This window comes from Setaria italica, chromosome IX, assembly GCF_000263155.2.
Source record: "Setaria italica strain Yugu1 chromosome IX, Setaria_italica_v2.0, whole genome shotgun sequence".
Classification (NCBI taxonomy): Eukaryota; Viridiplantae; Streptophyta; class Magnoliopsida; order Poales; family Poaceae; genus Setaria; species Setaria italica.
Genome location: NC_028458.1, coordinates 37,602,679 through 37,674,767, shown reverse-complemented (window position 1 = coordinate 37,674,767; position 72,089 = coordinate 37,602,679).

The following is a 72,089-nucleotide window of genomic DNA, read 5'->3' as shown; positions in this document are numbered from 1 at the left end:
GCCTTCCGGCTTTTCCGCCACCTCTAAACAGTAGCGCTCGCCTGCGCAGCCGCAGCCCGCCTGTCTTTTCACCAGTTGCAACCTCGCTTGTAGCGCCGTTCTCCCTGTCACACTCATCAGATTTGCCGCACGACGACGCCCGCCTCCGCCAAATCTCTGCCCCGGCAAAATCGCGCCTGCGCCGCCTTGTCTCCCATGCCCAATAGCCGAGGACGCTATCTCCGAAGTCCTGTTCTGCCGCCCATCGCCGCCATGGCAGCGCACTCCCTCCTTTTCTTCCGGTCTTCGTGCTACTCCAACTCCCTCTCTCTTCCGCGCAGCTATAAAAGGGAATGCCAGAGCCCTCCTGGAGTTCCCTTCGAAATCATTGCCTCACCACCTTGTGTCCTCTGTTTTGTGCTCGAGCGCCACCACCTAAGTTCTTGAGAAACTCTCATCTCCGCCCAACACCCGTCCCTCCCAATCCACCCAGCTGCCTGCTCCTCCGCGCTGTGCTAGAGCTTCCTTGTTGATCACCAGAAGCTCCGCCGCTGTCGGAGCACCGCTGGACATCGCCACCACCAAAGCCTTAGTGCTTAAGACCTTCCGCTCAAGTCTACTCCTTCCCGACCCCAAAAGGCTGCACCAATAAACCGAAGGTAAGCTGCCGACCCCTCACCGGTTCGCCCGACCCTAGCTGTTCGCCCGACCCCTTTTCCGTCTCGCCCGACCCTGTCTATTAGCCGACCCTTATCTGCTTCGCCCGAGGATTCGGCTGTACTTTTTCCTTGACCCGAGGGTATCTGTGTAAGATTTCGGGGACTTCTCTGTAGTAGATCTGAGGACCCCAAACACAGTTATCCCTCCAGGTTTAAGGGTCAGATCATAAGTTTCTTCCAATCTGACCCTTGGTCTTGTTCTCTATCCACTGAAGCTTGAACCCCACACTCTTTCCGTAGCTTTGCTACAAGTTTTTGGGCTAAGACTGGCGAGTGTTGCTGTTGAAATAACTGTCTATACACTAACTCCTACATTGCATTCATGTAGAGTTTAGTCTTGCTGACGGCGTCTACGAGCTACACCCGGTGCCAGAAGACGGAGCTGTAGCTGAGCTACCAGTTCCAGAAGCCGAAGTCACACCAGCTGAAGACCCGCTTCCCTCCCCTCCGCTTGAAGGCAAGCCCCGGAGCATGAACCCCAAAGTTTCCCAAACTTGCGCATGCCTTCTTTCTCATGTTGTGCATTTACGTATAGGAGTTGTTTGCAACCTTAGATGCATGACATAGTTCCTTTGATTTGAACACTAGTTGTTGGGCCGATTAGTTGATATGCTTAAATAGGAAGCGGTAAAAGTCGAGTGATTTCCTGTTACTCGCGAGTTATAGGAGTTGGTTGTTCTCCTTCTGTTACAACTATAAGGACGATGGACGGGGCCGTGTGTTGGTTAACTCTTTTGGTGGTCAGCTGATCGCCCCGTCTGTTTATGGAATCTGTTAAGGCCCGATAGTGGTGGTGTTCGTGATCAAGTGTTTGAAAGCACTAATCTCATACCTAGTATGGGATGGGGAAGCCTAATACCTGATTGAACTAGGGCGTGGCTTATACCCCTGCTGTCCCTGGAACGAGGTTCCCATGGTGCATCATGTGGATGCAAGTGCGGTCACAGTACGGTAGAGGCCGGGACTGTGGAGCATTGCATGCCAAGGGAAGTTTGGACCTGACACGTGCCTGGGAATTGATGGGGACGGCCGACGCAGGAAGCGACCCTTGTGGTACGCGGATGTCGTGAGATTAGGTTCGCCATGCATGGTTAAGAAACTCAAATCGATTCGTCTGCCTCTCACAGTTTGAGACTGCTTGATCGCTATGCTACACTGAGTAATGAAGGAGTCTGATGATGACATGGTCTTGATGATGAGTTTATATACATAAAGTTGGATCTATGTTTGCTTAGAGTAAGATGCCAACATAGACTGGTTAATGAACTTAGAATTTGAGCTAAAACTTGAAAGCAAGGATCTAACATAGTTGCTTTTGGCAAATAAACCCCTCAGCCAAAGAGCCTTGCATGTCTAGACATGGTGGAGTAGTTTTACCACCGGTCGGTTAAGTCTTGTTGAGCTTAGCAGCTCAGCCTTGTTTGTGGCTCTCTTTTCAGGTGAAGTCGCAGCTCCTGAGTTTGCTTCTGTTGGCGCTTGGCCGCCCCAGCTCCCTCCGGGTTGGACGGTTGAGTGGGATCTTTCCTCGAACGGCGAGGAGAGGGATCACTGATGTCCTGATCGGCCTCATCAGGGACATCCGACCCCGGCGCTAGCTTCCACTAATTTACCTTTCTGCTGCTTTGAATCTTGTAAAACTCTGATTTTCGTTTTGATGTTGAACTAAATTTCAAACTTGTTTAACTCAGTGGATCTGTTGTATTCTCTGAAACCGCTCGCCTTTGTGTGAGTTTTGCTAATCCGGTCCTGTTAAGTGGTTTAATCGGATGAAATCCGATGGCACTTCGAGTTAACTTGACTAAGGCATGAGTGTCGCGTGTCAGGCAACTTAACTATGGTTTAATCAAGGTAATCCGAGGTGGATCCGCCACAGCTGGTATCAGAGCAGGTTTAGCATAGAGAACACAATAGGTCCTAAACACTTTCCTTTGAAGTAAAATTTGCATGAAACTGTTGAAAAATTTCGTATGACCGATAAGGATGACCTTAGTACGAGAGGTCCTAGGGGATTTTGGGATTATTTTAGGTGGCTATTACTTATTGGTTATCTTGCTAACCCCCAGCACTTCGCCACATGTATCATACATGTGCCGAGTTCCGCATCACGAGTATGCGAGGGTTGATAGGGAGTTCTATTCAAGGGACCCTATCATCGCGGTTGTTTTGCCCACGTCTATCACACGTGTGTAGATTCCGTGTGTTAATTCATACGAAGGATGGTATGGTTCGATTCCAACGAGCCTATCATCACGGTTGTTCACCCACGTCTATTATACGTGAGCTGATTTCGCATCTCGAGTATGCGAAGGGTTATACGGTTCCATTCAAAAGGGACCTATTTCCACGGTTGTTGCGCTGTCCATGCAGCCTTAAACGCATAGGTACCGTTTCTATAGTGAACGGTAATGCTTGAGGACGCTTTCGTGAGTGCTGGCACGAAAGGTTCATGTGGTGGTGTTTTCTGCAGGTACACTAACCGCGTTCGCTTAGGAGACGCTACTAGAACCCGACTAGATATTATAGGGAGAGACGTACTGGTTGCCTTGCCACCGGCACTGACTACGTAAGACCAAAGTTTTGGCAGTTGTTTTGGTTGAGAGGACGAAGTAGGCCGTGCATGCGGCATGAACTGAAATCTGCGAACCCACCTCTCTAAAGCAACCTTGCCTTGGCTAAAGCCCTTCTTCGGTTCAAGGATTTCTAGCTTCCTTCCAGCTTGTGCTTTGGTCAAATCTGAGTACTTTTTCTGTCCGACCTATTCTTCTTCTTAGAGTTTCTATCTCACATCGGTTCGATTTTTGGTTCCAGATGGCTGCTCCCGGACACGTGCTGTACGGCGCTGACGGCATCTCCCACTCTACTTGCCTACACTTCGAGAGTTTTCCTGCCATTCTGTGGGACACCTTAAGGTGGTTTGGGTATCAGTCCCCACCTTTGTACATGGGACGGATGTACTAGGAGCATGGAGTACAGAGGTGCAATGTGCAGGTGGTGGTACCTCCACCCCCTGTGCAGCCCGAGTGGCCCCAGCTCGAAGTCTTGACTTGCGGGCACACTCTGGAGGATACGTGGGAGTCAGCTGCTCTGCAGATCCTCACCCAGTTCTGTCAACTACACCCGCTGGAGGTCACTTTGGACCCAATCGGCTTGTTCCCTCCAGGGATCGGCTAGACCCGGTGTGGCTGGATCGCGTCAACAACATGGAAGTGTTGGCAGCCTCCCATTCGCTGGTTACCATCTCCACCACCACCAGATGCATGTCAGCCTTGTACCGGTTGGTTGAGCTCCAAGGCCGAGCGATGGCTGTCTTGGCTCGGATAGCCATAGACACCCAAGGGCTTTTCAACGCCACCAAGAGAGACTTGGTGGGACAAACATATCAACTCATCCAGAGAGGTATACAGATCCATGACATGCAAGACTGAATCTCCGAGCTCGAGGGAGAAGTGATGGACCTGGTGGATGGCATGATCGAGCTTTCCGAAGAGAAGATGGAGGTCGAGATGGAGCTAGCAGTCGCTAATGCTCATCTGGACGAGCACCACGCTGAGCTTGATGCCATACATGCCCTTGAGATGCAGCTGGACAAACAAGAAGATCCCGAGGAAGTAATGGGAGCATCCAGCATGGACATTGAGGACGGCGACACCCCTTCTCCGACTCACAGTGTACCCTCATAGATTGAGAGCTGTAGGAACCTATTCTTTTGTTGTACTCCTCGGCAACCTAAGTTTTGGATAGTGATGTAATAGGTTAGCCTTGAGTTGAGTTTTCTCCTGTGTTTTGGGGAACAACAATGCTATGACCTTAGTGAAATCAGACCTTAACTTGACCTTTGACTCTTTTTGCGACACGCCTTGGATGCCAAGTTGTGGGAGTTTTTGCTGTGACCACACACCCCTTTCGGTGGGTCTGTCCAAAGCTTGGCCGACCCCGAGTCGCAGGGTCGGATGCGCTCGACTCCTCGAGGCAGTTCTCCGCCTCGCCTGACCCCTTGCTGTGCAGTTAGCTTCGCCCAACCACTAGTTGCACTGTTTCGCTTCGCCCGACCCCTTGGCCTAAGGTCGGATATAGTGGAACTCCTGGAATATGGTTATGGTTCATCCGAAGTTGTGTGCAGAACTAAGATAGTTGCTAACTAAGAGGGCAAGAGGAAGTGTGTATCTCCTTAATAAGAAATGTTGTTGTGTTGCAGTATCAGCAAGAGTCTCAATTGCGGATTTAACATATGCGTTTCCACATGATTAGGATACTTCTGAGGTTATGGAATTAATGGAACGTTGACTCTTGCAGATAACGCATCGCACCCGATCTGGCTCGGTGCCCAGCGGTAGCAGAGGCAGGATCTTCCTCCGCCTCCACCCCCACCTTCGTTGGAAACCCTCCTAGCAGCTCAAACTGAGCTGCTAAGGCACATTGTACAAGGACAACAACAACAGCCCCAAGGGGGGAGAGCCCATCAACAACCCCAAGTTGCTCGTTACGAGGACTTCTTGAGCATGCAACCCCCTCTGTTCCAGAAGACACAAGACCCGCTCAACGCCGATGCCTGGATTCGTGCCATCAAATCCAAGTTCTCCCTCCTCACCACCCATTGCCCGGAGGAGAACAAGGCTCGATTCGCCGCGCAGCAATTGCGTGGTTCTGCCCTCCTTTGGTGGGATCACTACCACACCATGCAGCCGGCCGACCATGTCGTCAACTGGGAAGAGTTTAAGACGGCGTTCAGGAGCCATCATATCCCTAAGGGTCTCCTGGAGCGTAAGCTCAACGAGTTCCTGGCCCTTACCCAGGGAAATCGAGATGTCCTGCACTATGCGCAGGCCTTCAATGATCTGTGCCGGTACGCTGGATACCATGCGGACACAGATGAGAAGAAGCGGGACAGGTTCCGCAGAGGGCTAAGCCTAGAGCTCAGGGAAAGGTTAAACCCGATAAGGGTGAATACGTACAACGAGTTGGTCAACTTGGCCATCTCACAAGAGGACTGCATGAAGGCTCTGGCAGCCGAGAGGAAGAGGAAGGCTCCACTGCCAACGCCCAGCCTACCTACACAACGTTTCAGAATGGTTCCACCACAGGCACCCAGCCGACCCCAGCAGCTGGGAAGATGGGTTGCCCGACCCCCACCATCGGTAGCACTTCGTTTTCCCGGGTTATCAACCTCAAGCACCGCGACCGACCCTACCGCCGCTACCGCGCCCAGCAAATGGTAACTGCTGCTTCACCTGTGGCAATGTGGGGCATTTTGCCAAGGACTGCCCCAGGAATCAGAATCAGTGACCGGGGCAGAGCAATGCGATGCTCAATAAAGGGAAGAGGCCCAAGTTGCAAGTTCACCAAGGTCGGCTGAACTTCACCACCGCAGCAGAGCTTCCTGAAGGTGCACCGATAATGACAGGTACCTTTCTTATTCACAGTCTTTCAGCTTTAGTTTTATTTGACTCAGGAGCCTCACATAGTTTTATTGGAAGAAAGACTAGTGACAAACATGGGCTAAAGGAATGTCAAACAAGAGGATCTTTTAGGATATCCACCCTGGTTGGGGTAATCACATCTGATAGGATGAGTGTTAATGTGCCTATCCAGCTAGGCCGAAACCTTTTTAAGGAGAATCTTGTTATTCTCGATCTGGAGGGAATTGATGTCATCCTAGGAATGGATTGGATGACTATGCACCAGGTTGTGTTAGATATTCCAGCCCGAGCTATCCACGTCAGCTCACCCCACCAAGGCCCCTCTGTCGTCCAATTGCCTCGCCAAGAAGATGGAAATTCTTGTGCGTATCCCGCAATGGAGACCCAACTGAAGGACATCCCTGTAGTCTGTGAGTACCCCGACGTGTTTCCCGATGTTTTGCCAGGCATGCCTCCTGATAGAGATGTGGAGTTTTCCATAGAGTTGATCCCCGGCACCACCGCTATCTCCAAAGGACCTTATCGGATGTTAACCGCTGAGTTGGCTGAGTTGAAGACCCAACTACATGAGTTGTTGGAGAAAGGCTTTATCCGACCCAGCACTTCACCTTGGGGTTGCCTAGCCCTGTTTGTGAAGAAGAAGGATGGGAGTCTACGCATGTGTGTGGACTACCGACCTCTCAATGCGGTGACTGTCAAGAACAAGTATCCACTTCCCCGCATTGATGTTCTGTTTGATCAGTTAGCTGGAGCAAGGGTATTCTCCAAGATTGATCTTCATTCCAGTTATCACCAAATCAAGATCAAACCCTGTGACATTCCCAAGACTGCCTTCTCCACAAGATATGGACTCTACGAGTACCTGGTTATGTCTTTTGGACTCACCAATGCACCCGCTTACTTCATGTATCTCATGAATTCGGTGTTCATGCCCGAGTTGGACAAGTTTGTGGTGGTGTTCATTGATGATATCCTAGTGTACTCGAGGAACGAGGAAGAACATGCCAGTCATCTTCATGTGATTCTTCAACGGTTGAAGGATCATCAGCTTTATGCCAAGTTCTCCAAGTGTGAATTTTGGCTAGATAGTGTTAAGTTCTTGGGACACACTATCTCTCGGAATGGCATAGCTATTGACCCCAGCAAGGTACAGGAAGTCATGGACTGGAAGCCTCCCACTTCAGTTCACCAGATTCGAAGTTTTCTTGGATTGGCAGGCTACTATCGGCGTTTCATTCCGGATTTCTCCAAGATAGCTAAGTCGATGACTGAGCTGCTGAAGAAAGAGGTCAAATTTGTGTGGAACGATAGGTGCGAAGAAGCCTTCAACACCCTGAAACACTTGCTAACCTCAGCCCCGGTTTTGGCTCAACCTAACCCTTCTAGGCCGTTTGACGTGTACTGTGACGCCTCTGGCACTGGACTTGGGTGTGTTCTTATGCAAGACAACCGAGTCATTGCCTATGGCTCATGGGCGTTACGACCTCATGAGCTAAAATATCCGACCCATGATCTTGAGTTGGCATTAGTAATACATGCCTTAAAAATATGGAGATACTATTTGATGGGCACCCACTGCAACATCTACACTGATCACAAGAGCCTCAAATACATCTTCACTCAAGCTGACCTCAACATGCGACAAAGGAGATGGTTAGAGTTGATTAAGGATTACGACTTGGAAGTACATTATCACCCCGGCAAGGCCAATGTAGTGGCACATGCTCTTAGCCGCAAGACCCATTGCCATTGCTTGTCGGCAACCAACTTCGCAGAGACTCTGTGCCATGAGGTGAGAAAACTTAGTTTGGAAATTGTTTCCCATGGAACCCTCGGACACGTCTCCCTTGAGTCTGCTTTGGAGGACCAAATTGGGACGGCACAGTTAGAGGATGAGGAAGTAAGGCGAATCAAAAGGAAGACTTCATGGAAGGATGAGGGGTATAAGCAATTCCGACAGGATGAGAATGGGAGAGTGTACTTTGAGAACCGACTTGTTGTTCCGTCCGACCCCACCCTTAGGAAGCAACTCCTAGATCAAGCTCATCTCTCCAAGTTCTCAATCCATCCTGGCAGCAATAAGATGTATCATGATCTCCGTCAAATCTTCTGGTGGAGTGGAATGAAACCAGAGATTGCATGGTATGTTTCATAATGCGACACCTGTCAACGTGTCAAAGCCAGCCATTTAAAGGTAGCAGGTACCCTGCAGCCCCTACCTATTCCCTCTTGGAAATGGGAAGACATCAGCATGGACTTCGTTGTTGGACTACCCCTTACATCGCAGCAGCATGATTCCATTTGGGTGATTGTGGATCGTCTTACCAAGACTGCCTACTTTCTTTCGGTTCACACCACCTACATGGCCAAGAAATATGCGGAGTTGTATCTTGACCGCATTGTTTCCCTGCACGGTGTGCCTAGGACGATCATATCTGATCGAGGAGCTCAGTTTGTAGCGCGTTTTTGGGAACAGCTACAAGCATCAATGGGCACCAAGCTCATTCGTAGCTTGACTTATCACCCTCAAACCGATGGCCAAACCGAAAGGGTAAATCAGATCCTTGAAGACATGTTAAGAGCTTGTGTCATCCATTATGACAAAAACTAGGATAAGTGCTTACCATTGGCAGAGTTCTCCTACAACAATAGCTACCAGACTAGCTTGAAGATGGCACCATTTGAAGCCCTATATGGTCGGAAATGTCGGACGCCGTTGAATTGGTCACAAGTTGGCGAACGACAGACCTATGGCCCTAACTTAGTAGTAGAAGGAGAAGAACAAGTGAAGGTAATTCAAGCGAATCTCAAAGCCGCCCAGTCTCGACAGAAGAGTTACTCCGACAGGAGAAGAAGACCCCTGCAGTTTGATATTGGTGATCATGTGTATCTTCGAGTCTCCCCGACCAAAGGAGTGCAACGGTTTGGAGTAAAAGGGAAATTGGCTCCCCGTTACATTGGCCCTTATGAGATTGTGGAAATTTGTGGACCCGTTGCTTACCGGATCCAACTCCCAGAACAGCTTTCGGCCATTCATGATGTTTTCCATGTCTCCCAACTGAAGAAATGTGTCCAAGTCCCGATTGAGATCTTAGGGCAGGAGCAACTTCAAATTGAACCCGACCTGACTTATGCTGAGTACCCGGCCAAAGTTCTTGACCGTAAGGAGAGACGCACCCGACGACAAGTGGTGAAAATGTACAAAATCCTATGGAATAACCACACAGAGGATGAAGCAACATGGGAAACAGAAGAATATCTGAATAAGCTCCAAGGTTTTCTTTCCAGCCAAGGAGGTAAGGACGGCACACCCCCATTGGTCGCTCTTACACCTGAATCTCGGGACGAGATTCTTTTAAGGGGGGTAGGCTGTAACGACCCTGGTTAAATCATTCGAGTTAATCTTAATCCGAGTCCCCAAATTCCTCTGTCTCAGCTCTTCCCGAGCAGGAGTGCTCCACTCCAGTTCCCGATCCCGACCCCTGAAGACCCCAACTCACCCCGCCAGTTCCTTCTAAGTCTCAACCACAATGTCCCTTTCAATCTTGAACAGAGGAGAAACCGAGACTAACCGGTGGACCCGCAATCTTTTCCCCGGATCTCCCGAGGCAGACGCACTCGAGCGGCCTGCACTGCTTCAGAGCTCCCCCACCGCGTGGCTCAACTTCTCTGATGCCCGTCGCTTCGCCCAGTCGCCGGCTGCGACAAGATGGATTCTCGCTCCCTCCTCCCCAATCGCAGCGGAAGCCCCTCTGCAACCCTTTCTGTAGCGCCTCGTCTCGCTCGCGCCCTCATCGGCCGCGCCTTGGTGCTCCGTCGCCGTTGGGCAGAGCTTTGCTGCCTGCTGCGTCCAAACCACCTCGCAGCTCGCGCCCATCATCATCTCACCGGATCCCCGGCTGCAAGGCCCGATGCCTTCCGGCTTTTCCGCCGCCTCTACACAGTAGCGCTCGCCCGCGCAGCCGCAGCCCGCCTGTCTTTTCACCGGTTGCAACCTCGCTTGTAGCGTCGTTCTCCCTGTCACACCCATCAGATCCGCCGCACGACGATGCCCGCCTCCACCAAATCTCAGCCATGGCAAAATCGCGCCTGCGCCGCCTTGTCTCCCGTGCCTAATAGCCAAGGACGCTATCTCTGAAGTCCTGTTCCGCCGCCCATCGCCGCTCAATCACCGCCATGGCAGCGCACTCCCTCCTTTTCTTCCAGTCTTCGTGCTACTCCAACTCCCTCTCTCTTCCGCGCAGCTATAAAAGGGAATGCCAGAGCCCTCCTGGAGTTCCCTTCGCCATTGTTGCCTCGCCGCCTTGTTCCTCTGTTTTGTGCTCGAGCGCTGCCACCTAAGTTCTTGAGGAACTCTCATCTCCGCCCAACACCCACCCCTCCCAATCCACCCAGCCGCCTGCTCCTCTGCACTGTGCTAGAGCTTCCTTGTTGATCACCAGAAGCTCCACCACCATCGGAGCACCGCCGAACATCGCCGCCACCAAAGCCTTAGTGCTTAAGACCTTCCGCTCAAGTCTACTCCTTCCTGACCCCAAAAGGCTGCACCTATAAACCGAAGGTAAGCTGCCGACCCCTCACCGGTTCGCCCGACCCTAGCTGTTCGCCCGACCCTTTTTCCGTCTCGCCTGACCCTGTCTGTTAGCCGACCCTTATCTGCTTCGCCCGAGGATTTGGCTGTACTTTTTCCTTGACCCGAGGGTATCTGTGTAAGATTTCGGGGACTTCTCTGTAATAGATCTGAGGACCCCAAACACAGTTATCCCTCCAGGTTTAAGGGTCAGATCATAAGTTTCTTCCAATCTGACCCTTGGTCTTGTTCTCTATCCACTGAAGCTTGAAACCCACACTCTTTCCATAGCTTTGCTACAAGTTTCTGGGCTAAGACTGGTGAGTGTTGCTGTTGAAATAACCGTCTATACACTAACTCCTGCATTGCATTCGTGTAGAGTTTTGTCTTGCTGACGGCGTCTACGAGCTACACCCGGTGCCAGAAGACGGAGCTATAGCTGAGCTACCAGTTCCAGAAGCCGAAGTCGCACCAGTTGAAGACCCGCTTCCTTCCCCTCCGCTTGAAGGCAAGCCCCGGAGCATGAACCCCAAAGTTTCCCAAACTTGTGCATGCCTTCTTTCTCATGTTGTGCATTTACGTATAGGAGTTGTTTGCAACCTTAGATGCATGACATAGTTCCTTTGATTTGAACACTAGTTGTTGGGCCGAGTAGTTGCTATGCTTAAATAGGAAGCGGTAAAAGTCGAGTGATTTCCTGTTACTCGCGAGTTATAGGAGTTGGTTGTTCTCCTTCTTTTACAACTATAAGGACGATGGATGGGGCCGAGTGTTGGTTAACTCTTTTGGTGGTCGGCTGATCGCCCCGTCTGTCTATGGAATCTGTTAAGGCCCGACAGTGGTGGTGTTCGTGATCAAGTGTTTGAAAGCACTAATCTCATACCTAGTATGGGATGGGGAAGCCTAGTACCTGATTGAACTAGGGCGTGGCTTATACCTCTGCTGTCCCTGGAATGAGGTTCCCATGGTGCATCATGTGGATCCAAGTGCGGTCACAGTACGGTAGAGGCTGGAACTGTGGAGCATTGCATGCCAAGGGAAGTTTGGACCTGACACGTGCCTGGGAATTGATGGGGACGGCCGACGCAGGAAGCGACCCTTGTGGTACGCGGATGTCGTGAGATTAGGTTCGCCATGCATGGTTAAGAAACTCGAATCGATTCGTCTGCCTCTCACAGTTTGAGACTGCTTGATCGCTATGCTACACTGAGTAATGAAGGAGTCTGATGATGACATGGTCTTGATGATGAGCTTATATACATAAAGTTGGATCTATGTTTGCTTAGAGTAAGATGCCAACGTAGACTGGTTAATGAACTTAGAATTTGAGCTAAAACTTGAAAGCAAGGATCTAACATAGTCGCTTTTGGCAAATAAACCCCTCAGCTAAAGAGCCTTGCATGTCTAGACGTGGTGGAGTAGTTTTACCACCGGTCGGTTAAGTCTTGTTGAGCTTAGCAGCTCAGCCTTGTTTGTGGCTCTCTTTTCAGGTGAAGTCGCAGCTCCTGAGTTTGCTTCCGTTGGCACTTGGCCGCCCCAGCTCCCTTCAGGTTGGACGGTTGAGTGGGATCTTTCCTCGGACGACAAGGAGAGGGATCACTGATGTCCTGATCGGCCTCATCAGGGACATTCAACCTCGGCGCTAGCTTCCGCTAATTTACCTTTCCGCTGCTTTGAATCTTGTAAAACTCTGATTTTCGTTTTGATGTTGAACTAAATTGTCAAACTTGTTTAACTTAGTGGATCTGTTGTTTCTCTGAAACCGCTTGCCTTCATGTGAGTTTTGCTAATCCGGTCCTGTTAAGTGGTTTAATCGGATGAAATCCGATGGCACTTCAAGTTAACTTGACTAAGGCATGAGTGTCGCGTGTCAGGCGACTTAACTATGCTTTAATCAAGGTAATCCGAGGTGGATCCGCCACAGTGAGAAGCTCAAATTTGGACTCAATCGTGTGAATCCAAGCATCCGCGTCCAGAGGGTCCTCCGACTTGTTGAACGTCGGGGGCTGCGTGCCCAGGAAATCCTCATAATGAGCGACCTGGGGCTGCGGGTGACCTCGTCCTCCCTCGGGCTGCTGCTGCTGCTACCCCTAGATCAGGTGTCGCAAGAGTTCTGTTTGCGCAGCCAGAACGTCTGCAAGCGACGGCAGAAGGGGTGGTGGTGGCGAAGGTGCATGCCCATCCCCGCTACCACTAGGGACCGATCCGGAGCGAGTGAGGCGTACCATCTGCAAGAGTGTACTTTTCCATTAGTCACATAATTCGGAAGCTTGCTTATTCATAAGGAAAAAATATGTGCTGAAACCTAAACGTTCATCTTGCCGATAGTGAGAAAAACAACAATAAGATCCTTTATTGAGCAGGTGCATATCTCTTCTTTGTCATGCACATGGTTTCTTATCTTTTTATTGAGTAGATGCATATCTCTTCTTTCCACCCTTGGTCAGCAGTTAGAACATTTCGTACCCAGTGACTTCTGTTTCACGCTTGTGAACCGAAATGGAAAGTAACGTGGTCAAAAACTGAGGTTAGCGCTGTTGACGTCAAAAATCGGACGATGATTCTGGCTCCTGCGTCAGACACACAACCCGGGAGAATCTGCTAAGCTCCTATTCGGGTTATTGCCCTGGTGCAGTTCGCGTGGCGTGCCAGTCAATCTGACATGTAGATTGACAAGGAAGAAAAGATATCAAATTTCAAAGATTCGATCGGCTGAAGTTCCGATCTATTTTGAAAGATGTATCAGCGAATCGACCGGTTTAGTGTAAGGATGACTGGCTATGGAATAGCCGACAACAATGTGGCAATTGTAAAAGAAACTACTGGAGTAACCTAAACAATGCTACTGGGACAACACTTGGAACAGATCTAATCAGCTGTATGATGATAAACAAAATATTGATATAGCCGCTAGTTCGTGTCTCAAGCTGGATAACTGGTGATAAAAACTAAAATAACAGGTAAAACCTATAATTCTAGTAAATATTGATAATTTGTGAATAAATCTAAATGAAACAACAGCGATGCGCCTGAAGATAAAGCTTAGATATTACTCGATACGTAGAACTTACAAATTGGTTGGAGGTCGTATTGATGCAGCCCTGCCAACTCGCACGAACTTGTGAAAAGAAAAAAGGATTTGACAAAGTCGCCGACTTGAAAGTAAAGTTACGTGAAAAAGTAGATTTGTATTGATGATTGTTGTGTTGTTTTACAAGCCTTACAAGGCACCTATTTATACCCTGCTACAACTGATTTCCTAACTGACTATGATTTTATCTCTAATTCTAAATAACAAATATTTACATACAGATATAACTCGCATCGGAGTCAAACACTAATCAACTTTTCTATGGGCCAATCCCCGCCTTCATCTTGTCACCGCCTTGCAACTACTCGACTTAATATACTAGTGTTCATCTCAACTTTTACCGAGTCCTATTAAGCATTGCAACTACTCGACTTAATATACTAGTGTTCATCTCAAGGGTGCTAAGTTCATGCAGCTATGGTTTCGATCAACTCCTGGAACATAAATGCGCAATCAAAGCAAACAATTGTATTGGAAGTATTTAAATATAGGAAATCATGCTCCGGGGTTTGCCTTCACACTGGGAGTTAGCGAACTGGTCCTCAGCTTGCTCTGGTATGGGCTCGACTCTGCGTGGTGCAGATCCGCTACGGCTTTTTCTTCTGGTGCCAGGTGCAGCTCGTACATTCCGTCAGCAAGGTTCAATTCTACACGAAATGCAAATGCATCAAGTTCAAACTTCCATGCTTTCTCATACAGGATGCAAAACATGAATATTTGCTGAAGTGTAAATTATATTACGACCACATTCACCTAAACAAGGTTCTAAACTTTCCTTATCTTGATGAGGTAAGGTGTGTTATGGTATAAAATCCGGGGTTGATTTGATGGTGATTGTGTAGATATATATAACATAACTTTATTAAACTTTAGATCGAAAAGTTATCCTATTTCTTAATGTTTTTCTGTACGTCTTCCAAAAAAGACCATTACTCTTACTTAATGTCTCTTTCTTCCATTTAATTAGGTCCATCTTCCAAATTTTATTTGAGTCTTCAAAAAATGGGGTATGACATTTCTAATTTAGCAGTAGGTCAGACATAACATCATTAGGTTACTGTAAAAATTTGGGGTGAATTGGATTAGTACAAAAATAATTAAAATTATTTCATCATCCCAAGGTGACAAGTACTTAATCTTTTTTAACTCGAGTTATTCAGAGAGTCTGTTGCTGAAATTTTAACAGAGTGTTACAAGGAAGAAGCATAGCCTTTGGTGAATTTTTCAGAATTTTTAATGAAGGGCATCTATATTCCATATATTCCTCTTAATTATTTTTCTCTAAAAAGGTAGGTGGGTTCCATGAACCTTCAGACAGGGTTTCATATTTTTCTTGTGAAGTAGGCTTCACCACTGATTTACTCAATGTGGTTTCACAGTTTTTCTCACCCCTAGATGAATTATTATGAAAAAGACAAAAGCACCCTTAGATTTCAATTATAAAACTAAAAAAGTGATTTAACATCTGTGCTATTCTAGGCTCCAAATTATTTTTATAAGCTTCCATTCTTTAAAACAAACACTTGAGAGTTGGATTCATCATTTTAGCAATTTTCTGTGGTTTACTATGATTTAAATAGCTTAAACAAGGATTAAAACATATAACATTAATTCTAGCAGAGACATGTGCCAGAAGTATTTTTATCAGAAACTATACTTCATACTAAGTTTAGCAAAATTGGTTTGACATTTTTCCGATTTTGGTACAATTTATGGTGTATTTTCAAAGTCCAAAATATTTTCTGCCGAAAACAAAACAAAAACCGAGGTAAACTTGCGATCTAGCCCTTATCTCTATGGGTTAAACCCGTAGGGATCCCTAGTTTTTGCGCTAAGGCCCCTGGAAAAAGGAAAAAGACACAAGGGTGTCACTAGCGGCGCACACGGCGGCTATCTGGCCAAATTCCGGCGATGTGCCGGCCAATCCCGGGCAAGGAGTTGCGGGGAAGGCGTGGGAGCTCACCGGGAGTCGATTGGCGGTGGTTGGGCGCGGAGGAGGCTCGGTGGGGAAGGAACAACGCAGGGACGGGGAGCTCGGGTGGCGGCAAAGTCCGACGGTGTGCCGGCGTCGGCGGCGCTTTGGGAGCCCAACAAACGGCTCGAGAAGCTTCACGTGGGCACGGCGGAGCTAGCGGTGGCAGCGGCGAGGAGCGGGGAGCTGAGGAGGTGGGTTCTCCGTGGAGAGGTGGCTCGGCGGTGCAAAGCAGAGCACAGGCGGTGATGGGGTATGGCGAGGGCGAGGTGGAGCAGGGAAGGGGAGCGAGGTGGGGTTGGCGACGCACTTATAGGCGAGCGAGGCTCCAGGGCCAATGGATGGGACTGAAGGGGAGCCGGCGCCATTGGCGCAAAGGTTTGGCAAGCGAGCTGTGGTAGGCGAGGCTGCAGGTGTTAGGCGAAGCGAGCGTGCGCGTGGGGAACGGCTTTGCCGGCGTGTCAGGTTGCTGAGGCTAGCACTCGAGGCGTCGCTTCCCCACCAGCGGTTTGCGGAGGCGGCGATGTCGTGCAGGGCATCCGCGGGGGCACGCGCGCTCGGGCAGAGAATAGGGCGCGACCTTGGGCGTAGCGGGGCGGCGTAGGGACGACAGGGCGACCGCACGTTTCACTGGCCGCGGGGCACACGAGGCATCGTCCTATCACGGTTGGAGTCGAAGCTGCGCCACTGAACGACGTCCACGCGGCGGGCGACGTGCGGCGCGCACGGCGTGCGTGAGCTGAATGCGGGATCTGCGGGTTTGCTTCACAGGGCCGGTCTTCGGGCGCGATTAACTTCAGATTTTTGAGCTGCGCGACATGAACTCGCTTTACAGAAGTTGTAGTCCTAAGGTTTAAGTTCAATTCTTGTAATTGAATCAACTTCAAATTCGCAGCAGATTTAAAGATAAACAGCTTCAAAGTAGGCAGAGGGCCAATCATGTCTAGCCCCCAGCATGCGAACAGCTAAGAGGGTGGTATGGTAATCAACTTGTAGGTAGGGATGTGTTGTTGCTTGGCAAAGAATTGACACCCTTGGCATCGGCAGACTAGTGCTTCGGCGTCAGCGAGAGCTGTAGGCCAATAGAATCCTGCTCTAAAAGCCTTGCTCACGATCGTTCTTGAAGATGCGTGGTTGCCGCAAATGCCTTTGTGGATTTCCTCAAGTATATCCTTGCCATCTTGTCATGAGACGCACTTCATGAGTACTCCTGATGATGCACCTCGTCTGTAGAGCTTATCTCCGACTAGAACATAGTTCTTGCTGAGCTGCGAGACTTTCTCTGCTTCTATCTTGTCTGGAGGCAACTTGTGCTCCTTGATGTAGTCGATGAAGGGGTTTTCCAATCTGCGTCGATCATCATAACCTTCTGGTCTATTGCATCATGACCTTAATCGGTGGTTTTTGACGGTGCCGACTCCACCATGGATGGCTTGTGTAGCTCATGGACAAAGACCCCAGCCGGAACTTGAGCACGAGTAGATCCGAGTTTGGACAGGACGTTTGCGGCTATGTTGTTATCACGACCCACGTGATGGAACTCCAGACCAGAGAATTTGTTCTCTAGCTTGCGTACTTCCAGGCAGTACGCATCCGTATTGCCTTTGTAGCGATCCCACTTGTCGTTAACTTGATTGATGACGATGAGCGAGTTGCCATAGACCAAGAACCGCTTGATTCCCAGTGGGGCTGCCAGGCAGAGCCTGTGCAGAAGTGCTTCATATTCAGCTTCATTGTTGGACACCTCCCAGAAGATTTGCAGAACATATTTGAGTTGCTCGCCTCTGGGAGAGATTAAGAGTACTCCTGCACCGGCGCCCTCGTGCTCGAGTGATCCATCAAAGTACATGGCCCAATGCTCTGGGCATTCCACCGGTGTTGGTACTGTATTTTCCTGCCACTCTGCCATGAAATCAACTAGTGCTTGTGACTTGATGGCAGTGCTTGATTTGAACTCCAGGGATAGGGCTCCGAGTTCTACTGCCCACTTGGAGATTCGTCCTGTCGCAACTCGATTGTGGAGGACTTCTCCCAAGGGGAAGTCTATGACGACGGAGATGTTGTTTTCCTGGAAGTAGTGTCGTAGCTTCCACAAGGTGAGTAGTTTGCGTATAGCAACTTTTGAACTGGCGGGTACCTGGTTTTGGAATCTGACAACACCTCGCTGACGAAGTAGACGGGCCTCTGTACTTTGTATACATGGCCTGGTTCTAGTCTTTTGACCACGATCGCTGCACTAACGATATTAGTAGTCGTGGTAATATAGAGTGGCAAGTCTTCATTGGGAGTTGGCGCCGTGAGGACCGGTGGCTTTGATAAGAAGTCCTTCAACTGTTGAAGGGATTGATCTGCCTCCTCGGTCCATTGGAATTTATCTTGCCTCTTGAGTAGTTTGAAGAAGGGTAGTTCCCATTCTCTAAGTCTTGATATGAATCTATTGAGGGCCGCCATGCATCCTGTCAGCTTCTGGACGTCCTTAATGCATAATGAGGCGTGCAAATTGGTTGTGGCGGCGATCTTCTCGAGGTTAACTTCAATTCCTTGGTGATAGATGATGAACCCGATTAGTTTTCCTGAGGGTTCACTGAACACACATTTTGTTAGGTTCAGCTACCACCAGAACTCTCGCAAGCTTGTGAAAGTTTCTTCTAGATCCACAATCAAGTCATTAGGATTTCTGGTCTTTACGACCACATCATCCACATTCTACGTTGCAGTGTAGTTGTTTCTTGAAACACTCCTGGATGGCTTGTTGATATGTGGCGCCTACGTTCTTCAAACCGAATGACATTGTAGTATAGCAGAAAGTTCCATACGGGGTGATGAACACGGTCTTGATTTGGTCTTCTTCCTTGAGAGCTATCTGGTGATACCCTGAGTAGTAGTCAAGAAATTAGAGTAGAGCGCATCTAGCCGTTGAGTCGATGACTTGATCAATCCTAGGGAACCCAAAGGGATCCTTTGGACGGTGCTTGTTTAGGTCTGTATAGTCAACACACATCCTCCACTCATTCCTATTCTTTTTCTGCACCAAGACAGGATTGGCCAGCCGCTCTAGATGATAGACTTCTTTTATGAAGCCGACCGCGAGTAGTTTGGCCTACTCTTTTTTGATTGCTTCTTTTCTGTCTTGGGCGAATCGACGTAGTCGTTGTCGCTTGGGCATAGATTTGAGATCCGCATTTAGTGAGTGCTCGATCAACTCCCTGGGCACCCCTGGCATATATGATGGCATCCATGCAAAGATGTCTCGGTTGGCCCGGAGGAAGCTGATGAGCATCTTCCTATTTGCGGTTCTACCCTGAGCCAATCAAGGCGGTCTTGGAGCTATCGCCAGTCTCAAGGTCAATGGCTTTGATATTGACATGACTTGCCGGCTTGACCTTGGTTGCCCCCGACTTCTTCTCTAGGATCTCAAGTTCTGTCGGGGACAATTTCTTGGAAGCAGTGAAGACTTGCATCATCAAATTTGGCACTTGAGTAGTCACTGCCAACTCCACGGCTTCTGTGTCACAGTCGTATGATCTTTTCAAGTCTCCGCGCAGGGAGAGTACTCCCTTGGGTCCTGGCATTTTGAGTACTAGGTACACGTAATGCGGGATGGCCATGAACTTGACCAATGTAGGTCTTCCAAGGATAGTGTGACACGAGGTTTCGAAATCAGCTACCTCAAACTGGAGGTACTATGTCCGGTAGTATTCTTTGGTCCCAAAGGTAACTGGCAAAATCACCTGACCAAGGGGTATAGCCGCGTTGCCTGGGACAATCCCGTAGAACAGAGAATTCATCGGGGTAAGCATGTCTGTAACATCGAGGCCCATCTTCCTCATAGTCTTGGAAAAGAGTACGTTGAGACCACTGCCGCCATCGATGAGTACTTTTGTGAGTCGAGAGCCTGCAACTACAAGATTCAGGATGAGAGGTTAGCATCCCGGGTCTGAGAAACTAGTCCACTGATCCTTTCTGGAGAAGGTGATTGGCACCTCGGACCACTTGAGGAATGTGGGCATTGCTGGTTCAATGGACATGATTTCTCGTAGGGCTAGTTTCTGGGACTGCTTGGTAGCAGTACCTGGTGTGCCGTCAAAGATGATGTTGACGGCGTTGGTCGGGTTATGATATTTGCCATTGTTGCCATCATCTTCATCTTCTTTGGCGTTGCCCTTGTCCCTTGCTCTAGAAGGTTCCGGCAGATCTTTCACAACTCTGCGAAGGCTATAGCAATCCATCGTAGAGTGCTTAGAGTGTGGGTGCAACGGGCACTACTTTTTTAGGAGCTCCTTGAAGGGAGTCCTTTCTTGATTCCTGCCACCCTTCTTGGAGGAGTGGGACATCGCTATGATAGTATTGTCTGGCTTCCTTTTGCGATTTTGACCACCCAAGTAGTTGCATCGGTTGTCATTATTGGGGCGATCGTTACGGTTCTTGTCGCTGCGTTGGCCATTACTTTGGTTGTTGTTGTTCTGGCCTCTATTACAACTAGACTCAAACCGCTCGATCTCCTTATCTTGATTATCCATCCAGGCTTGTATCATGATCTTGAGAGACTTGATATCTTCCAGACGTCTCCTGCGAAAATCTTGTAACTTCGGCGATCATAGAGACCATTCTGGAAGCAATCTATGGCATCCCGTTCCGTGATGTCCACGATAGTGACCTTCTTGTCGAAGAAATGGCGTAGATAGCTGCGCAGGGTCTCACCTTATTGCTGTTTGACTTGAGACAAGTCAATCCTGTTGCCAGGATGCTGCATCGCCCCTGTGAAGTTTTTTGTGAACGCCGCCTTGAGTTGACTCCACGTATTGATGGAATTCCTTTCTAGAAATTCGAGCCATGTGAGTAGCCCTACCTCCATGCAGATGGGGAAGTAGATGACCTTGGTGTCTTCGTTTCCTCCCACCGCCTGGACTGACAATGAGTAACGCCGCAGCCATTGGACCATCTTTCGTACTCATTTTGAGAAGGTGGGGAACCCATCAGAATCTTCTCCCGAGTACTCGACTTCTTGTTCACACTCATGGCAGCACCCTTCAATGATTGTACGGGCGTCGCGGCTATTTTTGATCTTGTGACTTAGGTTTTGTACTGGGTGTTCAGGCTCTGGATGGGGCCCACAGTGGCCACAGCCTCCCGAGGGTTACACCCGACTACCCTCTGCTCTGGCTTGACTCGATCTGGGACCTTCAATTCTAGGGGGCTCATTTCTGGTGCCCTAATTGCGACTAGGTCTAGCACCTTCATTGCGACTTGGTTACGTGCCGCTACTGCCATGATGGGATGAGGTGCATCGGACCGAGTGTATCGGGCTCTGTTGATCGAGTTGCTCGTCCGCACGCTCTACCAGCTGAGCCAGTTTCCTGGTATACTTGGTTTGTGGTAATGCCCGAGTAATCAGGTCATTGGATGCAATAGTGGTGAGAGGAGTGTGATGTTGACGTGATTGAACTGCTTCAAACGCGTGGTCCAAGTTCATGATGGGTAGGTCAGATGCAAGGCGGCAGCGATGATCTGCTTTTGCCGCATTTCTTGCTTGTCGTCAATTCCTTTGAGATTCAGTCTCTTCTCCTTCTATGTTAGCGGTGAGATCATCCTGCGAGATGTCGTCTGGGTGATGTTCATGTCGCGGATTCCTTTCTAAAGGTTCTTCACCATCACCTTCTTGTGCAGCAACGATGGCGAGAAGTTCCCACTCCGGAGAGAAACTACCCGAACTTGACGTGATGAACTTTGTGGAGCTGTCTTCTATATAGATAGGTGATAGAGTGGTTCCCTCCTGGTATAGGAGGTTATCAAGGTAGGCGACAAGGCGTCACTCATCGTCCTTGGCGAGAGCAGGTGGCTTCATGTTGGGCTAGTAGAGTAATCTACCTTGTGGACTATATATGATAACCAGACCCTGCTGCGGACCTGATAAAGGACTCTCCTCATCTGGATTCGAGTAGTAATTGAGGTCCTCGATCAAATCCGAGTTGGATTGTGATCTGGACAGGGTAGCTTGGTAGATAGCACCCGAGTTTCGGAGTCCGAACGGGAATCAACTTGTATCATAGACCGGTTCGCACGATGGCTTGATCGCCGGCTCGGAACCAATCCAGCTAATGGGAGAAGTTTAGTTGTACTCGGACTTGTCCCCGGAGCTTCGGAATAGGTCGAAAATTTTGTTGAATTTTTTGACGCAATCCTCCAAAGCTTGGCAATGAAGGTTGATGTCATACTGCTTCTCCTCCTAGGCCAGTGTGATGTGGTGATGGAAGTTTCCAGCGCCGTCAGCGACGCAAACCCAGGAGCCGAAGACGAATATTGCGCCGGCTTCGAACATGACAATGGGCTTGATGATGACTTGAACCATCGGGTTTGCCACTGGATTCTCGGTGAGAGCCCCTACCTGACGCGCTAGCTGTTGGTGTTTAGACCCAGCAACGTACCGAGAGGGTACCCGATGTAGCGTTTTATGCGTGGGGCTCGTCGAGATCGAGAACTCGATGGTGAACTTGAACACACGATTTAGACAGGTTTAGGCCGCTTATGTCGTGTAATACCCTACGTCCTGTGTGTTGGTTGTGTTGTATTGATTGAGCTTTTTTGGAGGGGGTCCCTGCCTCGCCTTATATTGCCGGGGGCAGGGTTACAAATCGGTTGTTTACAAGAATACTAGTCGGATTCAAGTAGAGAGTCCTGCTCTAATTGCTACGAGTAGTTTCCTAATCCTCTACTAGTTCTTGTCCTCCACGGCCGTCTTGCACCGTAGTCTCCATGCCTAACATGTCTCGGTTACAACCCTGTATTGTAGGACTGTCCAAACCTTCTAGTGGTCCTATAGATGTATGGACGACACTTACCTCTGCATATACACTAACACGGTGATACATCTCCATCATTCCAACTACCATATCCATGTCAAGCAACGGATCATTGATCAATTGGATATCTTCAAGATTAAGTTCTCCAGATGCTAATGGATCCTCGTGTGCTTCAGAATCCCTTGCGCTAAGTGGAATCATGGCACAACGTGTCGACGAACCTGGCTCAAAAGATGGGATGACCGCCATGACTTCTAGCTCTTTTGCTGTTTCAGTTCCTACCTCTGGCTCAGGGGCTACGAGAGTAGCCTTGGTGCCAGAGGTAGTCGCCACTGCGGCTTTGGGCACTAGTTGCTTGGGGGCTGGCACTACAGCGTCAATCAACGAAGATATTACACCCTGCACCAATGCTGCTACGAGAGATATGGCACCTAGGTTACTTATCGGTCCAGTATGTTCTTCTGGCTGTGGACTTGTTGGCGTCGGGGCAATGTCCTGGACCCAGTGGCTACTACCACCAGTCACGGGCTTCAGGCTCGAACCTCCAAGCTCAACATTAGAAGATTTCCTACATAAGACAAGTTTTTAGAGACATAAAACAAGTCGGTAACAAGGTGCAATTAGTACTCCAAAGAGTAGCAAGACTTACTTTGAAGATCTCCTCAATTTCAGAGAAGACTCGCCTATCAGGCGGAGAGGCTTGAGGATCAGAGACGGCTTCTTTGGCATGGCTTGCAGGGTCATAGCACGATCATCGCCAACCTTTGTCACCACCTCTGTTCTTTGAGTATTTCTCGCACTGGCAGGGTCCACCACCGAGGCAGGAGGCTCTGGATCGTCTTCGATCTTGATCACCTCCTCGATGACCAGCAGTTTTTGTTGAGCGGCCTCAGCAGCTGCCTTCTCCGCCTCGGTCACCTCCTCGACTACCTGCAAACCACCAATGCCATATTGAGTAAAAATGGTGGTATTGGATTTACTTACTGAGAGTACTCGATCCTTAGGATCTTGCCCCTCCTCATAAGTTATTATCGCTGGGGGTATGTCTTCCGTAGTGACAAGCTTCCTCACGACTCGCTTTGCAGCAATTGACCGCTTCTTCCTTGGCGGCGAAGGAAGTGCAGCTTCCAGATCATCTTTAGCTGCGTGCTTCGACGATCCAGAAGATGAGCTAGCTTTATCAGATGGTCGGGCCTTGATTTTAAAGTCCCTCGCAGCTTTAGAATCAAAGCTGCTGGAGGCCTCGACTATTTCTTCTTCTTTCTCCTCCTCGGCTTCACTCCTCACGCCTTCTACCGTGTGGACGCGAGGAGTGGCTTTGCAAATGTCTTCTGATTCGGGAGAAGGATGAGGAGAGCAGTACAAATGCACATCTTACTGCACAGACAAGACAAGTTATAACACCCAAAGATTACTAAAATGAGTACTCGGGAGCTGCGGCCATGGGTACTTACAGCTTTTGGCGGGTTGGCGGCGCAAAACTCTCGCACAATGGTGGGGATTTCACCCGCGTTCTTGACCAAATGCTTCAACCGCGCCATGAACTCATCTCTGATAAGTTCCTCGGGAGACATTCTTGATGGATCATTAACTCCCGAGTACTCGTAACCCCAGCGGCATCGCAGCTCCAGGGGTTTAGTTTGCCGCTTCATGAAGCTGAATGCTACACCAACTTCGGTTAATCCTTCCTGCTTCAGCTTGCATATCCTGTCCAAGAGTTCGGGTAGTTGTAGGTAGTCTCCATGGGTTGGCTCATCCAACCATCTGTTGTCCCAGGTGGAGTGATGCCTTATAAGCTTTGGGAGCTTGGGGTTGTGGTTGTCGATGTAGCACCACTTCTCCTTCCACCCGAAATGTGAATCAATTAGCTCATAATCCAGATAGAGGCCCTTGAGCTTCTCCCTCATTTGAATTCCAGCGCCTCCAACTAACTCGGTGTGCTCCCTCTTGGGCTGTGGCTTCACACGGAAGAACTTCCAAAAAAGCTGGAAGTGGGGCTGGATCCCTAAGAAGGCTTCACACAGATGCACAAAAATGGCCATATGCAGAATGCCATTGGGATTCAAGTGAACTAGTTCAAGCTTGTAATAATCTAACAAGCCCCGAAAGAAATCTGATGCAGGCAAAGCAAGACCACAACGAAATGCGCAAAGATTATCGTTTCTTCCAAGTACTCCTCCAATGGCTATGCGTTACCGAAGGCAGGTCTCTAGTTGATGACATCTTTCTTTTGGAGAAGGTTGGCGGCTACCAGCACCTTGATGTCTTCCTCCTTCAGCGATGATCGCTTCCGGGCACACGTAGGAGTCGACGGCGCAATTTGGTCCGTCTTTTTGTACTTGGGTGCTGGCAGTTGCAACTCTTTCTACTTGTCCACCTTCTTCTTCCCACTCTCGACTGCCTTGGATGTAGCTGCTTTCTTCCCCATTCTCAATGTCATGAGTGTCTTCTTTCTCATGCGCTTGGGGGCTGACTGGTGGGGGACGGCGGCACTAGCGCTCAAAGATCAGGAAGCGGCGGCGCTAGGGCTACAATGTGGTAGTTGAAAGAGTAGATGGTGAAGGTAAAATGAAAGGGATGTTTTCCTCCGTTATTTATAACCGTGGTGTAGTAACAGCAGCGGGAATAAGGAATATTTAGGTTTAATGGACCCGAAGATTTCGCACCTGATTGGCAATTACTTCTATTTTCGGAAGAGATAAGGTTACTGTTCAGAGATGGTCACGTTGACCAAAGGTTGACCCTTATACCCACCAAGCTAGTCGGATAACGGTTTCGGGGTTGTGTGCCATGTGCCCATCGACAAAAAAGTTTTTTCTCTAGGTTTTAAGGGGAAAATGATACAAACTACAGATTGACCCTCAGTCTGATTCTTCGATTCAACCTAAGGCTCGACAGCTCCACCATACAAAGTGCGACTTTCATCACACTTCCATATAAAAATTCAAGATTGAAGGATTCAAGACCAAATTAAATGAGGCTTGAGCACATTCTAGCCGCATGGCAGTGCCCGCGTACCTTTGAGGACTCAACCCGATGAAGTACTCTAAGAACACCAAAACTAGTCGGTGAAGCCTACAAAAGTACTCAAAACTGCTGCATTTGCCTAAAAAGTACTCAGGAACTTGTCGTACATACACCTATCGGCCCACCAGAAGGTTTGAACAGTCCCAAATACAGGGCTGGACACCAAGACATATTTGACACCAAAATAACTACTCGAGAAGTCAGAACTGCAAATGAAAGCTAGACAATACTGTTGTGGCAATGTCACAGTCATCTAAGAAAGGTGGTGGTAGGAATCAAGACAGGACCCCGTTCAGCGAGCTCCTGAAGAAGTAGTGCCCACAGCACCCATACCACAAGAACTATGTGATAGAATGTTTGAGTCTACGCAGAGTCATGAAGGACCTGCCGGAACCATCTGGCACTAAAGACAACAGCAAGACAAAGGAAGACGAAGATGATGGTGACTGTAGGAAGGAATAGAATTGGTAGAATAGATTGATTGATTGTATTGCATTGAGACCTCGGCCGGTATATATAGAGTACAGAGACTTGGGGGCAAGGCTCCCCTGGATACCTATGGTAGTCTACGATACGTATATCTGCAACTACCAAATATACTCTAACATCCCCCCGCAGTCACAGCGGGAGCACCGCAGATGGTGAGGCTGGAGAAGAAGCCAAAGGCAAAAAGCTGACAGACTGACATCCCCCCACAGTAATAACATTGGTGCGGTGTGAATGCTATGAATGGCGAGAAAACCGGCGATGTAGCAGGCAAAGTTGCCAAGGATGAGGGAGCCGCACATGAAGACGCGGGCATACTAGGAGGCGCCGTGAGGATGGTGGCGCATAGAGGAAGACACCGAAGATGAAGACGGTGATGCGTTGAGGAGCAGGGACAGGGCGGGGAGGAGCAGGATGTGGGGATGAGGAGCTGGAGGTGCGGTCGAAGTGCTCGCCCGACCGGTCAGAGGGCTCGCTGGTGTGGTCGAGGCGCTTGCCCGACCGGTCGGAGGGCTTGTCGGCATGGTCGAGTCGCTCGTCGACGCGGTCGGGGTGCTCGCTCGCGCGGTCGGGTGCTCGCCCACCCAGACAGGAATGATGGCACACACCAATGTTGCCCATATTGGACGTGCGAGGTAGAGGCCACCAACCATGTGTCAGCGTCTAAGGAACCACCAAAGAAGGCCTCCAAGGCGATCGAAGGTGCAGAAGAATGGCGAGGTAGAAGATGCTGAGGCAGCCCGCGGTTGCTAGAGTAGATGAACGAGGTGGAGATGAGATGGCAATGCTGGCGATGAGGTGCTGAACGAAGCGAGGAAGTAGACCCGAACGATCTGACACAAGGCCTGATGATCCGGATGACACGGCGGCGGAGCTCGAAGTACACAGCGAAGAACTCAAACAGCCCGATGAAGACCAAGCACGCAAGGCGCAACGACTAGTAGTGACGACGAGGTCATTGATGTGGTCGGTGGCGGTGAGGATGCAACGGTGAAGGTGACCACGGATGGCACCACTGCTGCCCAAAGAGGCGATGCTGCGGTAGCCCTCCATACTCGAGGAAGAGGTGTGGAATACAAGGATGAATGTCATGGGAACTGGGTGAATCACGCACACTGATTAGATCGAGTATGCGTGAGGCGAGATGACGATGGGCGAAGTCGGCGGAGGTGTCCCGATCGGTGAAGGCGACGACGAGCCGGCGGAGGTCAACATGTGGATGAAGTAGCGAGGAGGACGGTGCACACAGGCGTTCCCTAGGGTGCCATCCATCTCACCAAGCCGCATAGTCAGAGACAGGGCAAGAGCTGGTGAAAACGACGCTGATGTCGAAGTAGAGGCGAGAGGTCGACGGGTGGTGGGCGACACAATCCCGATCTTTGATCAGGCTAAAGAACAAGACATAGCAAGAGCATCTTGTGTAGAACCTCCGAGTGCATGTAGAAGATACGGCGGCACAAGGAAATCGTGCGCCAAAGGACGGCGACGCGAGGTGGTGGTGAGCGCAGCGCGAGGGAACCGGCGGTGCACGGAATGTACGGCCGAGGGTGGCGGCTCAAGGAGTAGAGGCGCGCGGCCGAGGGTGGCGGCGCGAGGAGCAGAGGTGCACGGAGCAGAGGCACAAGGAGCAGAGGCGCGCGGCTGAGGGCGGAGGTGCGAGGAGCAGAGGCGTGTGGCCGAGGTTGGCAGCGTGAGGAGCAGAGGCGCATAGCCGAGGGCGGCGGAGATGAGGAGGGAGGACGGCACCTGGGTGAGTTCCTTCACGATCTGATCTTGCTTGACAACTTAGGACGGCGGATTAACTGGATCCACCACAGAGATGGAGGGCACTTCCCCCAATGGAGGTCATGGGCAACCTCCTCGGGGGCGCACTAGGAGGTCGTCAAGGGGGCGCGCTGGACGCAGGGAGGACTAGCAGAAGCGGAAGGTTTGGCCTAGGATCTGAAACCCTAAACTCGTAATACCATGTAGGAAGGAATAGAATTGGGTATAATAGATTGATTGATTGTATTGCATTGAGGCCTCGGCCGGTATATATAGAGTACAGAGACTTGGGGGGCAAGGCTCACCTGGATACATATGGCAGTCTGTATATCTACAACTACGAAATATACTCTAATAGTGACAATGGCAAATTCACGAACCCATCCAACACCATCAACTTCATCTTTGGCAGCACATTGTGTATTAGTACTAGACGGTCCTAGAAGCTCGCCCTTCGAGAGGTTATGTCCATTGAACCTGCAACACCAACATTCCTCGAATGGTCCGAGGTACCAATTACCTTCTCCAGGAAGGACCAATGGACTAGTTTCTCAGACCTAGGACGGTATCCTCTCATCCTGGACCCAGTTGTTGCTGGCTCCAGACTCACAAAAGTACTCATTGATGGCGGTAGCAGTCTCAATGTACTGCTCACCAAGATACTGAAGAAGATGGGTCTCGACATCACTGATATGCTCACCCCAATGAACTCTCCGTTCTATGGGATCGTCCCAAGCAACGCGGTTGTACCCCTTAGACAGGTGGTTTTGCTAGTTACCTTTGGGACCAAAGAACACTACCAGACAAAATACATCCGATTTGAGGTTGCAAATTTCAAAACATCGTACCATGCTATCCTTGGAAGACCAGCATTGGCCAAATTCATGGCCATCCCACACTATGTGTACTTAGTACTCAAGATGCTGGTACCCAAGAGAGTACTCTCCCTGCGCAGAGACTTGAAGAGATCATACGACTGCGACACAGAAGCCGTTGAGCAAGCAGCAACTACACAAGTACCAAATTCGATGATGCAAGTTTTCGCTGCATCCAAGAAGATGTCCCCATCAAAACTTGAGATCCTAGAAAAGAAGTCGGGGGCAACCAAGGTCAAGCCGGCAAATTAAGTAGACATCATTAACCTTGAGACTGGTGATAGCTCCAAGATAGCCCTGATTGGTGCAGGGCTGGATCCTAAATAGGAAAGCACACTCGTCAGTTTCTTTCAGTCCAACTGGGGCATCTTCGTGTGGAAACCATCGGACATGCTGAGGGTGCCTAGGGAGTTGATCGAGCACTCGCTAAATGTAGACATAAAAGCTACACCAAAAAGACAACACTTACATCGTTTCTCCAAGATGAAGGGAAGCCATCAAGAAAGAGCTAGCCAAACTACTCACGGCGGGCTTCATAAAAGAAGTCTATCATCCATAGTGGCTTGCCAACCCCGTCTTGGTCCGAAAGAAAAACAACGAGTGGACGATGTGTGTCGACTACAAAGACCTCAACAAACATTGTTCAAAGGATCCCTTTGGGCTACCTAGAACTGATCAAGTCATCGACTCCACAGCTGGATGCACCCTACTCTGTTTCCTTGATTGCTACTCGGGGTATCACCAGATAGCTCTCAAGGAAGAAGACCAAATCAAGACCGCATTCATCACCACACAACAATGTCCTTCGGGTTGAAGAACGCAAGCGCTACCTATCAACGGGCAATTCAGGAGTGCTTCAACAAACAACTACACCGCAACGTAGAGGCGTATGTGGACGACGTGGTCATAAAGATTAGAAGTCCCGATGACCTAATTGCGGATTTGGAAGAATCCTTCACAAGCTTGCGAGAATTCCAGTGGAAACTAAATCCAACAAAGTGCATGTTTGGCGTACCCTCCAGAAAATTACTCGGGTTCATCATCAGCCATCGAGGAATTGAAGCTAACCCTAAGAAGATCTCTAACATCACAGACATGCATGCCCCATCATGTATCAAGGACATCCTGAAGCTAACTGGATGCATGGCGGCCCTCAACAGATTCATCTCAAGGCTTGGAGAACGGGGACTACCCTTTTCTTCAAACTACTCAAGCGGCAAGATAAATTCTAGTGAACTGAGGAGGCAGATCAAGCCCTGCAATAGTTAAAGGACTTTTTATCAAAGTCACCAGTCCTCATGGTGTCAAATCCCAACGAAGACTTGCTGCTCTACATCGCCACAACTACTAATGTCGTCAGTACAGCGATCGTGGTTGAAAGACCAGAACCAGGCCATGTATACAAAGTACAGAGGCCCGTCTACTTCATCAGCGAGGTGTTGTCGAATTCCAAGGCTATATACCTGCCAGTTCAGAAATTGCTATACACAATACTACCCACCTCGCGGAAGCTACGACACTACTTCTAGGAACACAACATCTCCGTCATCACAGATTTTCCCTGGGAGAAATTCTCCACAATCGGGATGCAATGGGAAGAACATCCAAGTGGGCAGTACATCTTGCACCATTGTCCCTAGAATTCAAGTCAAGGACTGCGATCAAGTCCCAGGCACTAGTCGATTTCATGGCAGAATGGCAGGAAAATCAACTACCAACACCAGCAGAGCGTCTGGAGCATTGGGTTATGTATTTCAACGGATCACTCAAACTCGAGGGCGCCAACGGCAAGGACATACTAGAGGAAGTTCACAAAGGCATCTACGGCAACCACGCATCCTCATGTACAATCGTGAGCAAAGCTTTCAGAGCAGGATTCTATTGGCCTACAGCTCTTGCTGACGCCGAAGAACTAGTCCGTCGATGCCAAGGATCATTCTTTGCCAAACAACAACACATCCCTGCCTAGAAGCTAAGCACCATACCACCTTCCTGGCCCTTTGCATGTTGGGGACTTGACATGATTGACCCACTGCCCACGGTACCTGTAGGATTCAACCGAGTACTGGTGGCGATTGACAAGTTCACCAAGTGGATCAAGGTGAAGCCAAACCTACCCCAAGGTAGACAGAGTACTCGACTACCTCGATGAAATTGTCCACCGCTACGGCTTCCCCAATCGCATTATCACAGACCTAGGCTCCAACTTTAACAATCACGAGTTTTGAGAATATTGCGAGAACAGCGGGATCGATGTCCGATACATCTCTGTTGCTTATCCGCAGGCCAATGGCCAAGTTGAGCGACCCAACGGGATGGTACTATGTGGCGGAACCGCCCAACTTAAACTGGCTTAAGTGCGCCTGATTGCTGTCAGAACAACAATTACCCAAAACGCACTTAAAACAGTGTAAGTCCAGTAGTTCGTCAAGGGTTCTGTTCACAGAACTCCTTGAAAACCTCCACGGAGTGTTCCATAGCCATACATCAGGATCGCTTCCATGATGGGATAGCATCAACAAACATTACATTTTACATACATAATAAAGGTATGATTTATTACAACCATAGTTTGAAAGAAACTTAGTAGTGCAAGTTAAACCATTATTAAGAGTTTAAAATATAAACCAGTCCGGGGCAAGTAATTAAACATCTAAGTTTATTCTGGGGTATCATGAGACTCATAAGATACCCTAGTTCTTTGAAGCTTCCTCCTCGGTGGGTCCCTGCTGGGTTTCTGAAAACAGCAACAAAGGATCCCCTGAGTACGAAGGCGCCAAGGTGTTCTATATTCCAAGAGTTTGGTACTTGTTCTCCTGAAAGCTCTTGCAGTCTGTAAGATCCGGGTCCCATAACCTTTGATACGATGTAAGGACCCTCCCATGGTGAGTTGAGTTTATGCAACCCTGTCGTGTCTTGGATTCGCTTGAGGACCATATCGCCCAAGTTGAAAGATCGTTCCTTGACGTTGCGGTCGTGGTAACGCCTTAACCCGTCAAGGTATCTGGCAGATTGCACTATCGCTGCGCATCTTGCTTCTTATAGACTGTCTAGATCTGTTCGTCTTGTTTCTTCTGCCAGTTCTTCATCGTATTGTTCGACCGAGGGTGATTGCCACATGATGTCGGCGGATAATATGGCTTCTGAGCCATATACGAGGAAATAGGATGAGAGCCCCGTAGTATTGCATGGTTGGGTTCGTAGTCCCCATAGAGCATTGGGTAACTCCTTGAGCCATTTGCCGCCTTTGGTGTTGCCGACATCGTGTAGTCTTTTCTTGACGGCGTCGAGTATCATGCCATTGGCACGCTCGACTTGTCCGTTGGCTCGCGGGTGAGCGACCGAGACATAGCGAACGTCGATTTCGCTATTCTCACAGTATTCCCAGAAGTCGTGATTGTTGAAGTTTGACCCTAGGTCTGTGATGATCCTGTTGGGGAAACCATAACGGTGTACGATTTCATCCAAGAAGTCGAGGACTCGGTCTGCCTTAGGGCAAGTGACTGGTTTGACCTCGATCCACTTGGTGAATTTGTCGATTGCCATGAGTACTCGGTTGAATCCTCCTGGCGCAGTTGGTAATGGCCCTATCATGTCGAGCCCCCAGCAAGCAAATGGCCATGTTGGAGGTATTGTGACTAGCTTGTAGGCCGGCACATGCTACTGTTTGGTAAAGAATTAACAACCTTTGCACTTCCGAACTAGTTGTTTAGCATCGGCTAGAGCCATTGGCCAGTAGAAGCCTGCTCTGAAAGTCTTGCCAACTATTGTTCGCGAAGATGCGTGGTTGCCACAGATTCCCTTGTGAATTTCTTCTAAGATTTCTAGGCCGTCTTCACGGGTAACACACTTCATGAGTACCCCTGAGGATGCACTTTTCCTGTAGAGCTTGTCTCCGACTAGAACATAACTTTTTACTCGCCAGGAGATTTGTTCAGCCTGAGTTTTGTCAGATGGTAGCTTGTGATCTTTGATGTAGTCGATGAAGGGTGTCCTCCAGTCAACTTCTATCATCATGATTTCTCGAGTGGCGTCAGTAGTCTGGACCACTGGTGGTGTAACTTGTTCAGGTATGGACGGCTTGTGCAGTTCGTGTACGAAAATTCCTGCTGGAACCTCTACACGAGTTGAGCCCATTTTTGATAAGACGTCGGCGGCTACGTTGTTGTCGCGGACGATATGATGAAATTCCAAGCCTGAGAACTTGTTTTCTAGTTTGCAGACTTCTTTGTAGTAAGCGTCCATATTATCCTTGTTTCGTTCCCATTCGTCATTGACTTGGTTTATAACGACTAGTGAGTCACCGTACACCAGTAGTCTTTTGATGCCGAGGGAAATTGCGAGGCGAAGGCCGTGTAACAGTGCTTCGTACTCGGCTTCATTGTTGGATGCCTCCCGGAAAATTTGCAATACATATTTGAGCTGGTCTCCCTTTGGGGAGATGAGTAGTACGCCTGCACCGGCCCCTTCAAGTTTGAGGGACCCGTCAAAGTACATCACCTAGTGCTCTGGCCGCTCGATTGGTGTTGGTACTTGATTTTCAGTCCATTCAGCCACGAAGTCGGCCAAAGCTTGGGACTTGATAGCTGTCCTTGGCTTGAAGTCCAAGGTTAGAGCTCTGAGTTCAACTGCCCATTTGGAGATTCTGCCCGTGGCATCTCTGTTGTGGAGAATTTCATCGAGCGGGAAGTCAGAGATGACTGTGATGTTGTGCTCTTGGAAATAATGGCGCAGTTTCCGGGAGGTGAGCAGGATTGCATATAAGAGTTTTTGTATCAGTGAGTACCGAGTTTTGGAGTCCGAGAGTACTTCACTGACGAAGTATACAGGTCGTTGGACCTTGTAAGCGTGGCCTGGTTCAGACCGTTCGACTACTATTGCTGTGCTGAGGACATGAGTAGTAGCTGATATGTATAGGAGCAAGTCCTCATTTGGAGATGGAGCAGTGAGTATAGGAAGCTTTGACAAAAAGTCTTTGAGTTGCGTTAGTGCCTTGTCCGCCTCTTTTGTCTCTTTGAACTTATCCTGGTGTTTGAGAAGCTTAAAGAAGGGTAGTCCCCGTTCTCCAAGTCTCGAGATGAACTGATGGAGAGCGGCCATGCAGCCTGTGAGTTTTTGCACATCCTTGATGCTAGCTGGTGCTTGCATGTTTGTGATGGCAGATATTTTTTTCCGAGTTGGCCTCAATGCCGCGATGGCTAATGATGAACCCAAGTAACTTGACAGAAGGTACTCCGAAGACGCACTTAGTAGGATTGAGTTTCCATCGAAAAACTCTTAAACTAGAGAAAGTTTCCTCCAGATCAGCGATGAGTTCCTCCTGGTTTCTTGTTTTGACGACTACGTCGTCGACATAAGCTTCGACATTGCGGTGAAGTTGCTTTTCGAAGCACATCTGTATAGCTCATTGATAAGTTGCTCCCACATTCTTTAGTCCGAAGGACATTGTTTTGTAGCAGAAAGCTCCAAAAGGCGTGATGAAAGCTGTTTTGGCTTGATCTTCTTCCTTGAGGATTATCTGATGATAGCCGGAGTAGCAGTCGAGAAAGCATAGTAAAGCGCACCCAGCGGTGGAGTCGACCACTTGGTCGATCCTGGGTAGTCCAAAAGGGTCTTTTGGACAGTGCTTGTTGAGGTCGGTGTAGTCAACGCACATTCTCCACTCGTTGTTTTTCTTACGAACGAGTACAAGATTTGCTAACCAGTCAGGGTGAAAAACTTCTTTGATGAACCCTACAACGAGTAGCTGGGCTAGCTCTTTTTTGATTGCTTCTCGTCTGTCTTGAGCGAATCTATGGAGTCGCTACTGTTTTGGAGTAGCTTTGGGATCAACATTTAGAGAGTGCTCGATCAGTTCCTTGGGCACACCTGGCATGTCAGCTGGTTTCCAAGCGAAGAAATCGTGGTTAGCCCGAAGGAAACTGACGAGCGCTGATTCCTATTTAGGATCTAGCCCTGTTCCGATCAGGGCTGTCTTGGAGGAGTCGCCCGTCTGGAGATCGACTGGTTTGAAGTCTTGCTCGCTTGTGGGTTTCACCTTTGTGGACCCCGACTTGTTTTCTGTGATCTCGAGTTCAGTTGGATGGAGCTTCTTTGAAGCTGTGAAGACTTGTTGCATGGGGCTAGGTGCTTGAGAAGTCGCAGTATTTTCCACGACTTCGGTGTCGCATTCGTAGGACCGCCATAGATCTCCTCGTAGCGTTAGTTCTCCATTGGGGCCTGGCATTTTGAGTACCAAGTAAACATAGTGTGGTATGGCCATGAACTTGGCGAGTGCTGGCCTTCCGAGTATGTCCTGGTAAGATGTCTCGAAGTCGGCGACTTCAAATCTGATGTACTCGGTAGGGTAGTGTTCCTTAGTTCCAAAGGTAACTGGGAGGACGACTTGTCCTAATGGTATAGCTGCGTTTCCAGGTACGATGCTGTAGAAGGGTAAATCTGTTGGAGTAAGCATTTCTATAACGTTGAGGCACATCTTCCTCAATGCTTTGGCGAAAATGATGTTGAGTCCACTTCTGCCATCGATGAGTACTTTGGTTAGCTTTGAGCCTGCCACAACGGGATCGAGTACTAGGGGGAACCGGCCTGGTTCGGAGAACTTGGTCCATTGGTCCTTTCTGCTGAAGGATATGGGCACCTCTGACCACTTTAGCGGTGTTGGATCTGTTGGTTTGATCGCCATGATCTCCCTGAGTACGAGTTTGTTGGCTCGCTTGGACGCGGTGCTTGGGATTCCGCCAAAGATGACGTTGACTGTTTTTGAGGCGGTCTAGAAGTCGCCTTCTTCTTCTTCTTCGTTGTGGGCTTTGTTCTTGCCCTTATCCTTTTTCTTGGTGTACTCTTCAGGCGGTAAGTCTTGCATTACTCGGCGCATGCTGTAGCAGTTTATTGCCAAGTGTTTGCTAGTCGGGTGCCATGGGCACTGCTTTTTGAGTAGTTCGGTGAAGGTCGGCCCTTCATCGTTTTTGCGGGATCCCTTTTTCCCGGAGTTGGTCATGGCAGCAATAGTGTTGTCGGGCTTCCTTTTGCGATTGTGATTACTCGAGAAGTTGTTTCGAGTATCATTGTGTCGAGTTCTATCCTGGTCATTGTTGTTGTTGTTGTCGCGTCCACGGTTGCGGTGGGAGCCGAACCGTTCTCGCTCTTTGTCTTCTTCATCTGCCCATTGTTGCACCATAACTTTAAGGTCTTTGACATTAGCTGGTCGTCGTCGAGTGAAGTCTTGGTATGTTCGTCGATCGTAGAGTCCGTTCTGGAAGCACTCGATGACGTCTGTTTCTGAAATGTCAACTATGGTTGCCTTCTTTTCGAAGAACCATCTCAAGTAGTCGCATAAGGTTTCACCTTCTTTTTGCTTAATTTGACTTAAGTCGATCTTGTTGCCTGGTCTAGCCAGGGAGCGGACAAAGTTGTTGGTGAAAGCTTTTGTCAAATCTGCCCAAGACTCAATAGACTTGGGTTTGAGTGACTCAAGCCACGTCAATGGTGCGGGTTCCATGCATATGGGGAAGTGGATGACTTTGGTGTCGTTATTGCCTTCGGCTGCCTGAACTGCCAAGGAGTAGCATCGTAGCCATTGGATAGGGTCTTGCTTGCCATCGTACTTGGTAATTCCTGTTGTCTTGAACTTGTCAGGTAGTCTTGTCTTCATTACCCGATTAGTGAAAGCAGGAAAGTGGTTGTAATTGTCAACTTCTCACTCGCACCGACTGTTGAGTATTTCTCATAGATCACTGAAGTTGGACATTTCGTGATTCTTCCGAGTGGGGAGAATGCTTTTCACCGAGTTGGTGCAGCTGGCCTCTCCAACATCCTTATGGCGTGTTGGGGCATTGTGTTTGCTTGGGCCTTGGCTGTGTTGCCGAGGCTGGTTGACGACTTCATTGTCGTTTCTTGGAGCATCGTTGTTGTTGGCTGCAGCGCCTCTGCTGCCCTCTTGGTGAGCTGTAATGCAAGGAACGGATGGAATTGGTGATTCTTTGTCAAGTAGCTTGTAAGCTTGCTTCGCAAGTTGTGCGATTAGTCCATTGCCGCGTTGCACGAGCTGAGTTGTGGCTGCGTTGTCCTTGTCTTGAGGCATTAACGTTGTTAACAGATTGATAGAAGCAATTGCCGCAAGTGGGGTATTGTGCTCTTGAGCCTGAACTGCATCAAAAGCTCTTTCGAGGTTTGTGATGGGAATATTTGTAACCATCGACTGTCGTTGCTCAGCCCGAGTAGCGTTGCGCATCCTTCTTTGGTTTCTTTGATCAGAGGTTTCATTTTGTGGGGCGTCAGCTGTAGACTCGTCTTCTGAGATGTTGTCGAGTTGTGCTAATCGCCTGGGGGTTCTGTTCTGGCTAATACACGGGTTGTTACTTTGAGTAATAACAAGGACTTTCCTATCTGGGTAGTAGCTTCCAGAGCTTGATGTTGCAATCTCTGTGGAACTTTCCTCATGGTTGGAAGTGAGTGGGACACCCTCTTGATATGGGAGGTTGTCTATATGAGCGACAAGGCACGAGTCATAGTCGCATGCAACAAGAGATGGTCTCAAACCAGGACAATGTACGAATCTACCTTTTGACGTTGAAGTTATTACCAGTCCTTGGGCTGGACCAGATAATGGTATCTCTGGTGGATAAACCGAGTCAGACTCGTCATCTTTGTCATGCCCGAGTTCGAGTTGAATTTGAGTAAGAAAACCTTGGTGGGCTTCGGCTGCATTGCGGAGTCCGTGCGGAAACCGTTTTGGAGTCGAAGCCTGCTTGGGAAGTGCCTGGGACCGACTAGTCCGAACCGAAGTTGAGTCCGACGCATAGTCGAACTCGAAGTTGTCAACTTTGAAATCTTGGTTTTTTCTGACAAAACCCTCCGATTTCTTCTCCTGGGCGTTGATGATTTGGCGCCGGAACGAACCAGCGCCATCGGCGATGCAGAGCCAGGATCCGAAAATGAAGGTTGCGCCCGCTTCGATGGTGAAGACGGGCTTGATGATGATTGTTGCCATTGAGTTCGTGCTGAGAAACTCGACGAGTGCCCCTACCTGGCGCACCAGCTGTCAGTGTTTCAGACCAGCAACCCGCCTAGGGGGTACCCTAGGTGGTCTTTTGTGCGGTAAGGATCGTCGAGAATCAAGGAATCAATAGTGACGCAAGGAACACGATTTAAATAGGTTCGGGCCGCTAGATCGCGTAATACCCTACGTCCTGTGTGTTTGTTTGTATTGATCTTGGATGAACTGGGGTTGTTCTGTTTGAGGGGGTCCCTGCCCGCCCTTATATGCACGGGAGAGCAGGGTTACAAATCTGAGTCCTAGTCGAGTACTACTACTAAGTTCTACTCAGGATGGCCCGAGTAGTTTTCCATACACATACTTGACTAGTCCAAGTGGGATACGCCTATCCCTTGTCCTAATCATACCCGAGTACATCCCTTAGTGGGGCGTCTAGGGTCTACTCGTGGACCTGGGATGCATGCCCGACAGGGGCTAAGAGGCGGGGGATGGCAGCGCTAGCGCTTAGAGATCGAGCAGCGGCGGCGCTAGGGCTACAGCACGGAAGTTGAAAGAGCAGATGGCAAAGATAAAATAGAAGGGATATTTTCCTCCGTGATTTATAACGGTAGTGCAGTAACAGCAGCAGGAATAAAAGAATATTCAGGTTTAATGGACCCGAAAATTATGCACCTGAGGGATATGGGTATCCCGTAGGTCCCTACCGACCAGGACGTGCAGGCCGAGGATATGAAGATACTTGGAGTACATGTCAAGGCAACAAGATAGTTCAAAACAGGCCGGATATTGTGGGATACGTATTGTACTCGAACTCAGATCACCTACCATGTAACGATCGAGTAGATTAGATTCAAACCGACTTGTAACCCTAGGTCATCGAGGCCTATATAAGGTGGCCAAGGGAGCCTCCCAACAGCAACCCAGCGAACCCAACAAACCCCATCATCCGAACCATTCAGCAATACAATCCACCAGCATACAGGACGTAGGGTATTACTCTCTGGATGCTCGAACCTGTCTAAAACCTCTTGTGTCCCTCGTATTCTCGTGATCACCTTCGAGTTATTAGTTTCACAATCACCCTTACCAACAAATCAACCACTCGAGTAACCCCCTGGTGGACTGCTGAGCTTATAAATCTGACAGTTAGCGTGCTAGGTAGGAGTGATTGTGAGATCCTCCCCAGCGAGCTCGATCCTCGAGAGCATGAAGGACTACATCGCCAACCCAATCCAGATTCGCTTCGGGACCATGCCGGCGGATTCCGATCCGATCGCTTCTTCTGTCGACTCGGCGTCTTCCGTCCACTCGGGGTTGGATCTGCTCTGACGGGACAAGTTCTCCACCCAAGGATCATCACGCCGCTTGCCCAACAAGTCGGTGATATCTCTCTCTCTCTCTCTCTTCGAGAGGGTTCCAGATCAACTCGCTGTCGGCTCCCTACCTATACCCTCCGACCTCATCGCGGGGCTAGATCACATCAGCAGTAATATTGCTGAGTGCATAGATGTGACTGAGGCGGCACTACGTTCAATAAGGTCGGCGCAAGGTCCAACCCTTGGTCTGCAGAACTCGGCTGTCGTGTACTCCACCAAACTCAACCAGGCTTTCCAAATCCAGTCTGGAGACCCACCAGAACCCACCCAGTTTCTGGACTGTGGTGAATTCCAGGTGCCCCGCACCATCCTGATGCCAAATCCCCATGGAAGCAATGACGAGAGCAACTCCCCCATGCCAGATCGTGAAGCCTTAGTGGTTTCCGTTGATGAACCACCCCAGGATGGTGAAACTCCTTCTCAGGAAGGAGGTCGTAATGCCAGGAACCAAAATCGCGTGGCACGGCGCCAACAGGAGCAAGCCAACGCCCAGCAGCAACCTGCTGCCAACATGGAGGCAGCAGGCGACTAGCGCCACCTGCCGCACAACAATTGTGACAACGCTGACAAGGGCAGCGCCCAGGACAGATGTAGGCGCCCTGCACGCGCTCGCAATCTACTAGCCGACCTTGAGGAGGCCAGCCACAATGTCTTCGCTAGACCCCAGGACAACCTAGGGACTATGTACGCTGACCTGGAAAATCTCCCAGACTCGGACCAAGTCTGACGGATTCACGCGCGACTCCAAGTTGCCAATGCCCAGATCCATGAGCAGGCCAACACCGGACCCGTACACTCTCGCTCCACAGCCACCCGGCACTCCCGGAGCCGATCCGAGCATAGCAGATCCGACCACCACCGAGGCGACCGTGTGGGAGCTCGGATGGAGTCAATCCTACAAGAAGAGGTGGAGTAGAACGCCAACCTACCTGCCAACGACAATGTCAATAACAACAATTAGCACAACAACAACGACAACTGATGCCATGACAAGAGAGGCAATGATGAGGACCGCACCAACCAGGTCGGCAATGTGATCTCCGTAATGAGCTGCGCGAGCTCCGCAACCACAGCGACCTCCGCCCCGACCTCAACAACCACCACAATGAGCGTGACGAGAACGAGCTCCGCTGCCATGCCAAGTATGACCGCGACTACGGCGCTCCAGGACTCAATCGTGATGCTGAACGCCAGGATTACTGTCATTAGGAGGATGAGTTATGTTGCCGCGCCAACTACGACCACGTGTAAAGCACCCCGAAAGATGCTTATAACCCACCCAGGCGTGAAAACAGCAGACGCCCTAGGTCTCCACTCGTCGAGTACAACCTCAACAACGACAACGACACGGTGATCGATGGCTTAGCCGCCTTCACGCCTCAGGGCTGTCGACTGGCCGACCACATTCAAGCCGACCATCAATGAAAAGTATGATGGTCGGTCCAACCCCACCATCTGGCTCAAGACGTACAACACCGTGGTGAAAGCCACCAATGGCACCTATGACTAGATGGCCGCCTACTTCCCGGTGGTGATGGGTCCTGCTCTGCTCATGTGGATGGAGAATCTCCCTCCAAACAGCATCGACAGCTGGGGTCAGCTTGCTAGAGCTTTCACTCACAATTACCAGGCTACCTATAATAGACTTGGCAACACGGAGAAACTCGGCCAAGTCCACCAAAGGTTAGGCAAAACTATCTGGGAGTACGCCAACCGCTTCTTCGAGAATCGCAACAGGCTGGTCGGCGTTCAAGACCATGACATCATTATGTACTTCCACTCTGGCATGATGAATCACACCATTGTCTGCAAGATATATGAGGCTGCCCCTAAGATAGTCAGGCAGATGATGGAAATCGTCAACAAGCAAGCAAACATAGAGGAGGTGGCAAAAGTCAGTTCCAAGGCGTCAAGCATCACCAGAATGACGAGTACGATCAGCCGACCCATGATGAACACCAAACATGACCAGAGCCCCGACTCTGAAAAAGGGCCCCCGAGGTCCTCACTATTGAAGGTGATCCCGCTAGGCAAACCTCCTTCCTCCGGGAAGAGTTTAATGAAACCCTCAGCGCTCCATGCCCCTTCCACAAGGGCGCACGCCACAATATTCGGAACTACACTGTCCTCAAGAAAGAGCTTGGTGCCTCGGTGAAGTACAAGTGACCCTGCCGCAACAACTACCAATAGGACGACCACAAGCGCGACTACCGTCGCCGTGATGAACGCAACGACCACGACAATCGCCGCTACGGCGACCGCTACAATGACGACCACGACCGCCACCATGATGACCACAACCACTGCGATGATCATGACAACCGCAGGCGTGATGACCGCGATGACCAAAACCGAGAGGAATGCCGCGACCCGCCACACCAAGATGCCCACCGGCCAGGTGCTGACCAGAATGGGGAGTTCCAGCGACCGGAGTGGTGGGTCAACATCATCGTTGGCGGCCCCAACGCTTTTTGTAGCAACCGCAAGCAAAAGCTATGTGAGCGAGAGGTGCACCTTGTCTCCATACAACCACTCCAGTATCTGTGCTAGTCAGAGCAACCCATAACATTCTCCAAGCAAGATCATTGGGTCCACATCCCAGATCCCGAGTCCTACCCGTTGGTGGTCTGCCCGACCATAGACCGGGCCCTACTCCCCAAAGTGTTGATCGACGGTGGCAGTGGCCTTACCATTACCTTCATAGAGACCTTGAACCGCATGGACTTTGACATCAAGTGGCTCCAGCCCTATGAAGAACTCTTCTACGGCATCGTCCCCAGCAAAGGGTCCTACCCGATTGGCGGAGTTATTTTGCCTGTCACCTTTGGCACACAGGCCAACAACAGCACGGAGTACCTCACATTTGAGGTGGCAAACTTCAAGACTTCCTACCATGCCATCCTTGGTAGGCCCATGCTAGCAAGGTTTATGGCAATCCCGCACCACACCTACCTCATCCTCAAGATGTCAGCACCAAACGGAATCCTCTCCATCTACGGTGACATCGAGACGTCGAACAAGTGTGACACCAAGGTAGTTCAACTTGTGGAAGCTCTGGAGAACTCGACCAAGGCCACCGCTATGGTGGCTGAGGCCTAGAAGATAGACAAGAACCAGCTCACGATCTCTGAGATGGAGTCGACGTCCAAGGCACTGCAGCCTGACCCCAAGGTCAAGAAGATCTGCCTCGGTCTTGAAGACCCGACCAAGAAGGCCCTCATAGGGACCGACCTCTTTAAGAAATAGGAACTCGCGCTCACTAGTTTCCTCCAGGAAAACTTGGACATATTCGGGTGGAAGCCATCCGATATGCCCGGTGTCCCTAGGGAGCTGGCTGAGCACTTCTTGGACTTGAGCAAGACTGCACAGCCGGTCAAGCAGAAACTCCGCCGCTTCACCCAAGATCGCAAGGAGGCCATTAGGGTAGAGCTAAACAAGCTCTTAGCTACCGGATTCATCCCCGAATCTAAGCATCCCGACTAGTTAGCAAATCCAGTCCTTGTAAGAAAGAAAACTAGTGAATGGAGAATGTGCATTGATTACACCAACTTGAACAAGCACTGCCCTAAGGACCCCTTCCCTCTACCACGCATCGACCAAGTCATAAACTCTACGGCTGGAAGCATCCTGCTTGGCTTCCTTGGCTGCTACTCGCGCTATCACCAGATCACCCTTGATCCTACCGACCAAGACAAGACGGTTTTCATAACGCCCTTTGGCACTTACTACTACAACACCATGACCTCCAAGTTGAAAAACACCGGCGCCACCTACCATAAGGCAATCCAAGGTTGCCTCGCAACACAGCTGCACAGGAATGCTGAGGCCTACGTCGATGATGTGGTGGTCAAGATAAAGAACGAGGAAAGCTTCATACCGACCTCGCAGAGACTTTCAACAGCCTCCAGGCTTACCGCTGGAAACTCAACCCCAGCAAGTGTGTTTTCGGTTTCAAGTCTGGAAAGCTCCTGGGCTTCATGGTCAGCCAGCGTGGCATCAAAGCCAACCCCATCAAGGTGGATGCGATTAGAAACATGGCGAAACCATCTAACAAGAAGGATGTCATGAAGCTTACTTGCATGATGATGGTCCTTAGCCGCTTCATCGGCAAACTTGGAGAAAAAGGTCTGCCCTTCTTCAAGCTCCTCAAAAAGGTAAAAAAATTCGAGTGGGACGACGAGGCTAGCAAGGCACTCGAAGAGCTCAAGTCTTTCCTCACCACTCCTCCTGTCATGACGGCCCCAGCCGACCAAGAAATGTTGTACCTCTACATCTCTACAACAACACATGTTGTCAGCACCGTGCAAGTTGTAGAGCGCCAAGAGCCCGGCCATACACACATGGTGCAGCGATTGGTGTACTATGTCAGCGAGGTCCTCAGCGACTCAAAGATCCGCTACTCATAGGTTTAGAAATTACTCAACGCAGTTCTGATTTCATCAAGAAAGTTGCGCCACTATTTCCAGGCGCACAAGATCCGGGTGGTGTCATCATACCCCATCGGTGAAATCCTTCACAATAGGGACATCAACGGTCGAGTTGTCAAGTGGTCCGTGCAATTCGGCGAGTTCGACCTCAATTTCTGCCCACGCGATCAAGTTGCAGATCAAGGCCAACTTCATGGCCGAGTGGACGGAGATCCAACAGCTGCCCACCTTGGAGAGGCCTTAACACTGGACTTGTACTTCGATGGCGCCCTCAACCTCGAAGGAACCGGTGCAGGGGTCCTCTTTATATCCCCCAAAGACGAGCAACTCAAGTATGTGCTCCAGATCCACTAAAAGGCTACCAACAACAGCGTTGAGTATGAAGCTCTCATCCACGACCTCCGCGTCACCATTACCCTCGGAATCAAACGCATCCTTGCTTATGGTGACTCCAAGGTTGTCATCGAGCAAGTCAACAAGAACTGGGACTGCACCAAGGAGTCCATGGACGCTTACTGCATGGAAATCCGCAAACTTGAGGCCCACTTTGATGGCCTTGAGTTCCACCATGTCCCCAGGAACCATAACATCGCCGCCGATGTCCTGTCCAAGCTTGGCTCCAAGCATGCGCAGGTTCCGGCTGGTGTATTCGTACAAGACCTTCGGAAACCTTCTATCAAAACCTTGCACCCAGACCAGGTCAACGACGCTGGCACTCAAGCTCCGACCGACCCAAAACCCACTGACATCATGATGATTTAGGCAGAAGAAGACTGGATCGCCCCGTTCATAGCCTTTATCACTGATCAGATGGCGCCAGAGGATAGAATAGAACATGAAAAATTAGCTCGGTGTAGTGCAAACTATGTTGTCAATGGCAAGGAGCTCTACAGGAAAGCTGCATCTACAAGCATCCTGATGAAGTGCATTTTGCGCAGCGAGGGCCTCAAACTCCTGCATGAAATCCACTCGAGAACATGAGGCAACCATGCCGCCTTGGGCACCTTGGTCGGCAAAGCCTTCCGCTCTGGTTTCTACTAGCCAAAAGCGGTAGCCGATGCAAAGGAGCTCGTCCAAAGGTGCAAAGGGTGTCAATTCTTCTCCAAGCAGCAACATCTACTGGCTCAAGCCTAGCGCACCATCCCACTATCGTAGCCCTTCGTATGCTGGGGACTGGACATGGTCGAAAAATTCAAGATCGCTTCGGGCAGCTATACGCGCATGTTCGTGGCAGTTGACAAATTCACCAAGTGGATTGAGGACAAGGTTGTGACCAACATTGAGTCGGCTAAAGCCGCTTAGTTCAAGGAAGAAATCACACACTGCTTTGGAGTGCCAAAAAAAATTATCACCAACCTTGGCAAGCAATTCACATGCTCCGAGTTCTGAGATTTCTACCAAGACAACCTCATCGATGTGTACTACTCCTCAATAGCGCACCCGCGCTGCAACAGTCAAATAGAACGCACAAACAGGATGGTCCTCCAGTCCCTCAAGTCACGCATCTTCGACGATGCTGTAACAACTCTACCTAAATTAAGAACTTTTAACTATAAACCAGTGATAAATCAAATCCCTAAGTTAAGAAGTGAAATGACCTTTATAAACCTAAGAAGCTCTTTTTGGAGTTTGAATTAAAGCTTGAAATTTTATATACAAACTTAAGTTTCTGCCCAAATAAGAGTTGTAAAACTTTTTAATTCCAACAACTTTTGTTAAAGGCGCTTTGACTAATTCGGAGTGGAAGGAAGTCAAAAACAGCAACCAAAGCCGGTTTTTCTAAAGGACCCTGAAAATCTCTTAAGTCCTGGAATTCGAGTTTTCCTTCATCTTGCAAGCTTTCATCTCCCGTATCCCTATCTAAACTCGAGTCAGAGCCTTAATGAAAGTTGTAGTACCTCGAGTGTGTTCCAACTTTGTCACACTGACCCAGATCCAAATCGGACCCGAACTTGTTCAAAATCCCGGTCAAAGTGAGGAAAACCAGTCAACTCACCTCGGATGCCTTAAATCCTAAGTCTGGAATTCCAGATTTTTGGCTAACTTTGGCGTAAAATATCTTCGAATCCTCTCACAATCAAAATCGACACCTTAAACAAAGTTTGAAGAGCGATCAGTGTTGAACAAGTTTGTTTAAGGGAGTTTCGGAAGTTGTGTTGAAAGATTCGGAGGAGGATCGCTCCAAAGCTGGCCGGGCTTACTGCCCGAAAGGGGGCCTCGACGCCTGCGCACCAGAGCACGTTCGTTTGCGCGCCGCGTGGCCGCTGGCCACCGGCAGCTCACCGGCGCCCTATCACCAGCGCGATAGCGACAGTACGAAAGCCACGGCGCCCAACCCGCGCCTGCGACAGGACGGAGCGAACACCGGGCTAGCCAACCGCCGGCCACGCGCGTGCCGCCTTCCGCCTGCCACGGCTCTGCTTCGCCAACCCCGTTCCGCCCGTCCGCTGGGAAAGCTGCCACACCCCCGACGTCCCGCGCCTCCGCCCGCTAGCCCAACCCCCATGGTAGCCCTTCCGCCTCGCCCGCCCGACAGACCGGAAGCCCAAGACGCGCGCCGCCCAAGGCCAATCGCCGCCGAAGACCACCCGGCGCTCCGCCTCCTCTGCCCAATGGCGTCGCCAGCCAATGGCCACCTTGCCCGCACACTCGCCGCTCCCGACCTTATCCTTTCCCCACTGGAGCCCCACCTCGACCCTCCGCCCCACCCCGGCCCTATAAAAGGGAACCCCCTCACCGGCAATGCCACCCCTTTGCCACCGCTTTCTCCTCTGAGCCACCGTTTTCTCCTCTGAGCCACCGCTTTCTCCCCGCGCCGCCGCTGAGCTTCCGTGGAGCTCACCCCCTTGCGCCACCCCCACACTCCGGCGACTTCGCCACCACCCTCAAGCCGCTTCTCCCAACCCACCAGCTGCCTGTTCCTCCGCGCGGTACCAGAGAGTTTGCCAGTGATCCACCAGAAGCTCCGCCACCGCAGGAGCACCGTCGAAGCCTCGCCGTCGCCAAGCCTTAGTGCGTACAACCTTCCGCCCAAGTCTACTCCTTCGACCCCTAGGCTTCACCGGTAGACCTGGAGGTAAGCTACTTAACCTCCCTATCCGGCTCGCCCGACCCTTCCTTTTCGTCTCGCCCGACCCCTTCCTTTTCATTTCGCCCAACCCCTTTTCTTTTCGTCTCGCCCGACCTTCTTCCTTTCGCCTCGCCGACCCTGTCAGTTCGCCGACCTTTCTCCGCCCCGCCCGAGGGCTTGGCTGTAACTTTTTCTTTGACCCGAGGGTATCGGTGAAATGTTTTCGGGGATTCCTCTGTGTTGAGTCTGAGGACCTCGGTACGGGTTTTCCTTAAAACCTGAGGGTCAGACCCTAAGTTTCTCCCAACCCGACCCTCTCATCCTGATCTCCACCAACAGAAGTTGAACTCCCCCACCTTTCCTGTAGCTTTGCTACAAGTGTCCATGTTAAAACATGAGTGTGTTGAAATAACCATCTAAAATGTTTAACCCCTACATTGCATTTCCGTGTAGAGTTGAATCTCGCCGACGGAACGTACGAGCTTCACCCGGCACCGGAAGAAGACCCCGTCGAGGAACTGCATCCCTTCGAAGGAGAGCCCGAACCAGAGCAAGATCCCGAAGACCCGCAAGCTTTTCGTAAAGGCAAGCCCCGGAGCATAAATTCCTATCTTGAGTTCATGCAATATTATTGATTACTTGATTGCGCATTTACGTTTCGAGGAGTTGTAATGGAACCTTAGATGCATAAACTTAGTACCTTGTTTTTGAATACTAGTTGCTAAGGCCGAGTAGTTGCATTGCTTAATAGGTTGCGGTAAAAGTCGAGTGATCTCCTGTCACTCGCGAGTTATAGGAGTTGAATGTTTCAGTTATGTCGCAACTATAAGGACGACGGACGGGGTCAGGCTTATGTTCGATACTTGGTGGATTGCCCCGTCTGTCTAAATGAAAATGGACTAAGGTCGAAACGTGTCGGCGTTCGTGATCAAGTGTTTGAAAGTACTAATCTCATACCTAGTATGGGATGGGGAAGCCTAGTACCTGATTGAACTGGGGCGTGGCATACCCTCCGGCTGTCCTTGGAACGTCGTTCCCATGGTGCATCATGTGGGTGCAAGTGCGGTCACAGTGCAGCAATAGGCCGGGACTGTGGAGCATTGCATGCCAAAGGAAGTTGGCCCTGACACGTGCCTAAGGGATCGATGGGGACGGCTGACAAATGAAGCGACCCTTCGTGGTGCGCGGATGTCGTGAGATTAGGTTTGCCATGCATGGTTAATAAATTCGAATCGATTCGTCTGCCTCTCACAGTTTGGGACTACTTGATCGCTATTCCGCACTGAGTAAGGATGGAACATGATTATGAGATTAAGTTGATGCTTGTTAAGTACTTGCTTGGAAATCATGCTTGTTTAGTACAAGTTGCTAATCTAGACTAGATAAAGAACGTAGAACATGAGCTAAAATGTTGAAAGTAAGGACTGACTTTAGACGCTTTTGGCAAGAAAACCCCAGAGCCAGAAAGCCTTGCATGTCTAGGTCTTGGTAGAGCTTTTCACCCGGCGGGTCAGTCTTGCTGAGTACTAGTTGCTCAGCCTTGTTGTGGCTAATCTTTTTCAGGTAATATCAATAGTTTGGTTGCGGGTACCACTTGGCCGACCCAGCTTCCTCCAGGCTGGACCGTCGAGTGGGATCCTTCCTCGGATGGCGAAGGAAGGAATTTTTGATGTCATGATCGGCTCCGTCGTGAGGTCATGTATCGACGTTTAGTTTCCGCTGTTTTCCTTTGACTTCGACCCATGCAAATTTCGGTCTGAATTTCAAAAACTCTGATGTAACAAATTGTTGAACTATGTTGTCATGATGGAATGTTGTAACCTCTGTTCTACTCACCTTCACGTGAGCGATGCTTCTCGATCCTGTTTATGTGGTTTATCGGATGAAATCCGACGGTCGACCAAGTTGACTTGCTTAAAGTGCATAATCGCGTGTCAGGCGACTTCAATGCATTTTAGTCAGGTTAATTTGGGCGGTTCCGCCACAGCTGCTATTAGAGCTCGAAGCACGGTACGGAGAACAACAAACCTTAAAACTCTTTTTCTAACTAACATTTGCAAGAAGTAAAATCGAGAAGTTCGTAAGTTCGCTAAGGATGAGTTTAGTTCGAGGAGCCCTAGGGGATTTTGGGGTTGTTTTTAAGGTGGCTAATAGTTATTGGTTATCTTCTAACTTCCAGCACTTGTTGCCACGTCTATCATACGTGTGCCGAAATCCGCATCGCGAGTATGCGAAGGGTGATGGGAATTCGATTCCAACAAGCCTATCATCATGGTTGTTTCGCCCACGTCTATTATATGTGTGCAGGTTCCGTATGTTACTACATGCGAAGGATGGTATGGTTCGATTCCAACGAGCCTATCATCACGGTTGTTCGCCCACGTTTGTTACACGTGTGCATGATTCCGCATCACGAGAATGCGAAGGGTTATAGGATTCTATTCAAAGGAACCTATTTCCACGGTTGTTGCGCTGTCCATGCAGCGTTAAACGCATGGGTGCTGTTTCTATAGTGAACAGTAATGATTGTGGACGCTTTCGTGAGTGCTGGCACGGAAGGTTCAAGTTGTGTTGTGTTTTTTTTTCTGCAGGTACACTAACAAACATTGTGTTCGAAATGATGCCTAGTAACTCGACTAGTTATTATAGTGAGAGCCGTATTGTTGCCTTGCCACCGACACTAACCACGTAAGTCCAAAGGTTTTTGGCAAATATTTTTGGTTGAGAGGACGACTAGGACGTGCATGCATTCAAAAATAAAACCAAGCTCGAGTACGTCGTAAAAAGTAATGCACCGCGTTAAGGATTGTCTAGCTGTCCTTTTTCTGCCATGCTAACTCCAGAAACTTTGTATAAGAAATTTGTGTTAAATCTCCCAAGTAAAACTTCCACAAGGTACTACCATTTGGGTTGAGAGTTGTGATCAGTTTGGTGACCCCCTGTTGGCTGATAGCCCAAAGTGCACACCAGCGGAGCTTCTGCTGTTTCGACCACCTTAAGGACCTTTTGTGCTAGTAGTCCTTTAAGCAAGCTTTTCAGAACTTAGTGAAGGACTTACTGGTAGAGTTTCGGTTTTGTTAAGTCTCTGGTTTGGAAGATATATTCAGTTTATCTTGACTCGGTCGGAAGAGTTCAGCAGGTACACTTAATGGGAATCTGAGATTATCACCTTGTTAGGTTCTGTTCTAGCCTTACCTTTGAATGCCAAACTTGTTAAGCGCTATCTAAAGAACATGCTGGTAAAATTTGAGAAATTTTGGAGGAATACTTGCTGAGTTATGAGCTTTTCTCTAACTGCCAGAAATCTGTTTGCTTTCCAAGTGTTAACCCCGTTTCTCACGTGACCCTTGGTTACAGATGGCGCAGCCCGTGCACGTGGCAGTCGGTACGGAGGGCACCACCTACTCACAGTGCCTTCACTACGAGGGTTTTCCAACTGTGTTGTGGGACACCCTGCGCTCTTTCGGGTACCAGTCGCCGCCGGTTTATGCGGGCCGTGCGTACCAGGACCATGGGATTCTGTGGAGCCGCGTACACATGCGGGTACCCCCGCCTCTTTATCAGCCACAGTTGCCGCTGTTGGAGGTGGTGGCTGAGGGACACACGCTCCACGACGCCTGGGAGTTCGCAGCCTTGCAGACCTTGACCCAGTTCTGCCGGGCACACCCTCTTGAGATCGTGCTAGACCCGATTGGGTTGTTCCCTGCCCGGGATACGAGGGACCCGGACTGGTTGGATCGTATGGAGCATATGGACTTGCTCAGGCTTATGGATCCTCAGCACACGATTTTTGTTTCAGCTCGTTGCCTGAATGTGTTCTACAGGATGGTTGAGCTGCAGAGCCGAGCGATGGCTATGGTGATTGGGATGGCAGTGGCCAACTAGGTTGCCTTGTCTACCGTGCAGAGTGGCATGGTGGACCAGTCGCTCGAGCTGGTACAGAAGGATGTTCATATTGCTGAGATGCAGGACAAGATTACTCGTTTGGAGGAAGAGATTGTGGATATGGAGCACGATATGGAGATCTTGGCTGACCAGTTCTATGATGTGAACATGGAGCTGGCGAACGCCAATGAGCACCTGCAGGAGCATCACGATGAGCTTAATGCCATCCACGCCTTAGAGGTGCAGCTGGATGAGCCGATGGCCCAGGAGGAGGAGCCTGAGGAGATCAAAGGCTTTTCGAGCTTGGACTATGAGAATGCCTCACCGCAGCCTCCAGTTGGTGATGCTCACTCTCCGGTCCTTAGCTTTGCCTCCGTGGGCAACCTCGACGACTTCTAGTTATGAAAAACTAGGTTGAGTGGTTCTATTTTATTTTTGATTGTACTCCTCGGCGACCTATATTTTGGCCAGTGATGTAATAGGTTAGCCTTGAGTTGAGTACCCCTCCTATATTTTAAGACCAGCAATGAAATGATCTTGGTGAAAGCAGTTCCTGTTTTTCTTTCACTCTTGACTCGACTTTTGACCCTTGCGACACGCCGTGGATGCAAAGTTGTGTGGGTCTTGGTGCTGTGACCACACACTCGTCTCCTGTGGGCCTGTCTAAGGTTGACCGACCCCGAGTCACGAGGTCGGATGTGCCCGACCCCTCGCGGCAGGTCTCCGCCTCGTCCGACCCCGTGTTGAAAGGTCTCCGCCTCGCCCGACCCCGACCCCAAAGGTCGGAATTAGTGGGACCCCGGGGATAAGGTTTTGGCTTGCCCAAGGGTGTGTGCAGACCAACCGAGGAGAAACCGGATCTTGTGGACCATACAAAACGTGGATCAAAATACCTTTCTGATCGGTAGCAAGGATAAAATGACGCTGCAGAAACTGGCTAGTTGCTAGCTAAGATATGTGCACGTCCTTAATAACGATATGTGTTGTGTGGCAAGAGTTGCATTTGCGGATTTAACACATACATTCCCACATTTTTGGAATACTTCTGAGGTTATGGAACTAATGGAAAGATGAATCTTGCAGATGGCGCATCGCACACGCTCCGGCTCCGTTCCCAGTGGTAGCGAGGTGCCTCCCCCACCTCCGCCTCCGACCACCCTCGAGTCGATCTTGGCAGCCCAGACCGAGCTGCTGAGGCACGTCGCTCAGGGGCAGCAGCAGCAGCCCCAGGGAGGAAGGGCCCATCATCAGCCACATGTTGCTCGCTATGAGGATTTTCTGGGGACCCAGCCTCCTCTGTTTCACAAGACGGAGGACCCACTTGACACCGATGCCTAGATTCGCACTATCGAGTCCAAGTTCTCTCTTCTCACCGCCCACTGCCCGGACGAGAACAAGGTTCGGTTCGCCTCGCAGCAGTTGCGTGGTTCTGCTCTCCTGTGGTGGGATCACTACCACGCCATGCAGCCGGCCGACCACGTCGTCGGTTGGGAGGAATTCAAGATGGCGTTCAGGGGCCATCACATCCCTGAAGGTCTTCTGGAGCGCAAGCTCAACGAGTTCCTGGTTCTCACCCAGGGAGGCCGCGATGTCCTGCACTATGCGCAGGCTTTCAATGACCTGTGTTGCTATGCAGGCTACCATGCGGACTCCGATGAGAAAAAGAGGGACCGTTTCCGCAGAGGCTTGAGTTTGGAGCTCAAGGAAAGGCTGAACCCCATCAAAGTGGGTTCCTACAATGAACTGGTGAACCTAGCAATTTCCGAGGAAGATTGCATGAGGGCCCTCAAGGCTGACATGAAAAGGAAGGCCCCAATGGCGGCACCCAGCCCGCCTGCCCAGAAGTACAGAATGGTTCCCCCACAAGCGCCTCGCAGGCCCGCACAGCCTGGGAGATGGGTTGCTCGACCTCCACCGCAGGCAGCACCTCGTTTCCCCGGTTTCCAGCCACAAGGGCCCCGCCCTGCTCTCCCGATGCCACTGCGCCCGGTCACTGGAAACCGCTGTTTCACTTGCAGGAACCCAGGACACTTCGCTAAGGACTGCCCCCGCAACCAGAATCAACGACCCGGTCAGAGCAATACACTGGGCAACAAGGGGAAGAAGCCAAAGGTGCAGGTCCGACAAGGCAGGCTGAACTTCACCACCCTTGCTGAACTTCCAGAGGGCGCACCAGTGATGACGGGTACCTTTTCTATCTGTGATCAACCCGTCCTTATTCTGTTTGATTCAGGAGCATCTCATAGTTTCATTGGGACTAGAATCAGTGCTAAGTGTGGGTTAGATTTCTGTCACACAAAAGGTACCTACATAATCTCTACCCCGGGTGGAAAGGTAACTTCACACCAAGTGAGCCGCAGAGTACCTATCTAGTTAGGGAGAACCCTTCTTAAGGAAGACCTGCTTACCCTTGGGATGGAAGGAATAGATGTTATCTTGGGCATGGATTGGATGACCCGACACCGAGTGACCCTAGATATCCCTGCCAGAACAATCCATATAAATTCACCCAAGTATGGTAGCTCGACTATACACTTACCTCCCCGAGAGTGCCAAACTTCTTGTGCCTATCCCGTGTCTGAGGCCCGGTTGGAAGATATCCCAGTAGTGTGCGAGTATCCAGATGTGTTTCCAGATGATTTGTCGGGTATGCCGCCTGAGAGAGACATCGAGTTTGCCATTGAGTTGCAACCAGGTACTGCCCCAATTTCAAAAAGACCATACCGGATGCCGCCAGCCGAACTGGCCGAAATGAAAAATCAGTTGCATGGTTTGTTGGAAAAGGGTTTATTCGCCCAAGTACGATAGCCTGCGAATGTATGTGGACTACCGACCTCTCAATGCGGTGACGATAAAGAACAAGTACCCCCTACCCCGCATTGATGTTCTGTTCGACCAATTAGCTGGAGCTAGAGTGTTTTCCAAAGTTGACCTCCGTTCTGGCTACCATCAAATCAAGATCCGTCCGTGCGACATTCCAAAAAATGCCTTTTCTACACGATATGGACTCTACGAGTACTTAGTCATGTCATTTGGGCTTACTAATGCACCGGCTTATTTCATGTACCTCATGAATTCGGTGTTTATGCCCGAACTTGACAATTTCGTTGTGGTATTCATTGACGACAGCTTGGTGTACTCGAAGAATGAAGAAGAACATGCAGAGCACCTACATACTGTACTCCAATGCTTAACAGACCACCAACTCTATGCCAAATTCTCTAAGTGTGACTTTTGGCTGGACAGTGTTAAATTCTTGGGACACACCATATCCAGGGACGGTACAGAAGTAGACCCAAGCAAAGTGCAAGAAGTAATGGACTGGAAGCCGCCCACTTCAGTCCATCAAATTCGAAGTTTTCTTAGGTTAGCCGGTTACTACCACCGCTTCATCCCTGACTTCTCAAAAATAGCTAAGCCAATGACGGAACTACTGAGAAAGGGAGTAAGTTTGTGTGGAGTGACAAATGTGAAGAAGCTTTCCACAAATTGAGGCAATTGTTGACTTCTGCGCTAGTTTTAGCTCAGCCCGACACCACTAGGCCATTTGATGTCTATTGCGATGCCTCTGGCACTGGACTTGGTTGTGTTCTTATGCAAGACAGCCAAGTCATTGCCTATGCCTCGTGAGCGTTACGGCCACATGAGTTGAATTACCCTACTCATGATCTCGAGTTAGCGGCAGTCGTGCATGCTCTGAAAATATGGAGGCATTATCTCATGGGAACCCGATGCAACATCTATACAGATCACAAGAGTCTTAAGTATATATTCACTCAAGCAGACCTCAACATGCGTCAGCAGAGATGGTTAGAATTAATCAAGGACTATGACCTAGAAGTGCATTATCACCCAGGAAAAGCCAACGTAGTTGCAGATGCACTCAGCCACAAGGTCCATTGTAACTGCTTATCGGCGGTTAATTATGCCGAGACCCTGTGTCATGAGATGGCTAAACTCAACTTGGAGATTGTTCCCCATGGCACCTTAAGTCATATTTCTCTGGAGCCCACCCTGCTTGACCAAATCATTCTAATACAGCTAGAGGACAAAGAGATAAACATTATCAAAGGGAAACTTGCACAGAAGGATGAGGGATATAAACGTTTCCGACAGGACTGGAAAGGAGTGGTACATTATGAAGCTCGACTTGTAGTTCCAAATGATCCCGAGCTTAAGAGACAAATTCTGCACGAAGCACACCTATCCAAGTTCTCGATTCACCCCGGCAGTACCAAGATGTATCACGACCTCCGACAAAATTTCTGGTGGAGTGGGATGAAACCTGACATTGCACGCTCTATTTCAGAGTGCGATACCTGTCAGCGAGTCAAAGCAAGCCACTTAAGGATAGCTGGCCCCTTGCAACCGCTGCCTATTCCCTCGTGGAAATGGGAAGACATAAGCATGGACTTTATAGTCGGACTACCCAATACCTCCCGCAAGCATGACTCCATATGGGTTATAGTAGACCGACTAACCAAAATGGCACATTTCCTTCCAGTACACACCACCCACACCATACAGAAATATGCAGAACTGTACCTTGATCGGATTGTTTCCTTGCATGGTGTACCTAAAACGATCATCTCTGATCGAGGTAGTCAGTTTGTAGCACGCTTTTGGGAGCAGTTGCAATTTTCACTTGGCACTAAATTGATCCGTAGTTCCACATATCATCCTCAGACCGACGGGCAAACTGAAAGGGTTAATCAGATTTTGGAAGATATGTTACGCGCCTGTGTTATTCATTATGACAAGAACTGGGACAAGTGTTTGCCATTAGCGGAATTCTCCTACAACAATAGTTACCAAGCTAGCCTGAAAATGGCACCTTTCGAGGCCTTGTATGGACATAGATGCCGGACCCCACTGAGCTGGTCGCAACCCGGAGAGCGAACGGTGTATGGACCTGACCTGGTCATAGAGGCCGAAGAAAAAGTGAGAGTCATCCGCGAAAATCTCAAGGCCGCCCAATCTCAACAGAAGAGCTATTCCGATCAAAGAAGAAGACCCATCCAATTTAAGGTTGGGGATTTTGTATACCTACGGGTTTCACCGACCAAAGGTGTACAACGTTTTGGAGTAAAGGGAAAGTTAGCTCTGCGCTATATTGGTCCCTATGAGATCGTAGAGACGTGTGGACCCATAGCGTACCGAGTTAAACTTCCAGAGAAGATTGCAGCGATACACGATGTTTTCCATGTCTCGTAACTCAAGAAGTGCATCAGGATTCCAACTGAAATCATTACCCTGGAAGAATTGGAGATCGAACCCGATTTATCATATAAGGAGTATCCAGTTAAGATCCTCGACCGAAAGGAAAGACATACTCGTCGGCAAATGGTCAAGATGTACAAAATTCAGTGGAGTAACCATACGGAAGACGAAGCAACCTGGGAGACGGAAGAATATCTCAACGCTAACTTCCGCGGTTTTCTTTTCGATCAGGGAGGTACATTGCACCAACCACACTAGTTCCTTCTGCACTTGAATCTCGGGGCGAGATTCCTTTAAGGGGGGTAGGTTGTAACAACTCTACCTAAATTAAGTACTTTTAACTATAAACCAGTGATAAATCAAATCCCTAAGTTAAGAAGTGAAATGACCTTTATAAACCTAAGAAGCTCTTTTTGGAGTTTGAATTAAATCTTGAAATTTTATATACAAACTTAAGTTTCTGCCCAAATAAGAGTTGTAAAACTTTTTAATTCCAACAACTTTTGTTAAAGGCACTTTGACTAATTCGGAGTGGAAGGAAGCCAAAAACAGCAACCAAAGCCGGTTTTTCTAAAGGACCCTGAAAATCTCTTAAGTCCTGGAATTCGAGTTTTCGTTCATCTTGCAACCTTTCATCTCCCGTATCCCTATCTAAACTCGAGTCAGAGCCTTAATGAAAGTTGTAGTACCCGAGTGTGTTCCAACTTTGTCACACTGACCCAGATCCAAATCGGACCCGAACTTGTTCAAAATCCCGGTCAAAGTGAGGTAAACAAGTCAACTCACCCCGGATGCCTTAAATCCTAAGTCTGGAATTCCAGATTTTTGGCTAATTTTGGCGTAAAATATCTTCAAATCCTCTCATGATCAAAACCGACACCTTAAACAAAGTTTGAAGAGCGATCAGTGTTGAACAAGTTTGTTTAAGGGAGTTTCGGAAGTTGTGTTGAAAGATTCGGAGGAGGATCGCTCCAAAGCTGGCCGGGCTTACTGCCTGAAAGAGGGCCTCGACGCCCGCGCGCCAGAGCACGTTCGCTCGCGCGCCGCGCGCCGCGTGGCCGCCAGCCACCGGCAGCTCGCCGGTGCCCTATCACCAGTGCGATAGCGACAGGACGAGAGCCACGGTGCCCAACCCGCGCCTGCGACAGGACGGAGCGAACGCCGGGCTAGCCAACCGCCGGCCGCGTGTGTCCCGCCTTCCGCCTGCCACGGCTCTGCTCCGCCAACCCCGTTCCGCCCGTCCGCCGGGAAAGCTGCCACGCCCCCAACGTCCCGCGCCTCCGCCCGCTAGCCCAACCCCCACGGTAGCCCTTCCGCCTCGCCCGCCCGATAGACCGGAAGCCCAAGACGCGCGCCGCCCAAGGCCAATCGCCGCCGAAGACCACCCGGAGCTCCGCCTCCTCTACCCAATGGCGTCACCGGCCAATGGCCGCCTTGCCCGCCCACTCGCCGCTCCCGGCCTTATCCTTTCCCCACCGGAGCCCCGCCTCGACCCTCCGCCCCACCCCGGCCCTATAAAAGGGAACCCCCTCACCGGCAATGCCACCCCTTTGCCACCGCTTTCTCCTCTGAGCCACCGTTTTCTCCTCTGAGCCACCGCTTTCTCCCCGTGCCGCCGCTGAGCTTCCGTGGAGCTCACCCCCTTGCGCCACCCCCACACTCAAGCGACTTCGCCGCCACCCTCAAGCCGCTTCTCCCAACCCACCAGCTGCCTGTTCCTCCGCATGGTACCAGAGAGTTTGCCAGTGATCCACCAGAAGCTCCGCCACCGCAGGAGCACCGTCGAAGCCTCACCGTCGCCTAGCCTTAGTGCGTACAACCTTCCGCCCAAGTCTACTCCTTCGACCCCAAGGCTTCACCGGTAGACCTGGAGGTAAGCTACTTAACCTCCCTGTCCGGCTCGCCCGACCCTTCCTTTTCGTCTCGCCCGACCCCTTCCTTTTCGTTTCACCCGACCCCTTTTCTTTTCATCTCGCCCGACCTTCTTCCTTTCGCCTCGCCGACCCTGACAGTTCGCCGACCTTCCTCCGCCCCGCCCGAGGGCTCGGCTGTAACTTTTTCTTTGACCCGAGGGTATCAGTGAAATGTTTTCGGGGATTCCTCTGTGTTGAGTCTGAGGACCTCAGTACGGGTTTTCCTTAAAACCTGAGGGTCAGACCCTAAGTTTCTCCCAACCCAACCCTCTCATCCTGATCTCCACCAACAGAAGTTGAACTCCCCCACCTTTCCTGTAGCTTTGCTACAAGTGTCCGTGTTAAAACATGAGTGTGTTGAAATAACCATCTAAAATGTTTAACCCCTGCATTGCATTTCCGTGTAGAGTTGAATCTCGCCGACGGAACGTACGAGCTTCACCCGGCACCGGAAGAAGACCCCGTCGAGGAACTGCATCCCTTCGAAGGAGAGCCCAAACCAGAGCAAGATCCTGAAGACCCGCAAGCTTTTCCTGAAGGCAAGCCCCGGAGCATAAATTCCTATCTTGAGTTCATGCAATATTATTGATTACTTGATTGCGCATTTACGTTTTGAGGAGTTGTAATGGAACCTTAGATGCATAAACTTAGTACCTTGTTTTTGAATACTAGTTGCTAAGGCCGAGTAGTTGCATTGCTTAATAGGTTGCGGTAAAAGTCGAGTGATCTCCTGTCACTCGCGAGTTATAGGAGTTGAATGTTTCAGTTATGTCGCAACTATAAGGACGACGGACGGGGTCAGGCTTATGTTCGATACTTGGTGGATTGCCCCGTCTGTCTAAATGAAAATGGACTAAGGTCGAAACGTGTCGGCGTTCGTGATCAAGTGTTTGAAAGTACTAATCTCATACCTAGTATGGGATGGGGAAGCCTAGTACCTGATTGAACTGGGGCGTGGCATACCCTCCGGCTGTCCTTGGAACGTCGTTCCCATGGTGCATCATGTGGGTGCAAGTGCGGTCACAGTGCAGCAATAGGCCGGGACTGTGGAGCATTGCATGCCAAAGGAAGTTGGCCCTGACACGTGCCTAAGGGATCGATGGGGACGGCTGACAAATGAAGCGACCCTTCGTGGTGCGCGGATGTCGTGAGATTAGGTTTGCCATGCATGGTTAATAAATTCGAATCGATTCGTCTGCCTCTCACAGTTTGGGACTACTTGATCGCTATTCCGTACTGAGTAAGGATGGAACATGATTATGAGATTAAGTTGATGCTTGTTAAGTACTTGCTTGGAAATCATGCTTGTTTAGTACAAGTTGCTAATCTAGACTAGATAAAGAACGTAGAACATGAGCTAAAATGTTGAAAGTAAGGACTGACTTTAGACGCTTTTGGCAAGAAAACCCCAGAGCCAGAAAGCCTTGCATGTCTAGGTCTTGGTAGAGCTTTTCACCCGGCGGGTCAGTCTTGCTGAGTACTAGTTGCTCAGCCTTGTTGTGGCTAATCTTTTTCAGGTAATGTCAATAGTTTGGTTGCGGGTACCACTTGGCCGACCCAGCTTCCTCCAGGCTGGACCGTCGAGTGGGATCCTTCCTCGGATGGCGAAGGAAGGAATTTTTGATGTCATGATCGGCTCCGTCGTGAGGTCATGTATCGACGTTTAGTTTCCGCTGTTTTCCTTTGACTTCGACCCATGCAAATTTCGGTCTGAATTTCAAAAACTCTGATGTAATAAATTGTTGAACTATGTTGTCATGATGGAATGTTGTAACCTCTGTGCTACTCACCTTCGCGTGAGCGATGCTTCTCGATCCTGTTTATGTGGTTTATCGGATGAAATCCGACGGTCGACCAAGTTGACTTGCTTAAAGTGCATAATCGCGTGTCAGGCGACTTCAATGCATTTTAGTCAGGTTAATTTGGGCGGTTCCGCCACAGCTGCTATCAGAGCTCGAAGCACGGTACGGAGAACAACAAACCTTAAAACTCTTTTTCTAACTAAAATTTGCAAGAAGTAAAATCGAGAAGTTCGTAAGTTCGCTAAGGATGAGTTTAGTTCGAGGAGCCCTAGGGGATTTTGGGGTTGTTTTTAAGGTGGCTAATAGTTATTGGTTATCTTCTAACTTCCAGCACTTGTTGCCACGTCTATCATACGTGTGCCGAAATCCGCATCGCGAGTATGCGAAGGGTGATGGGAATTCGATTCCAACAAGCCTGTTTATGTGGTTTATCGGATGAAATCCGACGGTCGACCAAGTTTACTTGCTTAAAGTGCATAATCGCGTGTCAGGCGACTTCGATGCATTTTAGTCAGGTTAATTTGGGCGGTTCCACCACAGATGCGTCCAACAATGCCACCAAGTAGCTATGTGAGCTACCCCATATCATCTGGGGTCTACGAACAAAGAAGAGCCGGGCTACTGGCTACACCCCTTTCTTCAAGGTGTACGGCTCAGAGGTCGTCCTGCCATCCGACATGGCATTCGGCGCCCCTTGCATCCAATACTACGAGAAAGGGAAGGCAGAAATAGGTCGGCGGGTCGACATCGACAGCCTTGAAGAGTATGGTGTGGCAGCCTTCATCCAGCACACACGGCACGAGCAGCAGATACAGTGCTACCACGATCGGAATGTCAGGGAGTGTTCCTTCAATGTTGGTGATTTGGTGCTTCATCGGATCTAATCCACCAAGGACATGCACAAGCTGGCCACCCCTTGGGATGGCCCCTTTATCGTCAAAAAAGTCATCCAGCCAGGAACTTATCGACTCCAATAGGCGGACGGCTCAGGCGTCCCCAATCCATGGAACATCGAGCACCTATGGCGCTTCTACCCTCAGGATTCACAAGCTGTGTATTCTACTTTTCCCTTTTCATTGAACAAATACAACCTCTGTGGTTCTTTGTGTACCTACTGCCTTACTGTTCCTTTTACCCGAGCTATTCCTAACGCTCGGGGGCTGTCCGACCTGTTCAATAGCCCGCTCGCTCTCAGGCTCGGTGGCTACCCCTGGGCGCCGACCTCCGGGTCCCGCATCCTTCTCCTTCCCTCTCGAGGCAATACGACTAACTCATGTGGTTGGCGTCCCAGCTCGCAAAACGTAGACAACCTTGCGTTCACCCCTCTTACAAGCTCGAGATCTGGTCTTAGTAGGACGTTGGTCAGGCAAGGCTAGGCACTTAGTGGCTGCAGGCCTCAGCTACATGCTGTCTAGTCGTATACACCAAGGGAGGGATGAAGACTCTTTTTTCTCCACATACTTTTAAGTTAATTACATCACTTGTCTTTAAAGATAGTTTAATACATCACACAGTTCAATTTTTACAAGTCCAAATCATTTACAATATTCTCTGCCACATCCTGGTACTGGTCCGCCAGATCAGGAATCAAATACAGGTTGAAGTTGGCCACGACCCCTATTGCAGTGCGCTCCAAGGGCAGCCGCGGAAAGTGTGACGCCAACAGAGTGAAGGCATTCTTGACTTATTTCAGAGCAGTGTCCTTCAGTAGTGTCTTGAGCAAACCTAGTGCGGCCTTGAGATGGTCCAGCAATGGTGTTGGCGCGGTTGGGTTGACGTCCAGTTGGACCATGTCCATCACATAGCCGGAAGCCTTCTGCAGATCCTCCAGCTCCCCTTCCAGCCCTGCAAACACACGTTGGTTGTTCTAAAGATTACTCACAGCAGGCTCTAAGCAGCGCTCAGTTTCCTTACGCGCATTGGCTTCATAGGCTAGCTTTTGTGATACTGCATACTCACGCTTGACCGTTGCGTCATGCTCTTGCTGAAGGCGCGTATCGGAGTCCTCGCACTCCTTGAGTTACCGATGGAGCCTCTGCTCCCTCATCCCGACATCTACTTACCCAAACAGGTTACATAAATATCAAGAATACAAGGACAAAGCTGAGTAAACAGGTCAGCATAGCCTACCTCTCATGTGCAAAGTCAGAACATCCTTCTCCAAGTCCTTCAGCCGGAACTAGTCGGTGGCGTCCTCCTTAGCTCTCTTGAGTTCAGCCTCAAGGCGCTCCGCCTTCAAGCGATATTGCTCAGCCTGCTGGGTCCCTTTCACCCTCTTCTGCGCGCGTGCTGCCAGACCCTGTTTACATTTTCACATTCAGAGTTCTGCAAGGAAACTAGGATTCAAATACAAGTTGGCTGATGCACTTACAATCACCTACTCGCCCGCATCCACAGCTAAGTCCATGTCAGAGAAGTCCTCAGCGTCAGACTCATCTTCATGGAATACACCAAAATTGGCATCCTCGGCGGACCTCTCTGGCGGCAGGTCATCCATGGGTAGCTCCTCCTACTGAGGCTCCACTCTAGCCCCCTCATCAGCCGCCTTCTCAACCACGGGGTCGACCATGGCAACATCTGCAGCCCCAGAGCCGGCTTCATCACGTCGCGGCACTGCGATAGGCATGACTTCTCTGGTGCGAGCCCCTTTATCAGATCCAGCTTCCAGAGGTGGTGATTGTTCCACAATGCGCCTGCTCATTGCCTCGGTCTAGGCTGAGCCAGCATCGTCGGCCAGCACGGCAGTCCTGCATCACCAAGTGCAACAAGCAACTCAAACAACTCGGTCGGCAAACATAACTGCAACACAAACAGCATAAGCAGACGGCACTTATAGGGTGCTCTTCTTCTTCACTCGTTACTTGGGGCGCAATGGTGGTGGCGGTGCTGATATATCTTCGCTGGACCCGTCGCGAATCTTTGCCTTCAGTGCCTCCTTGACGTGCGCCGCGTCGGCCGTGGTAGTCTCCTGAAGCTCTGACTTCTTCTTCGCGGCCGGGCTCGACGTGTTGGACTCCTCATCCGCATCGCTAGCCGACTTGGTGGTGGAGGTTGTGCTCGGGACGGCCATCTCCTTCCTCTTCCCCTTCCCATTCTTGCCGGCCATCTTCCTCTTCGTCAAGCTCGGCTGCTGCGACTTGGTGGCGAGATGCTTGCGTATGGTTTGCCATGTTCGATGCCCAACCGGCTCAGAGCCTTGGGCCTCGCCGACCTCTTCTGTCACACCCTCGTCCGACCCAATGGAAGAGTCAGACTCCCACTGGAGGTCAGCGGGCGGCACGTTGGGCTCGTCGGTCGGGCAGATCTTGGGATGCTGCAGCTCGACCCCTCTAGGAAGTGGTGCCGGGGAAAAGAATATAAATTCATCATCCTGGACAATCAACAAAGCACATGTCAGAAACAACTCAACATCAAAAATAGTATGCAGAATCAATATCATTACAGGTCATACCAAGTTGGGTGGCGGATGCTTCAACGAATATGCCTTAGGGCAGTTCATGTTCCTGATCACGCCCCCGAAGAACTCGGACACCCGGTTCATGATCTCTTCTTTGGGCACCTTGCGTTGGACCTCCTAGGTCGGGTTCTCTAGCCCCGAGTATTCATACGTCGGGTGCACTCGGTGCTTGATTGGTTGCGTCAGCCTCTTGCTGAAATTGATACTTATGGCCCCGACTGTCAGTTTTCATGATTTTACGTCAGTGATCTTCACCAGCAGCTCATTTACTTGGACTTGCTCCTCCGAGGTCGGTTGATTCAACCACTCGGGCATAACCACTAGCCCGTACCCTGTACGCGGCAGCAACTTGGGCTGCTAATTGGCAATGGTGAACTACTCCTTGTGCCAACCCTTATTGGAGTCCTTCAACTTCAAATCAAAATATTACTGCACCTTCTTTGGCCGTAGCAAAAATGCACAACCCCCGATTACTCGTTCTTGTTTCCCCTTGGTGGCCACAATCTTCAATTGGTATAAATAACACCACAGATCAAAGTGTGGTGGGATTCCAAGATACGCCTCGCACAGATGGATGAACATTGCAATGTCTAAAATCAAGTTGGGATTGAGATGTACTAGCTCGATCTTGTAGTAGTGTAGAAGACCCTGGAAGAAGTCCCCATACAGGATCCCGAATCCACGCTCGAAGAACAGTGCGAAGACCACTGTCTCCGTCGTGTCCTCCAATGGGAAATCTTGGCTAGCGGTTGGCTTCCAATCCATTAGTGCTTGCGGCCCGGGAGGCCCCGGTCGACGAGGGCCTGGATGCGCTCCTAGGTCATCACGGACTTCATCCAGATGGTGGATGGCTCCGGGATGTTTGCCTACACCATTTCTTCAAGCTCTAAACCTTGAGATTTGGATCTAATGGACGCTAGGGTTTTGGTGTCCATACAGCGGCGCGGTAGCTCGGGTGACGGTGGCACGGCTGCGGTGGAATGCACACGAGCTGCTTTGGGGCTTGCGTCGGCGCGGCCTATGGTTCGCAAGGGTGGCGGCGAGGAGCTCGGTGGACTATGGCGGCGGTGCTGTGAGTGTTACGAATGGAAATGAAATGGCAATCTGACCCCTTGCGCTTTTGAGGGGTGTAACGGCATGAGCTACGGATGGAATTTGCAGGCCTTCCATTATTGCGGCGCAATGCACCAGGCAGAATCTACGGGTTTTACGTTAGCACGGCATGCGCGGGATGGAATCTGCGGGTTATCCATTATGATTTCAACAGCGTGCCTCTGCGGCTCCGCCATTCCTCATCCTTGGGGGATGGGCGCCTAATTCTGGTCGGCGTGCCTCCGCAGCTCCACCAGTCCTCGTCCTCGGGGGTTGAGTGCCTAATTCTGATTAGCGTGCCTCCACAGCTCCGCTAGTCCTCGTCCTCCCGGGGGCTGGGCGCCTATTTCTGGTTGACATGCCTCTGCAGCTCCGCCAGTCCTTGTCCTTGGGGGCTAGGCGCCTATTTCTGGTCGGCATGCCTCAACGGCTCCACAAGTCCTCGTCCTCGGGGGCTGGGCACCTATATCTAGTCGGTGTGCCTCCATGGCCCTATCAGTCCCTACATTTGGATGTACGGGCATATATATACTTGGCTGCAACCATATTTCCTAGAACAATTACTGGTGTTACGTATTACAAATACCTGTGCCAAATCTACGATAGTTGATATCCCAGGATACCGGCTAAGAAAGTACAATAGAAACAAAAGTTACACATAACACCTCCTCCCCAACGGTGTGCTCGACAAGGTGGTGGAGTTCACGATACAACCTCTTCACGAGGATTCTTCTAGCATCATCACTTCCTGACTTCATTGAAGAGACTGCAAAGGGAAGGAGCATCCTAATTTTTCTCACAAGAATTATTTTAGCATCAGGCTTCTGGATGGATGCTACTCCTATCAAAGACTACAAGCTTCCAGCCTACGAGTGCTATTTTTTAGGCCATGGTTCTTGTAATGAACGGTGGTCTATTTATAGCAGGATGGTTAGTATACCGCCAAGGTGCTACAGTGGACACGTGAGGGTTCACGATAAGACTCTCCCGTAGATATGGCTCCACAGTGCTCACATGATGCTTGGCCTGACTTCCGGAAGCGCCGGCAGGAATCTTGCAGTCGCTCAAGCGGCACAGTATTTGTGGATAGGCATCTTTGTCGTTTCTCTACCGTCGCACCAGTCCTAATCTTCAAAGAATTGGGCGTGTACTTTTGGTCGGCGGGCCTTTGTGGCTGCGCCTATCTTGTGCTCAAGCACTAGGATCCACTTCAAAAATTACATTTTTTTCTCTTTAACCATTAGACCGATTATACTAATCGCTTCAATGCTCGGGTGCTACTCCGTAACCTTCGATTCGACCTGTTGGATGCCAGCATCCATCAACTCAGCACTCGACTTTGCTATGCATGTTGGCTCTGCGTTTGCTCGGATTTTCTTCTTTTTTTAGCACTATGCAACCTCTCTGTCATCATGACGCCATCGCAGCTTCAGCCGACTTCATTCTCAAGCTTCGCTGTGATGACCTTGTTGACGCCAGATTTTGACACATATGGGATCGGCGTCAAGGGAGAAAGGATTGCCCGATATGGTGGATTAAAAGGTTGCGATTGGGAATCGACCGATTGGCGCTACAAGTGTTTTGGCAGACGGAGTTGGTAGAGATCAACCGATTGGAAGGCTGGAGCGATTGGGCCAATATGGGCTTAAAGTGGGTCAGAGAGAGAAGATAGAGAAAGATTGGCCCGTGGGAGTACAACAACCAACTCCGATACGAGTTGTGTTTGTAAATATTTGTTTTTGTTTAAAATTAGAGATAAATCCTAGTATGTTAGGAACTTGGTTGTAACAGGCTATAAATAGCCATCTTCAGAGATTTGTAAACAACACATCAATCAATACAACAATCTACTATTTCTCATACTTTACTTTCAAGTCGGCGACTTCGCCAATACTTTTCTTCTTTCACGAGTTCGTACAGGTTGGCAAGGCTGCATCGACACGATCTCTGGCCGATTCTGTAAGTTTCGTTTACCAAGTAATATCTAAGCTTTAACTTCAGGCGCATTGCTATCGTTTCATTTAGATTTATTCACAAGTTATCGATATTTACTAGAATTATAGGTTTTATCTATCGTTCTAGTTTTATCACCAGCTATCCAGCTTGAGATTTGAACTGTTGGCTCTGTTGCTGTTATTTTTATTCATCGTTATCGCATAGCCGATTAGATCTATTTCAAGTGTTGTTTTCGTAGCTTTGTCTAGTTTACTCTAGTAGTTTTCTACACAATCGCTGCGTGATTGTCGGCTATATCATAGCCGATTATCTTTATATAGCAAATTGGCCGATTTGCTTATACGTTTTTCGAGATCGGAACCTTAGCCGATCGGAACCCCTGGAATTTGACACGTTTTCTTCCTTGCCAATCAACAGGTCAGATTGGGTGGCACACCTCGTGAACCGCACCAGGGCGATTACCCGAACAGGAGCTAAGCAGATTCTCCCGAGTCGTGTGTCCGACGCTGAGGGTCAATCAGCTGACTTTTAGCGCCAACACACTTTTGGCATGCTCGGTGGGACCACTTCAACATCCAACATGTCAAAAGCTGTCGAGAACTTCGAAGACAACGTCATCGAGGTAACGGAAGCAGATCTCACGGACAACCAGAAAGAAGAGTTGGCAAAGCACATGGAACAATACAGGAAAACATGCTTGCAATTTTTCAATCATACCAGGAGCGGGGAGACCGTCAAGAAAGCTCCTTTTCCAGCTCCCCGCCAGATCACCATCACTGAGGATTCGGCCAAGATGTCCGATATGATCCAATAGTCCGTCTATCAGGCTTTCATCGACCAATCCCCGGTAATGACCAACACGGTGTACAATGCCCTCATCAGCTCCCTGGCCAACAGGGTATCTCAAGGATATCAAGGGCCAGCGTATGCCCCTCCTATTGTAACCCCAGACAGGAGTTTACTGGGCACATCTCACTCAGCTCCTCAGCCGACACAACATGGAGGACACAACACTTCACTGCCTTCAATGAATCCAGGATACAACGGTGCACCATGCTTTCAATCACAAACACCGCCTCAGCCCGCTCAGATTTCCTCCGTGCAATCATTGCCCTTAAACTCAGTGCCTTGGGGGGCACCGGCAATAGCGGCCGTTCTGGATCAATCGGCCGGTTATGGAGGCTCTCCGATCCAGGCACCATCCCAATCGGCTATTCGGCCAATGATCCTACAGTATCAGCCGACCACGTTAGAAATCGGCAGGGGGGCAGATGCTGCTGAAACACTCCGAAGTGCGACACCGATGATGTTGTACGATGGGACAGCCGATTCGCTACGCCACCAAATGTCAACCGCTCAGCCGGTCACGTTACCGCAAAATCCGCCACACACTTTGATTCATCACCCGGTCATCCCGCCGCCGATCAACAAACATGTGCCGATTCCCCAACTAGTTGTTCATTAGCAGCAAGTGGATTGGATAGCAAGGATAGCGGAGGTGATTCAAGATCAATTCGGTTTGAAGCCAAAGGTACAAACCTACACGTACAAAATGCCATACCCACCTGCCTACGATCTACTGTCGTTTCCCCATCGGTACAAAGTTCCCGACTTCACTAAGTTTTCGGGGCTGGATGACACCTCAACTGTGGAGCACGTAAACGGATTCATCATCCAATGCTGGGAGGCCGCTACACAAGATCCTCTACGGGTATGTCTGTTCTCATCGTCCCTGTCCAGGTCGGCCTTCCAATGGTTCACCATGCTACCGCCCAACTCCATCATTACTTGGGCCGACCTGGAGAAGCAGTTCCACAAATACTTCTACGCGGGACTCCATGAGATGAAGCTCTCAAATTTGACCAGCCTCAGGCAGAGGAGCGACGAGCCAGTGACCAATTATGTACAAAGGTTCAGGGAGGTCAGAAACAAATGCTACACCCTAGTCCTGACCGACGCGCAGCTGGCCGATATCGCCTTCCAAGGCCTCCTACCACACATCAAGGAAAAGTATGCTTCCCAGGAGTTTGAGAGTCTGAGTCAGATCGTTCACCGATTGGCCGATCAAGAAATAAGCCCTTTTGATCAGCGAAGAAATTTTCAGAAGAAGGTGGCATACTTGGAGGGGTCTGAATCTGAGGAGGAAGCGGAAGTCGACCTAGAAGAATAGGTTAAGGGTAAGAAGCCGATATCGTGTCCTTTCGGGAAAAAGGAACCGAAGGCGTTCGGTTTTGACACGTCAAAGGCCGACAAAATTTTTGACCTACTTCTCCAAGAGAGGCAGATCAAACTCTCGCCTTATCATACGATCCCATTGGCCGAGCAGCTAAAAAAGATGAAATATTGCAAATAGCATAATGGCACGTCCCATGACACAAACGAGCGCAAGATCTTCCGTCAACAGATACAATCGCACATCGAGCAAGGCAGGCTCAAGTTTGAGGTCCCGACAAAGCCAGCAAAGCCTATGAAGATTGATCATCACCCTTTCCCCCCTAACATGGTTGATACGGGGAGAAACGCGCTTCAAACCGAGGTGCTGACGTCAGACTCGGCTAAATGGAGCAGCGTTGTGGACCCCAGAAATCAAGCTACGGTCGAAGATGTCACGGGGAAGAGACGAGTTGACGACAAGGGTGAAGGATTGGAAAGACCTCGTAGACCTATTACCTCCCAATTCTTGCTCAACAAATATCAACGGCAGCAGGAAAGTTCGAGATATCGCGAAGAAGTAATGCGATGACACGAAGATCATTGGCGATGTCCGTTCTTCATCCACTGCTAGGAAAATAACCTCAGGTTGCCGTCGGCTAATAATTGCTCTGAGTGCAGCGGTCCATATCGCGATAATCGCCCGTTCAAGAGCTTGCTCCAGGGACAGAGGATCAGAGCCAATCAGCAGAAACTGGCGCGAGCAAAAGGATCGACGCCTTTCAGTGCGTCATCAGCTGGGGGGCAGAGTTGATCGGTATGATTGGCCAAGGGGCAAACTTGAGCAGTATGATCGGCCGGGGGGCAGATTTGACCAGCACAAGCAACCGGGGGCAGAGTCAGCACACACGATCGACTAGAGGAGATGGCCGACGACAGGGTGTCAGATGAAAACCCCCTAGGACGGGAACCGGACTGAGAACGCGCTAGACCGTCGGCAAACCAGTGAACCTCAGGTGGTGCCCTGATGGATTGACCAAATCCCAAAAATGAAGAATCCAATGTCTGCGCCAATGGGAACAACAAGAAGATGAGCAGAGACAGATGGTGGATAAGAAGGATGACAGGTCTCGAGTCTAGCACCCCAAAAGAAACAACAATGAAGAAGGTGACAATCAGGAATCAGCAGCTAACGTCAGCATGGTGTTCATCTTGCCAATGGAGTTCATGGCTCCCGCTGATCAGGATGACACGACAAGCATGGAGGAACAGATGGCGCAATTGGCTTTGGAGCCAATGACAGCCACTTTTGAGAAACCTGAGGATGAAAAACGGTTACACCTCAAGGCACTGTTCCTCAAAGGACACGTCAACAAGCTATTAGTAGATGGAGGCGCTGCAGTCAACATCATACCGTATGCCATGTTTCGAAAACTGGGTAAGAGCGACGAAGATCTGACCAAGACGGACATGATGCTCGAGGACTTCGAAGGCAACGTGTCTCCCACCCGCGGGGCGCTCTGCGTCGACCTCACCATCGGCAGTAAGACCCTCCCCACCACTTTCTTGGTCCTACAATATGTTGCTCACTCGCAATTGGATACACACGAATTGCTGCGTCCCATCTCCAATGCACCAATGCCTCGTACAATGGGTCGGTGACAACATCGAGATAGTCACCGCCGATTTTGCCTACAGTATTGCTGCGGCCGATACGCAGCAGTGGAGCTGTGAACACGTCAAGTGCATATCCGGTAGGACTTGGGACACCGATTTCCTGAGAGTGTCCGATTTTGGCCTATAGCCGATCCGAGCAGTCGGCTCTGAAGATTCAGATTAAATGGATCAGTTCGTCCGAGAAGATGGGAAGCTGGGGCACGGGTTTACGTCGGCCGATTCATTGGAGATGATAGATTTAGGTGATGGCACCAAACCAAGGCCGACGTACAAAGATTTTTTTGCTTGGGAATACCATGAGATGCCTGGCCTAGACCGGTCCATTGTTGAACACCGGTTGCCTATAAAACCAGGATATCGGCCGTATCAGCAGCCCGCACGACAATGCAATCCTAAAATTCTACCTGATATAAAGGCTGAGATTACAAGACTGATTGAAGCAAAATTTATTCGGCAGTGCTGTTATGCCGAGTGGATCTCTAATATTGTACCCGTGTACAAGAAAAATGGAAAGCTGCGCGTATGCATTGACTTCAGGAACCTTAATCAGGCTACACCGATGGATGGGTATCCAATACCGACAGCTGATGTTTTGATAGATGCCGCCGCAGGACATAAAGTCATCAGTTTTATGGACGGTAATGCTGGGTACAATTAAATACTAATGGCTGAAGAAGATATTTCGAAAACGGCTTTCAGGTGTCCGGGCCACCTCGGTTTATTAGAGTGGGTAGTAATGACCTTTGGATTAAAGAACGCCAGCGCTACATATCAACGGTCTATGAATTACATCTTCCACAAGCTCATTGGCATCCTCGTGGAAATCTACATCGATGACGTCGTAGTCAAATCAAAAGGGCATCAAGAGCATCTAACCGATCTGCAAGAAGTGTTGGAGTGCACGAGGAAGCATGGGTTGAAAATGAACCCGAACAAGCATGTATATTATGTTGTGATGGTTCGTCTGATATGATCTTCGTGTGCGTATAGGAGTTGGCACGTCTTGCTAGAGGCCGCTACCGACTATTGGGCCGAGTAGGAGTACTCGGGCCATGTCTATACGTATCCGAACCCATAGGGTCACACACTTAAGGGGCTGGAAGCCCAATTCGGATGTGATCCGAGTTGGATTAGGTTTAGAAGTACTAATGGGCCTCAGACCCAGAGGCCCGTTAGGAACCTCTACAAATAGAGGGGTGGGGGTGCCCTAGGGTTTACACCTTTTGGCGAAAACACATTTGTCGCGCCTCCCACGCCCTCGCCTGTTGCAACTCGCGGATCTAGCAGTACGGCTTGCGATGCTTCCTCCCTGCACGTGTGGATACCTTGGAGGTGTTGCGCCTGCAGCACTTGGACGAGCCGCCGACGAGCCACGACGAGCCGCCGACGAGCCACGACGAGCCGACGACGAGCCGCGGCACGAGGGCGATCTTGCTGCACGTGGACGAGCTGCTGAGGAGCTGCTGGACGTTGATGTGATCGACTACGTACGACTACGTTGATCGTCTGTGCTGCATCGATGCAAATCTACATCTTCCGCACCATTAGTGCGTCGAGTGGTAATCCCGTGATCCTTATACGACAGTTCTTCCTGGTTTTACGCGGTAGAAATTTTGATTTGTGCTAGTGTAGCCTACCTCGTATCCCAACAGAACGGGCTATCGGATCCGCGCTGGTGCAAGAGTTTGAAGGAAAAGAATGGGTAATATATTATGTTAGCAGAAGACTTCTGGACGCCGAGACAAGATATTCCCCGGTAGAGCGGCTATGCCTATGTCTTTATTTCTCATGCACCAAGCTCAGGCACTACCTATTATCGGAAGAATGCATAGTCGTATGCAAGGATGACGTAGTAAAATACATGCTATCACTACCGATTTTGAAAGGACGGATTGGGAAGTGGATCCTACCTTTGTCAAAGTTTGACCTAAGGTACGAATCGGCCCAAGCTGTCAAGGGTCAAGTCATGGCCGATTTTGTGGCCCAGCACTGCGGATCGGAAGTCGCTGTCGTTGAGCCGGTTCCATGGACTCTATACTTCGATGGTTCTTCATGTAGAGCTGGGGGGCAAGTTATGATTTCTCTCTGCCGATAGAAGCATCCGCAACCAATAATCAGGCGGAGTACCGAGCCGTCCTAAAGGGCATTCAATTATTGAGAGAGATCAAAGCCGACACTGTGGAAATTTTTGGGGATTCCATGCTCATCGTAGACCAGTTAACGGGAAGATCTGAATGTAAAGATGACGTCCTGAGGATTTACTATGAAGATTGCCTCCAACTTTTAAAGGAATTCAAGTCCGCGGTTATTGAGCATATTCCTAGAAACTATAATGAAGAGGCTACTAGGTTTGCCCAACATGTGTCCG